Below are 72089 nucleotides of genomic sequence, written 5' to 3'. Positions count from 1 at the left end.
TATGTTTTGGGCTGAGTTTTAGAGACTCAGTCATGGTGTGATACCGACACTTCCAGATTGCTCTGGGAATGATGTTCTTATGTGGTGCTGTAGAGCATGTACAAAACAGCAAGTTACTGGCACCCCCCCCCCCCTCAAGACCTGCTAGTTGCTAGGGGGACCTTCCACTGAGCCACATCCCATCCCCTATTGCCTGTAGGATCCTGGAGCCTACCATCCCAGATTCCCACCAAGGCTTCAGTAATTTGCAATGTCAAGATCCCACAGTGTGTCCTTGAATCCAAGGGGATACATCAGCATCCAAGGGTCGCTTATTCTGTTAAGTCTGCAGGCTTTGTCTTTCCTATAAGAGCAATGCAATGCAAACTTTGTTGCTGTTGTCTATCATTTGTATTATTCTACTTCATATGAATGTAACTTGTTAAATATGTGTGAATTGAATATTATGCTGAATTTAAATATATAGTATCTGGTACAGGCTGGCCAAACACATTGTGGAAAGCATCTCTGCCCCAAATTCTACATCAATACTACTCCAATAATGAACACTATTTAACATCATGTCATTTGACATTAGTGGTAAAATTTGTCAGTTGCAATAAAATCCAGATACAATTTAGCCTTTAGAGAGTTTGCTAGCAGTTTCCTTCAGTTCTCAAATATTAAATTGCTTCTTTTCAATATGTTTCCAACAGCTAAAATTTTTCTCCCCCGGAGATGACAAACTGCTTTTGTAAACTTTTGATTGCTGACCATTCTTCCATTCAGTTGAACATTTTCTGCTTCACAGGATTAAAAAAAAATCTTATTGGCACCACCCTTTGCATCAAATGAAATTGCTACTAAATCTTATCACATTTCAGCCTTTGATAAAGCCCTTCAGGATTCAAGAGACTCAGGGTCTAGGCAGAAAGAATCCCAAATTCTCTGCTAAAACAAGTATATACAAAGAAATGTTGTGTGGATTGTTTGGTTTAAAAAATCGTTGACACTTCCAGTAAATAGTTATGTTTAGAATCAAGGTGCCTTTGCAAGCTGTTTGCTATGAATGCACTGGAAACAGCTGAACAGGGCTCAAAAGAAGAAATGCCCTCTTCCTGCAGCCAGACTTCAAAATGGCGGCTTTATCTCCAGCTTCGTTTTTATTTGCCTACAAAACTTTTCTCAACAAAACTCAAAATGTCTTTATGTTAGCTCAGCATGAAATTAATTTACTATGCATGCATAAAACAGAACATTTTGAAAGGTATACTGCCTCAAGATATGAAATATGACTTTGGCCTTGAAATTATTTTGGGTGGTGGTGGTGGAATGAACAGATTATTTCTGGTAGTCGGGCAAAGGATAATACAATTATAAATATCCTGAAAAAAATCACATTTTCCTGTTCAATTTATATATTATTTTATTCTCAGCATGTCCAAATAGTGGTTTTGAACAGGGTCAAACTTCCCTCTGCTGTCCACATGCACAACTTCCAGCATCATTACATCTATATACTGACTTGCACCTGCTGAATTTCTGCCTGTTAAAGTAACCTCATTACACAGACATTCTAATAGACAACAGACAATAAGCATATAATCTGTCTGCTGTAGAGAGGATATCCTATCCTAAACCTGTTATCAATACAAATCATTCAGTCCACAAAGAAAATCACGAAAATGAGCATCTCTTCTGCTGGAATCAGAAGCAGGCCAGGGTAGATAGGATAAGGTTTGTGAAATATGTTTGCTGAATCTGCAGCAGCAACACATTTGGAGCCAGGATGCACACATAACCTCTGTGAGGCAGTGACATTTAATCAGGCACTGTCTCAGAAACGAGTCTTAATGCTTGCTACTCCACAAAGAAGCCAAACGGTCTAAGGCAGCTGTTTAACTACATTGGATAGTGTGCTAGGATATAGCCGGGCAGCGCCAGGGTGGAAAACCCCAATCCCTGACATTCATATGAATCAGCACGGCAGTACAAACATTCCTCAGGAAAATGTATCACAAATTGTTTTGGCAAGAGAAAGTGGTAGTGGCAGAAATATCCATATAAACTGTACTGGGAAAATCCCTCTAAAACCCCTGCACAGCCGTACAATTAAATGGTACCACTTGTCTTAGAAGTGAGACTGAAATCTTTGAATACTAGAGCATACTAAGTGAAGAACCTTCTCACTTGTGAAAGGAATTGCAGGTAAACTCAACAAGGAATGTAGCATCTTCTTAAAGAACCTTGTTACCGTGAAGGGGGTCAGACAAATTATTGAAGGATATATATACCTGTCAATGGCTATTACCTATGAACAGCCTCTATATTGAGAGCCAGCATATTTGTAGAATTCCAGCTCTGGTAGTACAATCCCAGCTGGGGGAAAGGTTTGGTCTCAATGCCTGTGGCTTGCTGGCCCTACAGGGAACCTGACTGACTAGTTGGGGTACAGGATGCTGAACTGGATATACCGTTCTTTTGCATCTAGCAGGTCTCTTATGTTTGGCATCCAAATATGTGTGTGCTTATGTCCAACTGCTTTCTATGGGACTTAAATATGTATAACTGTTCAGTGGATTGTGGTCTTTGATTCTGATGCAGCTAAAGTTAATCATATCGACTAACACCTCAATTAATGCAATGAGACTCAAACCTACAATCTTATGTACATTTATTACCCCACTGAGATTAGTAGGACTTACTTCTGAGTAAACATGCTTAGGATTGCATTGTACATTAGTTACAACTATCTTGAGGCGTGAGATTTAATGGGGGAATGCAGCTCAATTCTATGCATTAGAAATAAGTCATATAGTACTGGAAGAAAGTCCAACTGAATACAGTGAGATTTATTGAGAAGAAAATGTGCTTATGACTGTATGCTTAGTCACAATTAACTTTATCTAGATTGGGATCACTGTGCTTAATCATTGAACATTTAACTGAATGTATTTGTTTGCTAATAATTATGCAGAAAATGTAAATTTTTTCAGAAATGATTTTTACTATTTAAGATGCATAAGTTATTATTCAACAGTACTACCAGGTACTGGAAAAGAAAGAAATCTGATATTGTGAGAGTTTCTTCCCGAATCACTTTTTTTCTTGATGTGAGTTGTCTGTTTTCATTGAAAACTCTATGGTCTACAGTCAGTGCAGTGTGGAGGTTATGGCTTTGACTAGGAAAGAGAGGTTCAAATCTCTACTTTGCCATAAATTTGTTGGGTGATTATCTCTATCTGACCCTAATCTACCATGCAAGGGTCATTGAGAAAATAAAATAAGAAAGTTCCTTGGAAAAAAGGCAGGATACAAATGCATCAGACAGAATGTCATATATTTATTTCTTCTGAACAATTCAGAAAGATTTAAAATATTTTTAGACATGAAATGCTTGGCTTTGGAAGGTGTAAAGCCTTTCTCACTGGATTCTGGTTCCTAACTTCTGATCTGATCAGGTCATACCATAACAAAATGTTTTTAAATTTCAGCTTTGTTTAAATCATATTTGAAGCAGAGATAAACAATGTAGATTTGGAAAAGAGTCATATCCATCCATGGGTATGCAGTATGTTATAAAACAGAAAAAAATAGTTCAACTATAGAGGATGGTGGATTAAAACAGCAGGAAGGAGACAAAGCATTCATCCTCACCTATTGAGGGAGGATCATTTACCAAACACACTTCTAAAGCATGTGTACGTTTTTCCTGCTCAGTGATATTTTATGAAAAAGAATGAAAGAAGCAGAAATATAGGTAGAAACCAACAAAGCTGACATTTAAAATACATTATATGACAAGTGGAGACCTGCAAAGACTTGCATGGGGCATTTCATTTCCCCCTCCCTCACCACATCCTCCTTCCCTTCCCTGCCCCCTATAGCCTTTTCCTCTTCTCCTGCTTCCATCTCTCCTTCCCACCCAAATTTGTCTGCCTTCCTGTCTTCACCTCCCCCACCTCTGCAGCTTCTCCTCTATGGCCCAGTTGCATCGTGCCAACTATGCTGGATCCAGTTGCACGATGGGGAACCTGCAAGGACTTGCTGGGGGTACTTCACTTTCCACTGTATCTCCTTCCCCACATTGGCCGTTTCCAGACGGCTTACCGGTCCCCGGAACGTCGCGCCACATTGCGGGGAAAACGCGAAATATCGCGTTTTCTTGCGCGAGTTTTGCGCGACATCACACGACGTCGCGCAAAACTCGCACGAGAAAACGCGATATTTCGTGTTTTCTCTGCAACATGGCGTGACGTTCCGGGGGCCAGTAAGCCATCTGGAAACGGCCATTATTTCCTCTTTCCTTCCTCCTGGCAGCCTCCATATTCTCACTTTTCCCTTTGTCCTTCTGTCCTTGAAACCCACTAAACAACAAATCTTTTATTTGCCCCCATCTTCATCTATATTTATTAATTTACTTCATTTATATTCTGCATTTCCTCACACTGGGGACCCAAAGCAACTTACATTATTTTCCTTGCCTCCAATTATCCTCATAACAACCCTGAGAGGTAGGTTAGGCTGAGAATGTTTGATTGGATAAAAGTAACCTGGTGAGTTTCCACTACAGAGTGGTGATTTGGATCTGGGCCTCCCAGATCCTACTCTACTCTAACCACTACACTACACTGGCTTTTGTGGAGGGGACTGCTGTTGAACAGTAGCAAGCAACCAGACTTGGGTGAATCATATAAGTTGTGTAGTGTCAAGTCATCCAATGGTTGTTTCTGGGCGTGGTCACAATGAGTCCTCCCTCAAATGCCAAAACAACCCTTGAAAGTACTCTGCCTCTTCTCCTTACCTGGCTAAACTGTTATGGTTGCTGAGTACCAGTCATTGAGGCATCTGATTTTTAAAGTTACAAGAGACCAACTAGATTTCCAGGGTATGAGCTGCTCCTTTAGTCAGACATATCCGACATATCTGACAAAGGGAGCTCTTGACACTTGAAAGTTCATATCCTGGAAATCTAGTTAGTCTTCAAGGTGTTACTGGACCCGAATCTTGCTCTTCTTCCACAGTCCAACATGGCTACCCACTTGAAACTATCTCAGGTGCTCCTTTTATCATTTTTTTTTTAAAGATTTCAGATTTTTCTGCAAACCTGGGGGATTTTTCAGGAATGAGCAAAAATCTATCTTGTCCAGTCATGGCTCCAATCTCTGGATTTAAGTATCCACAGATTAGGGGCACTTGGCTATTAGTGTATAAGATGGTTATGCCTATAAGGTGTTTTGCCCCCTCCCCCCCAATTGGAATGAAGAGACAGACATAAGAGTTGGGAACTAAAGGGCTGCTTTATTGAATAACAACAACATATTGTTGAAGGCTTTCACGGCCGGAAAACATCTCCACACTGTGACACTGAGAGATCTCTGTCTTTTGGTGCTACACCTCTGAAGATGCCAGTCACAGCTGCTGGCAAAATGTCAGGAACTACAATGCCAAGACCACGGCTATACAGCCCGGAAAATCCACAACAACCAACAACAACATAACTTGTCAACATGGCAAGGGCCTAACTAGCAGTACAGGTCAAGCCCTGGGGTCGTTCTTGAACCTTGACCTGTCTGAGTGAGCCACCCTCTGGCTCCAGGTACAAGCAACCCATCGTATGGCTGGACCCCGGCCCGGCCAGGTGACATGGTTCCCCCATTAAAGCTCCCCGGCTGCAAAGCTGGGGAAGGATTGGCTTTCCAGGGGTTTCCCACCAAGGTGTCTGTCCTGGCCACTGGGCCATGAAGCAGCCAGCCACTCCTGACAGACCCCAGTTCCCACCAATAGGGATAAGCCAAGGGTGCTCACTGGCCCGCTCTTTTCCCCAACTTCTAACCTGCCATCACCAAGTGTCTGCTTAGGCCTCCACGCCCCCTGGTGGCCTAAAGCCAACCTGAGCCCTTGCCATATGTCCTCCAGAAATATGTTGTTCCATTTCACAAGCCGGTGAACTCCATCTCATTGGTACAGATCTGCAGATTTGGCCCTGATTTGTGAATGGAACAAATAAATTCCCAACCCGTCCCCCAAAGCTTTGAAGAGGTCTCTGTTGTCCTTCCACCTAGCCATCTCTATTGCCTTAGGATCCAATGCTTCCCACCACACATGGCGCAGAACCATTGCAGACCAACTTATCAGGATGCCAGGCTAGTGCTTGCTTATCTCCTGCAAGTCCACCTGTGCCTTCAAAGAAAGGGGACCTTACCTTTAATCAGGCTGAGGTAGTTTCCGCCCAGGTGCATGACCGGGATGTGGGGCAGTGGACCAGTCCACCCTTTGACAAGCATGACAGTAGTCCAGGCCATCTCAGGCCTCTTCAGCCTTGCCAGTCAATAGCGGTGCAATGCCCCAGGCCAAGCTGAGACCTGATCGGCATCCTCTTGGCATGCTGAACGACCCAGAACCCAGCTGTGGCTGCTGCCGAGGACCCATAACGACTCGTGGTGAGCCACAGAACCTAAAAGAAAAGACAGCATTAGCTGGGTTCCCCATGACTCAAGGGGTGAACAGAAGCCTGATAGGTGGAGGAGGACCACCAGCCTAGGCTCTGAATAGCTGGCCCCATGTAACCCATGGCTGTTGCCATGGAAGCCATCTTGATGTGGAAAGCATGGGTGCCAAATTTGACATATGCCAATCCCATTTGGGAAAATGCTCGGGGAGGCAAATCCCAGCCCCCAACCAAGTGGCTGTTGCTGTGGCTGGGGAGTGCCACACTGTCAGAACAAATGTTACCATCTATACTGATATCATTTTTTCCCTTTAGATTAATGTCTTCTTTCCTTAGAAACAGTGAACTTTATTTACTTCACTTATAACAATATACAATTTCATAAAAATCTATAAATAGATGTAATATGAAAAACTGGTGAGGATGCCAAAAACAGTTATTGGGTGGTACCACCAAACCAAACTAAAAAGTTTCTACTGACAAAAGACAACCATAGATGAAGACAGATGAATTTCCCTAGGAAGCAAGTTCCAAAGTTTTGGTTCCACAACAGAGAAGGCTCTTTCTTGGGTTGCATCCCATCTAGTCTCAGATGGCAGGGGGCAACTGAAGCAGGGCCTTCAAAGATGGCTGGAATGGACAGTTAGTCCCTTCAATCAAGGACCATGGAAGAGTTCACATAGTCCCCCTATTGCCCTATTATACCCTCAAAAAACTCCATGAGATCGGTTATCTTGAAGATAGTGACTGGCATAACGAATGTGTGTGTGTGTGTGGGAGGGTGCGTGTGTGACTGGAACAACTTGAATCCAGATGTCCATGATCTTATTTGCAACGTAACTCCAAACACTGACAGCCCCCAGACTTGCCGGAAGGGAGCAGCGGGAGGCAACCGGGAGACAGCGGCTCTGCCGCCCCAGCCAGCAACCAGGGTCAGAACCCACCTACACCCAGGAAAAGGGGCAAAGGGCCAAGGCCTCAGAGGGCTAGAGGAGGCAGAGGGGCACCAGCTAGGCCCACCCTCCAGGGGGGCAATAGGGGGCTCAACAGAGCAGAGGGAGAGGGCAAAAGCAGGGGGAATAGGGACCCAGCAGCTGCCCAAACAGAGCTCTTACCTGACAGAGAGGAGAAGCAGCCCCAACAGCTCAGAGCCACGCCCAAGCCTATGCACCAGCTGGAAGCCAACAACCTGGCTCAGGAAAGGCCAGGAGCAAAGCAGCCCCAGGTGGAGTTGCCACAGGCATTCTGGGGGAGGAGCTGGGCAGCCAGCCAAGGGGCCACAGCAGGGCCTGCCTTCAGCAATCAGCTTAGCCAGGGAGGTTGGGCAACCAGACAACCAGGCACAGCTGTTACTGGCCAACACAGCCAGGTCAGCTACCCCAGCTGCAACGGCTTAAGGCAGCCCAGAGTACTGCTGGAAGGAGGGGCAGGGGGCAGAGAGAGGAGGCCCTATAAAGGATGGCTCGGAAGAGCATTGGTGTGGTGGGTGTGAGTAAGGAGTGATGGTGTGGAGCAATGTGAGAGTGGAGGATTGAAGGAGAGTTCTTGGAGGAAAGGAAGGCGGAGGTTGCAGAGGGTGAGCTGACCAGGTTGAGCAGGCCAATGAGTGGACTGAGAGGGAGTCTGGGTGATGTAAACCACCCCTCCTTCCACAGAGCAGGGTCCTGCAGCATCCCTGGCACCCCTCTGATGTCAGGGCTGGCCCAGCTGGTGACCTCTGACATCACCTGCTGAAACAATTCAGAGTGCTAAAATGCAGTGGCTGTCTGCAGTCTGAGAATCAAATTCAATGGGATATGTTTTTTCTTTTCAAAAATATAGCTGTGGAGACTGCAATCTGCAGCAGATGAATGGGAAGGGCAGAGACTTCTTAACCTGCTTGCTCTGGTAGTTTCCCCACTAATAATTGATTGCACAAACTGTTTTTCCTTGAAAAAAGCTCTGATAGCCTGTATATTTGTTTCCTGTGGATGGAAAAGCAATCTGGTGGTACAATAGCTGGAGGAAAAGTGTTAGGACCTCCCCCCATGCATGCATGCATGCGTGCACATATGCACGTGCACACACACACACAGCAGCCTTATGCTGCACCCTTATAGCATCCATAGCTACATTTTATAAAAGAGAAATAAGGCTGAACATCAGGCAACCTTGATGGCTGAAACTAAATCTTTAAGTGCCTTTCTTCTTTTGCCTTGAATGCTCAATCCTGTTCTCAGTATTCCCTGACGCATCTCAAGAACAGTCTCTATAACCCACATTCCTTCTCCCACATACCAGCCATCCACCGACAGTGCACAATGACCAAGGACAAACTGTGAACCCAGAATAGTGTAGAGTTGGAACTGTTCAAAAACCAATACAGTATATTGTTTCTGTTGTCAAAATCTAGGTTTTCTTCTTATAGATTCTGAATTTTTACCTAATATTCACCGAGCCTTACTTGTAGGAAATGGATTTTTCTCCGTACCTAATCCATAAGTAAAGGGTTAGTGCTGAATGTAATCCTTGAATTCAACTGACTTTTTAGAGCTTTGTGCTGCTGTGAAACAGGAGCCAGAGAGAGTTCACATTCTGAAATATAGTTCTTTTGTCTGAAGAACTAACCCTGTTATCTTGTACAACTGAGAGAGCAGGTAGCATCTGAAATATGTCTCCTCTAGGAAATGCATTTCTATGGTTTCTTCTATAACAGAAGATAACAACATGATTCTTTCCATCTACTGACAATTCAAGAAACCGCCTTCTGTTGGCAACAAGTTGAACACCCATACAGAAGCATGGAGCGAGGCACAAACAATCAGGACCACCTCCCTCACCAGTGCAGCCCAATCCTCAGTCCTCAAACCTTAGCAATATTCTGCTGGATCCCCTAGGACATTATACTCAACCAGGTCAATTTCCCCTCCCTATTCTGTTTTTCTTTCCTCCCCTTCTCAGGGCTGATTCACATGATAGAAAGTTTTTGGGGCTGCCATTAGATCATTAGATCCCACGTGTCTTGGGATTTCCGTGCGTCCCTGGTGGGTGGGCGATGAATTCTGATTGGGAGTGTGGTACATGGAGAGTGGGTTTCTGTCTCCCTCCAAGCCACTGCCCTAATCTGAAATGGCCCCAAGGAGCTGCTGTTTGCTTCACTGGGAAACTTATGTGTAGCCATCATTACAATTGCTTGTGAGTAGACAGGCTGTGATACTCCTCCCTGACTGGGTCCACCACATGACTGTCTGCTATTGTGTAAGGTCAGCCCCAAGATCCTCAGAATACGAAGAGGAAGGGTTTGTGCTACTTAGTCTCCCTTCCTTCTTCCTCCCCTGGACTTCTGCTTTTGCAGCCCTGAAGCGGTGCCCGATGCTCCCCCTGCCACTGTCCTTTGCGGGATCTTTTATAGGCTGGGTTTGGCCCGTCCTCTTCCAAGCTTTCCCCAACTTCCTGCCTTCTCCCGACATATGGCCTGTTAGAGAATGAAGATTGATTTCCTTCTCCATGATGATAAGCCCTCCCTTCAATCTCCTGCAAGCCTTTGACTGACTATCCAGGAGGCCTGCTGGAGAAAGCCTCCCCACCAGCTGGCCCAGACTTGCCTCCTGCAGATCCATCCTTTCCCCATGACTGCTGATGCCTCTAGCTCGCCCCCTTTTCTGCTGGTCACCTGCTCCTTCTGGCAGTGTAGTGCCAGCACCAGCCTTCTGGGGTTCCTGTCCTTAGCATGCCATGCTAAGCATGTCCTTAGCATGCCATGGTGAGCATGGGGCTAGAACTCCCATTGTCTCTGCCGGCTGTTCTCCCACCAAGCAGGGTTCCTGCTGGGGTAGTGAGGAATTCAGGGATGGGTCTGCAGACACAGGCTCTAGCTCCTACTCCACATGCTCTTGAACAGAATCAGGCCCCTGTGAGCCTACAAGTATGAAACTTCCACAGCATATGTGGTCCAGAATTCTTGTGTTGGTCACGAAGATGTTGTATTGTGTGAATCAACCTTCAACTGCTATCAGCATTTCCTGCCTCCCCAAGAACAAGGATACTTTATTCTTGTCTACTTTTTTCTTTCTCTTTTTAAAGTGTATGTAGTAAGATTTCTCTGCTTCTCTGCAAAGTTATCTAGCTATGCAGAAAGCATTAACAATGTTTTACCACACTACTGTACTGGACTATCAAGTTTAGTATTAGAATTAATGGTGACAGGCATTGTTTGCTCTAGAATGCAACATGTGCTCACAAAAATTCTGGCATCCAGGTTAAGAACTCCCAAAATGTGTAGGGTCTTTCAAGAAGGGAACATGGCCAACTTCTTACTTAGGTGGAATCTGTCAGGTTGTATTTTGTAATCTGGTTTTCTGCAGTTCACCTTGCCTGACCAAAGGACCATAAATAAAATGTCATGTGAGAGCAAAATGAGGGAGTAACAAAGTAATGATAAAGGAGATTAATAATGATTAAAATGGAAAACAAAATGTGACAAATGGAAAAGTTGAAAAAGGATTTTAAAAGAATGGCATCCTCTATGGGTGGGTCCCACAGATACTGAACAGCAGAAGACATGATCTGGGGCTGGCAGTGGCTATCCTAGGGCATTACATTAAAATTGCCAACTTAATGCCCAGATATGAGTCATTTATGCACAACACGATGCAAGGATGGCTCAGCTGTATTTGTTTGGGCTTTGTGGTCTTTAGCTCTGGCAAATGGCCAAGAGGATCAAAATCTGTTCAGGACAGTAATATTTGAGAGGCAGCCCTAATTTTGTCCTGCATAAAGGAGTGTCAGGAGGAATAAGCACCCAGCACTATTGTCCCATTGGAGCTATTTGCATCAGTGGAAAAATATATTTGGCTGTTTCCCCTCAGGGGAAAATAGCAGCACTGTATGAGGTCAGGACTGCCTTTCCTCTCCATGAGCCATGACCCAATTGGAGGTCCATACAGTTATTATTGAAAAATGAAGAATGCTTGTGAACTTTGACCATGGAACTTCCAGCATCTGCCCCTTCTTTTCTCTTAAGGGGATCAAATGTTGCAGTGAGGTGAAATGGACAAAGGGTTTGTTAACTTTAATTCAGTTTTGACCTTGAAGTTGTGGGAACATCTACCGAGATTAAGGAGGAAAACTTTGCCAACTGCACATTTTGAAAGGGCGGCCACCTTTGAGTGTAGCTTTTCACATCAATAGCTTTAATCATCACCTGCCAATCCAGTGGGGGAGAGCAGTTTCAAAGGGGTGCGGAGTTGCAGTTTCAGTGGGAATTACAGTGGGAAAGTGGTGAAATCACACTACAACCCATCAGGGAGGCTTTTCCCTGACCAAACTATCCATCATTACTATCCATGAATTGTGTACTTTTTCTTGAAATGGTTATTTAAAAGAATTAGATACTTTTGCAGAGTATTAATAATGATGGCAAAATGGAATTTCTGAAAGCAAATGCTGGGCACAGACAACAGAGGATGCCTATTGCATTTGTGCCCTGTGTATAAGCTTTCACATGGGCAGTTTGTAAGCTTCTCAGAAGTTTTCAGCTGCTTACAACTACAACCTCAATGCTATCCTAGGGGGACTCCACAGTCCTACAGAACCTCAGCTGCCCTGGAGAGTAGGCAGATTTTGGGGGGCACTTTTCTCCTCTGCTCTCCCTTCCTCAGTTGTTTCTTGACTCATGCAGGGCTCATAGAGGCATGAGTTTCTGTTTCCTGCACAGACTAACTGCTTAGACTCCTAAAGAAACTGGCATCCTTTTAAAGCCCATTGGCTTCCTATACTGTCTGATAAAGCTCTGCATGAGGTTTACACCAGAATAGAAGTTAATTTTTAGGGTGCCACAAGATTTGTTTATTTTTGCTGCAAAGAACTGACGTGGATACTCCTCAAGACTTTCTCAGTTTGTTGTCTTAGTGCTAACAGTTGCTCCATGGGATCCTGAATCGTATTTAGATTGCTGTATAGAAAGAAAAGGGATTTAATGTTTCTGTGCCTGAATGGTTTTGCCACTCAAAACTATTTCTCTTCCTGTATGCTGGTACTAGCCCTGAAAGGGGGAAGGGGCAGGAAAAGAGAAAGGTACCTATCTTTTTCTTCTTTCCACAGCTAGTAACAGTGTGCATATGTGTGTGTGGGGGAGGGGCTGTGCAAACTAACTGCATTGTATACTCAGCAAGACAACTGAGAAGGCTAAGGGGTAACCAATCTGTGTTAAGGAAGCATACCCAAGACCACTTATTTTAACATCTGAAGTCATTGTTGCTATAGTATGATACTGTAGGGTCAGGTTAGGAAGAAATGTACTTCTGTAATGTGATGCCATGCCTTAATATTGGTCTGCATAGCCTTTTTTGCCGTGGCCAACTGTCATTCTTAACTGTCACAGAAGAGATTGTCTGCAACATTCCATATCAGAGGGTTCAATATTTACTGTACGAGTTGTTGCTCGTAAAGTTCTGCATATATACTCAATTTTATTTTGACATGGTTACTGATCTTATGTATTTGAAATTATATGTACAATATGTTTCAATATAGACTTAACTGAGGTTTGGAGAGGGGACCTCTGACGCTTCCAATGTACTTTTTCTTTTTTGTGCTTTCAAGATAAGCAATCTGATGGGTCCAGGCACATCCAAAGGCAGGCGCTGAAGCCCAGGCACGAAATTTGGCACGGACGTTGGCGACACCTGCAGGTTCGGTTTCATTCTCCCTTCGGTCTAAATGATCCCCGCGAGGGAGGGAATCGGCACCTAAGGCAGAAACGGGTCGCCTTCTTGCTAAGAACCGCTTGGCTGTGCTACTAACCCAGCTCCGTCAGGTTGCAGGCCGAGGCGAGCCTGGCACTCGCCCTCGCTATGCCAACCGACTGGTCGTTCCAGTCCGCACGCTTCTAAGCGGCCGCGCGGCGCCTCCACCCCGTGGCTCCCCACCTCCCTGGTTCCATTTTCGCTCCGGAGCCTGCCTGGACCCGCCCGGACGGCCGGATAAGAATCATCCCCTCTCCGGAGCAGCAGGTGCCTCCGGCTCCCTCCCTCTCGGCCAAAACGCCTTCCCAGCGCCGGCAGGTGCCGGAGCGGCATGAAGAAAAATGGCGTCGACAACCTGGCTTTCGAGCCGCCCAGCCCCGAGCAGCGGCGAGCGGTCCCCGGCCCCCAGCAGAGCCCGGACCCCCAGGAGGAGGAAGAGGCGGCGGAGGAGCTCTGCGGCTGGGGCCGGTGCGCGCCGCCCCTCCTGCAGCTCTGCAACAACGCCAAGGGCTACCTGCTCTTCTACAGCCTCCTCTCCGTCTTCCAAGGTAAGGCGGCCCCTTGGCAGCCTGAGGGCGCCTCCGTTTGCCCGGACTCGCCGGCCCTGATTGGACGGCGGGTGAGAGAGTGCGATGATGGCGAGGCGAGGCGGCGGCAGTAGCGGCGGGAGAGATGGGAGAAGGCTGGGCTGCTCCTTGGCCCCTCTCTGGCCGGGGGAGCGCAGGGGAGCCTTCTGCCACCGCCCTGCTTGTCAGAGTCTCTCTACACAAGACATCTTACAAGGGGACGCTCAAGTGACATACTTTCTGTGTGGTCTTATATACAAGGGTGCTCTGGCTCTCTAGCAGTGCAGGTGTATCCTCAGTGGGAGAACAAGTGTAAGACCTTTCACTTGAGTGTCCCTGTATAAGATGGCTTGCGTAGAGAGACTCGTAGACTCGCTGTTTTTTGGTGCACCTTATGACACAATAGGTGAAAGATGGGCTACAGCATTGTAACAGGGCAAGATTCGAGTCCAGTAGCACCTTAAAGACCAACTGGATTTCCAGCGTATGAGCCTTCCAGACTCAAAGCTCTCTTCATCATGCCCTGGATAGCTTGCTGATCTTTAAGGTGCTACTGGACCTGACTCTTGGTCTTCTACTGCAGAGCAATGCAGCTAGCCACCTGAAACTATCTTTATGGGGGTTCTTATAGTTATGGTCGAACTCTTACATCTTGGTATACTGGCTAGTGAAGTGTTACTAATGAGACAGGACTCCATCCCATTGATTTCCCAGGCTTTCTCTACATCATTCATATACTTCAAACATCTGTACTTTTTACTAATCAGGGTAACTGGATGTGAGAGATGGCAGAGCTCTTCTATTAATTGCATAGAAAAGGGCATTTTGGAAGGTACAGTTTTTCACATCCCACGTGACGTGCTGCATTGGCCAAATTCCCTGCTTTCCACAAGTGTTTAAAGTACAAAAGGTTGCACATGGTTGTTTAATAATTGCCTCCACAGGCTTGCCTTCACAACCACTAAAGAAGAACCCCTACATCATCTGTGATTTACTGTGATGGACAGGAAGTGTGGGGTGACAAATCCCAAGTCCAGCCATCCTTTCAGCCACCTTGAGGAGGATGATTGAGAAGATATCCTGAGTTCATGCACCCATCTGAGCAGCATTTTTGCCCTTCTTGGTGACTCTGTTCCATTCCACGGTGGTAATTCTCTGTGCAGGCGAGCGTGTTGTAAAAGAAGGACTGATGATATGATTCCTTGTGGCCCTGCCCACCCCTCTGTCATTGACCCTTCCCATGTGATCTGTAAACAGCAGATATTACAGAGGTGTTATGAAACAGAGCCACTGAGAAGTATTACCTTTGCCACTCTGGGCAATGTAAGGGGAAGAATGGTCTTCTATTGTTGGAGGATCGTCTTGCTTTCTCTTCATCTTCCATCCACCTCGTGAGTTGCTGGACCCTGGTTTCTCTTTATTGGTGGAAAAGATGTTGGAGCTGATTTCTCTTCTGTGTGGGATGTCTTTTGATGCCAGACAGTGCATTTCCCCACTCCACTGCTGTAACACAGGTCAGGTGGCTAAACTTTGAAAGCAGATTTTGCATTCAACCACCACCTTCCCACTTGGAGTCGCTTGTGATCAAGGGCATGGTCTAGTCAGCAGCAGTGATGTCTGCTGACTGCAATCCTTCCCTAATCTGAAAGCAACATCCTCCTTTTCCAGGGTGCAGATTCTTATGCCATGAGGTATTTCCCTCACTTGCTTCTGCATAAGGTGAAGGAGGAAGTTGTTGGCTGACAGTTGAGTGTAGCCCTTCATTTGTATGTGTCAGTGCTTGTGGTGGGGAGAATATGCACTTGCAGCCACAGGCCCTGACCCTTCTGCACACTTGACTTCCACATACATGTTAGCTGTGTGTATAGTGCATAGTGACATAACTCCAGTCATACATGATGTCCACATCTTTGGTACAGAAGCTACATTCATAGAATTCCACACTCATAGCCCACCATGCACATGTCCAGTGAATGAATGCATGTTAGGTGCACATAGATGGTGGGTCTGTTGATGAGATGTGATCCCCTCAATATGCATACAAAATAGAACATCTGCATAAGAACGTGCTGTTGGACAATCCCACTGACCCAGCATTACAGGAGAATTTGGACATGCATAACAGTATGTTTAGTGCAGAAGTACATTTATTGAAATTGTTTTTGTATCTCCATTCTTAAGTAAAAAATATAGTATCGTGTTTGATCCTGAAGGAATCGTGATTAACATCGCCACCACACAACATGTGTTGTGTGGTATCTGTGGGAGTAGAGCCTGAAAGTCAAGTTCCAGCAATTAGCCAGTGACTTTCAAAGTTGGCATTTGGCCATGCTCAGACAATTGCAATGCTAACCTGTCCACATCTGAAAAAATGACAACCTGGAGTTTAGTGCAATCCTAAGAAGAGTTACTCCAGTCTAAGCCCATTTAAATCAATGGGCTTGGACTGGCATAACTCTTCTTAGGATTGCACTGTTAGTCACTTGCGTAATAGCTGAACTTTTGAAACTGCCAGCTTCTGTTATTTAGTACTCATCCCTATTTGTTGCTTAATGATTGATACTGATTAAAAAAAATAAAAACACTACAACTAGTTGCAGCAGCATAGCTGAGTTGGGAGGGAGTGTGACTCAGCTGCAGGGCACATTTCTTGGCATATGCAATGCCCAGGTTGACTCCCTGACTCCCAGGTAGCTCGAGCTGGAGAAGACCTTCTTCTAACTATCATCTGTTCTCCAGGCATATAGTAGTTTCATTAAGTGTTCATGATGGAACATTTTGTTAACGTATTAGTTATGAAAAGGTTTATTCTTTTAAAAACTAATTTTTGTTTTATTGCTTATTCTTTTTCTATTCATATCAATGGGAAACACATTTCCAGTTGGAACCCCCCCCCCCAGCAATCCAATTGTAATGAAATCCTCAGGGATTGGTCCCCCCATCTAAGGAATCTTCCTTGCCACATTGCTAGGGTTGCCGGTTCTGGGTTGGGAAATTCCTGGAGGTTTGGGAGTGGAACCTAGGGAAGGCAGAGTTTGGAGAAGGGATGGACCTCAGTAGGGTATGATGCCTCCCTCCAAAGCAGCCATCTTCCCCAGGGGAACTGATCTCTGTAGTCTGGAGAACAGTTGTAATTCCAGGAAAACCAGGCCTTAGCTTGATGGTGAAGGGAGATCACCTTGCTGCCTCCCATGCCTTAGCTCCTTACACTCTATTGCCTGAAGTATTTTTATTCCAGTCATGCTTCAGTTCCAGAATGGAGCTTGCTGGGGGCGGGGTGGTGTGGTGGTGGTGGAAATGCAAACAGAAACAGTGCAACAAGGTAAGGTATGGCCCAGGGATGAATTTAGCTGTCCTTGCTTGTACGTTCCATTTTTGCTTAACCATGGATCCATCCATGAAAAGGCCATGGCTCAATGGTAAATCACATGTGTGGTATACATTAGGTCCCAGGTTCAGTCTCTGGCATTTCCAGTTAAAGGATCTTCACAGGCTTCGGGGAAGACAGGCCCACACATCTACCTGCTTTAACAAAACAAAACAATGGGAGGTCACCTCTCTTCCCCACCCCCATAGATGCTAATGCAATCTGGGGAAAGAAGTGTGTGACTTCTGTTAGAGCAAAGCATGGAGGAAATGTTTATCTCCCTCCTGATTATCTCTCCAGGGCTGCATCCTAAAGCATCCCTCCTAATGCATCTCAATTTGATCCTTTTCTGGACCCTTATTTTTTAAAAATTAATTATGCATACATACAAAGACGCAGGGGTGACTATTAAAATGTAGAAAATGGCAGCATTTGAAAACAAATGCCATTGCCTTACAAGAAGGTGTGGAGTGTGGGCATGTCCAGCTACTTACTCAGGGCAGAACAGTTGCCAGGAAGTCAAATGGCAAAGAACTGGCCCCTGTGGAGATTGAATGACCTGTGATGACAGCAACTGAGAAGCTTTGCCATTACTTGCTTAGTGTTTATTGCTTTCTTTTAGGGGGCAATGCAGGCATGATGGTGGTGCTTGAAGATAAGTGCTCCATCCTTAAGAGTAAATCAGCCATGTTGAGATCTAGCACAAGCCACTGAGATGGCTGAGACAGAATATCAAAATGGCTCTCTCCATCCCTGCAGTAAACATATATTATTTAATTGTCTTCCACCTTTCAATGGTGCCTCCCAAGTGTGCCTGCAGCACACCCCATCTAATTTTGTTACATGGGGGGCTGACTCTGGTTCTGTTTCTTGCTGTACTTTGGGGGAGTTATAACCATAATGTAATGGTAAATTGTGATGGCAACTAATATGTCTGAATGCGCTGTCTTGTGGTGAGAACTAGTATTTCCAAGGGAACTGTTTCCTAGCTGTTTTTGCATGTGCTGTGTCAGATAAAGTGCTCACATGAAATCAGCTGGGCAAAATCTCTTCATCTTGACTTTGAACAAACCAAAAAGTAGTATGAGAGTTGATCCCAAGATATGCTAATGACTCTCAAGCATTTGTAAGTTTACCAGCTTTTTGTTAGTGGGTGCCTTTCGTACAAAGCAGTGAAATTTCAAATGATAGTAAAAACGTATGTAATAAAATAACATCTTTCTGCTTAATCTCTTCTTTCAGTATGCATGTTTTGTGTCAAGTTAGTGTTTCATTTCACAAAGTCCAGTGACTTTGGAGAAATAATAATAAAATGTAAAAAACCAAAAGGTGTCTATCACACAGAGGGAAAAAACCTCCAATTATTTACAAAAGATATAAACATATATAGATTTTCTAATTGTATGTCTCTTTTTCTTTTAGGCATTATAGTAAATGGTTTAATCAACGTAAGCATCTCTACTATTGAGAAGCGCTATGAACTGAACAGTTCCCTCACGGGTTTAATCTCTGCCAGCTATGACATTGCATTCTGCGTGTTGTGTCTTTTTATATCCTTCTACGGTGAAAGAGGACACAAACCAAGATGGCTGGCCTTTGCATCATTCCTGATCGGGCTGGGATCACTTGTATTCTCTTTGCCACATTTTCTTAGCGGAGTGTATAAATATGGAGAGAAATTGGATGGTAAGCTCATTTTATGTTTTAAATTTGCTTATGAAGTTCTTTTAAAAGTTATATTAAAAGTATGGTTCCAGAATACATACAGAGTGAATCTCTACAGTCAATTTCTCTCTAGCACACTCACATACCTCATTTGATCTAGATTTGTGTGTCCCATTTTCCAGTGCACATCCTCTCTACATTGGAAGAACACATATGCATTTGTTTTTGGTGGTGTCTGTACATGGCACCACAGAGCTCCACAGTAGCACTTGTGGACAAAAGGATAATAACAAATAATTGCATCTAGCAATAAAACACAGCACTGGAGACCAAAGAACTATCTCTCACATAAGACTAGAATCAGATAGTAATGACAGAGCACAGCATTAACCTTTGTAAGAACGATGATGTCAGAATCAAAACAGAAATCAAGAATCAATTGTTCCTTCTAAAATTATGCATGGGAAGACCTGCCTACTTCAGTGTTTGTCAGATAAACTGCTCCAGATGTTGGCCCTTCCTGACCCTAATGGTATTTATAGCAGCTTTTAAAAAGAGAAATGCCACATGCCCGTGGACAGAATCAGTCCTTGGTAGAAAAATTAGTACAGAATGGAGATAGTATGAAACTCATGATATTTCTAGTCCCTAAAATTGAAAGATACTTGTCCTCTTTTTTATGTGATCATCAATCCATTAGATTAGTTCTGTTTGTATGTCAAATCCACCATCTGAAAAAGCAAAGGACAAATACACATAGCAAATTGATTTATTTGAAACTAGACATAAGATTAATTACCTCTTTGTGATAATGGTGTATTTTAAGTATATAGTGCCCTTTGGATGGCAAAGGGCAAGTCAGTTTTTTGCAAATGATGCCAGGATTTGAACAATGAGCTTAAGATTCCAATTGGTTGTAGAGATGCAAGCCCTCATTTACAGCCAGTTTGCCTTAGAACACATGGCAAAAGTTTCTTTCTTGGAACACAGTCTCTCTTGGTACAGCAACATTTTAGTCCAGTAGCACCTTAAAGACCAACAAGATTTTCAGGGTATAAGCTCTTGAGAGTCAAAGCTTGTTCCTTAGTACAGAAGACACTTGGATGCTTTCATCGCATGCTAGTGTCACATTCTAGCATGAAGAAGAAATAAGCAGGTTATACAGATGAAGAGGTGTGACTTAGTAGATAGTGAATGTCATGCTTTGTAGTTGCCTTCATTAAGTTCTGTGCTACAAAATAAAAGGCATGTGATTTAGGGCACAGTGATGGTGATTAAAGGCAAATACTGTCCCAAATAGGGTTGCTGAGTCCATTTACTCTCCCATTGGGTTGTGGGGGGGATGGGGCCCGACACTAATCTCAGTCTTCCTCTTCGTGCATGTGTGAAGCCTGCTCATGCTCCCGGGCCTGCACAATGATGACACTCCTGGGAGTGACATTTTTGTGCTGCCCCAGGAGCACACCCTGGAGGCCTGTTCCCCTGCCTCTCCCCCACTGGCCAGGTGAGTAGTGGTGGGGGGGGGGCAGAGGGTGGGAGTGGGGGATCCCCTGCCCCCACTGGAGGAAATGGCAACCCTAGTCCTAAAACAAAATTTGGCACCCTTCTCAGTGATGTCCTCAACACCTCCCTTTACTTTGTCTTTTATAAGCAAATGGCTGCCATATACTTCTAAGGACTAAGTATAATGCTGCATAAGATACTAGTATTATGGTGGTGCAAGGCCTTCCCCATTATCTCTGTCACCAGGTTGCTTGTGGCTTGACCTCATCAACAAGGACCCATTGGGAGTACAGTGTGTTTCTTGCAAAAGTCCACTGTGTATGTGTGCAAACACACAGGGTTTCTGCATGTTCCACCCACACTGCCTGTTAAACCAGTAGGCTAAATATTCTAAAGATATATGTTAAGTAATTTATGAAGGCCTTTGACAACATTACTCTAAAAGTTTGTTGTAAATGTGGTTTGTATGAAACAGGAAGTCAGACTTCTCCTTTTTGTGAGTGTAGTTTCTGAGAAATAGAAGTGCTTTTGGCTGGCTGTGGAATTTAATGGTGCACACTTCACATGAAATGGTTAACCATTAAAGAGTTCAAGCAGATCATGAATTACGGTCACTTCAGTGGAATGTCTCTCAATTTCTCTTTTATCAGGATTATGCTAGCATATGGATATATTTCATAAAATTTTCAACTGCAGGTCATTTAAACCATCTTAATATTGAAACTTTCCTTCCTTAGCTTTCATCTGGGACAGGAGTTTGCCAGGACTCTTGGGAGGGACATGTGAAAATTGGCCATACCCAGTATTGAAGGAGGGATACTTGAGGACATTTAAGCCTGGAAGTGCATCACATCTTCCTAAGTCCCTTGCTGGAAACAGTTTACCTACCTACCCACCTACCTATCTATACTTTTGCTTGATGGGGCAGTGTGGGTGTGAGCTGGATGCTTCAGGGCATATTTTGTAAGGACAAAGAAGAGATGGGCTTGTTCCGAACGGCTCATGCAGCAGGGAGTGGAGGACCCCACATACCTCTGAACTGAAGGTACACCAAATGTGGCCACTGTTTTTTTGGTAGGTGCAGCTTGTTAGCTCCACTTTTCACCATGCCTTAACTGTGGGTCAGTGGGACCAGCAAGGTAGAAAATTACATTAGTAGGGTTGCCATGTCCCTCCTGGCAAAGAGTGGGAGGAGGGCATGGAGTGTGGCAGGTACTTACCTGTGTACTCACTCATGAGTGTTCTCATGGGCCCAGCCGATGACATCACTTCTGATGCAAGTAGGATTTCCAGTAGGGTTACCTGATCTTCTTATCTTCCTGGTGGGAAGGTGGGGGACCTGGCAGTCACCTCTGGGGAGTTCTTGTGAGCACGCTTTATGCATGCAAGCTCCTGACATGGTGCACTCCCGATGTGGCAAGATGATGTCTCTTCAGGGGAATGATGTCATCATATCTGTCGGCGGACATGCTCTAGCCCTTCACAGGGGCCCTGGGCATGCCTGCTGCTGGGCATGATGACATCACTCCCAGAAGTGATGTCATCGTGCCCATGGGGAGCATGCCTGCTGTGCACTGGCCCAGGAGGTTTATTGCCTCCCAGGCATCTTCCCTAGGGTCTTTTCCCCCCACCAGCTAGGTGATTGGTTGTAGGGGGAAGAGGCTGGAAGTGGGCCATTTCCTGCTCCCACTATGAGACTGGCAGCCCTAGTTGCCAGACTCCAGGTGGTGGCTGGAGATCTCCCAAAATTACAACTGATCTCTGTGCAACAGTGGTCAGTAAGTACCCCTGGAGAAAATGGCTGCTTTGGAGCATGGAGTGTATGACATTATACCCTGCTGAGGTCCCCTCAACCCAACCCCCTCTCTGTCCAGGTTCCATCCCCCAAGTCTCCAGGAAATTCCCAAACCAGATCTGACAGCCTCAGAAGTGATAGCTTCATGCTCATGCTGATTCTATAACACTTGTCTCAAACATGGTGTTTTTGCCATGTTTTGGTCCAAGTATTAACATATTGTCCCTGGCACAATGCCATCAGTTCCAGGTCACGCTGAAAGTGATGTTATTGGCTGGGGCTATGAGCGCATTCACACCAATTTCTCCCAACTTGCCTCTTTCCACCAATCAGCGGGCAATTGGTGTGCAGAGGCATAAATCTCTTGGTGATCACGTCTATGCATTAGGCTCCTTGGGCCAGGGAGCTGCATTCTAATAATTTTAGGACAATTTGTCCTGATGTCCTGAAAAAGGCAGCCACTAGTCTCTTTCCTCAAAAGTCTGTAATGTGGCAAGAGTTTGAATAGGCTACACTTCAGTTCTTTCAGTAAAGTTGTAGCTTTGTTAACCTCCTACAGCATGTGTCATGTGACCCTTCTGGGGTCCAGGGGCAATTAGCTGTTGTCTTTGTTAAGTGGTCTAAAGATATTTGGAAGAGTTGTAATGTTTAGCCATGTTCAATAGCCCCTTTTACAAAGGAATAGTTTTTTTAATGATCACATTCTATTTTAAAAAAGAATTGTACATACATTGTTCAATTGTTAAATACTCTGGACACATATGCCCGTACTTTCTCATTTCAGGCAAAAGTAATAGGAGTAAAAAATGATAGAAACTGAGAGTTCTGGATTAGTAGTTTTAAGAAGTTGCTTAGGCCCTCATACAGCCTTCTTACATATTGAACTCATTGCCTCTTGTTGCATTCTGGGAAACGATTGTCTGTGTGGATACTGGATTTTAAAAATATTTTTTAACCTGGTTTTAATTTACTTATTTTATTATTATTATTATTATTTCATATTTATACTTTACTGTTTTTAGCTGAAAAGTATGTTTTCAAGGCATGCACAATTAATTGGTGGAATTCACTGCCACAAGATAAGGTGATTGCCAGAGGCTTAAATGGCTTTTCAAAAGGAATTAGAAAAACACATGAAAGATCACTATGATAGCCACATGGAAATTCCGCATTCAGAGGCCGTATGTTATTGAATACTAATACTGGGCAACTTCAGTGGGTTGGATTATTGCATTTGTGTCCTTCTTGTGGATTTCATAGAATCATCTGGTTGGGCGTTTTGGAGCAGGGGGATATACAGAATTCACTTTTCAGCAGTTTTCTTATAATTTGGCTTGATTTTGTGTGTGTGTGTGTGGCATGGTGGCAGGGAGGTTTTAAAACAAACAAAAACATTCATAGTTAGACCTGCCCACTTGCTGTCTTACTTTATATCTTTTAAGAGTTGGCAGCACTGTAACACAAGGCCCTACCCATTGAGTATCAGGCTTTGGGATGCTGGTAACCTGGCAAATCTACGAGAAGCTTGTCTCATATTCTGTCCCAAAGGAGTATGACTTTTATCAGCATCTCTAAAATTAGGTCCCCATAAGACAGATGTTGCAAGCTGCTTTGAATCCCCATTGGAAGAAAACTGGGGTATAAATATCTAAAAAAATAAATGTCACCAGAATATTTGATAAGATAGTTAATCAAAAGATAGTAATCATGCTTGTTTTGTTCCATCAACTCAGTTTTGTATTCTGGACTCTTTATCATTATAATTGATTCCGTTAATTTACCTGTTCTATAAAATGAAGCATAAATAAGCCAGTACTAACTTAGACACCTAGAGTAGTACAGTTAATTCACATGTTCTGCATGTGATGCAGCTAAAAGCACATCTGAAAATGATGTGACAATTATTGCTTGAAGAAGGATTCCTTTGTCAATTCATGAATAATTTGTGTCACCTGCCATAAATCCCAAGCCCATCTCTGCATCCATTCCTCAGGCAGGGCCATTCCCCCCTCTTGTTGTACAGTTATGTATATACTATTTGTATACAAGAGAGATCAACATGACACTGATTCAGAGTCCACCTGGTTGTATGAATGTATATGTTGATGTGAGCAGAGGTGTGCATCTTCTTCTGGTTCCACTAATACATGTGACTGATTATGCACAATCAGAGATGGATTGAAGTCCTTGCGTTTATTTTCAGTGTTTTCACCCTGTTTTTCCCCAGTATTCCAAGTTGAATCTTTAAACTCATATTTAAATAGGAGCTTACTCATTTGATCCCCCTCATAATTCTGGAATATAGATTGTGTCCATCAGGCCTTCATGTGTAGGTCCCTATTTGATCCAGCACATATTTATCAGGCTTATTCAGGGACAGTGCAGGCAAATGCAGTCCTAATCTTTTGTCTTGAATATGCACATTTTCAGAAGGTTTTAGTAGCATGCCCAGAGAAACAATTTCCTAGCTAAAGTCGCTCACAACAATTTACTTAGTGCACAAATACAAATTGAAATCTACTTTGCAGTCAGCTAAATGGAATGAAGCACATTTAATGCAATGGAAAGCTTTTAGAACATTTGATGTATTGTCGAAGGCTTTCACGGCCGGAGAACGATGGCTGTTGTGGGTTTTCCGGGCTGTATTGCCGTGGTCTTGGCATTGTAGTTCCTGACGTTTCGCCAGCAGCTGTGGCTGGCATCTTCAGAGGTGTAGCACCAAAGGATGAATCAAACAACCAAGGAAAAACAGTCTCCTACAGGAAAAGTGTTTTTGCCATATATCAAAGGAATTACTGATCAGATGGGAAAGCTTATGAAAAAGCATAACCTTCAAGCAGTATTCAGACCCACCCGAAAAATACAACAGATGCTACGATCAGCAAAAGACAGTAGAGACCCCCTCACCTCTGCAGGAGTATACCGTATACCCTGCAGCTGTGGACAAGTTTACATCGGGACCACAAAGCGTAGCATCCAGACAAGAATAAAAGAACATGAAAGACACTGCAGACTTGGACAACCTGAAAAATCAGCAGTGGCTGAACATAGCCTAACTCAAACAGGGCACAGTATCTTATTCCAGGACACCAAAATACTGGACAACACTTCCAACTACTTGTCAGACTGCACAGGGAAGCCATTGAAATTCACAAGCATAAGCAAAACTTCAACAGGAAAGAAGAAACCTTAAGAATGAACAGAGCATGGTTTCCAGTTCTGAAAAACACCAGGCTAACAAAACATTCTATCCCCGACAATAGCCCTGCAGAGAAGATTAGCACATCAAGTACCAATCCATATGCAAAAGAACCTCCTCAGGATACAGTGAAGCCTCCCGCCATTAGCATTCCACACCCTAGGAAACTCTTGCAGGATGACTCAGCTCAACCTCACCCCTCCTGAGTAGATACAAATGACCTACATCTTTTCCACACTGTGACACTGAGAGATCTCTGTCTTTTGGTGCTACACCTCTGAAGATGCCAGCCACAGCTGCTGGCGAAACATCAGGAACTACAATGCCAAGACTACGGCAATACAGCCCGGAAAACCCACAACAGCCATTTTAGAACATTTGCTTACCAATTCTTTTCAAAACTTTGCAAGGACAGTTTGAGTAGCTGATGCTTAGTGACTTTGTATTGCTGTTTGTTTCCAGAGAATTTAGTGAAACTTAAAAAAAACCCTTTGCTATTTTAACAGTACTTTCACAACAAAACCAACAGTGCATGATGTACCTCCTCCTCCACCTTATCAGGAAGTATGATTAAGCGTCACTCTTGATCTGTTTTATAAATAGTACATAGACAATTTTATATTTTTACAAAAGATTAAGAATGACTTTTATCAGTATTGCCTCATGAGAAACCAAGGAATATATGAGGTGTTCTTGAAAGAATCAAAGCACTGAAGGAGAAAGTTAGTGTGGTTGGTTTTGTTTGAGGATTTTTAATCTTTGTGTGAATTTGACCCCATACAAAACACTGGAAATTTTGTAGTGATAGAAGCAAAACTGTACTCGTTTCTGGACACTGGAGGAAATTTATTTTGATCTTTTGCATGCTGAATCAGCTTTTGCATGCTGAATCAGCTTTCTTTGGGGTGAGGTTGGGGGCAGGGAGAGAGATGGCCAGTGTCTGCTTAGTTAGTGTTGTGGTTCATCCCAGGGAATTATTAAAGCAGAGACAGGTGGAAAGGGCACCAGAAATGGGCATCAGTTAGCAGGTGTGCTGTATGCATTGGAAAGCAAGGTTTTAAATAATCTTGTTTGTTTAATGTTTTTAAGTTTAAAACATTGCTTGTATAACTGATGTTTAGATTGTCCTGCTTAATTTTAAGTTTTCATGTTAAAGATTGTTGTAATGTCATGGAATACACACATTTATAATGCAGCTTCTATTGAAGTCAGTGGGCTTAGAAAGATGTAATTCTGGAAGCGCTGCACCACACTACAGCAAACATAAACTGATCTACTGAGAATACTACTCATCATGTCTACCCATTAGGGATGACCCCCTAGAAAGTGTTCTTTTGACTGCATTACAAGCACAATAGTAGAGTTGCCATTCCCCTGCCAGGGGAGAGGAATCCCCTGCCCCAAACCCCTCCCCCTTCATCATGATGTTAAATGATGTCATGTTCCAACATGGCAGATGGACATGGTAATAAGTACTCTGCTGCCCCCTACCCCTGATTTGACCTCTGGGGGATCTGGCATATCTATGTAATTAGAGTTTCCATTTGCCCATGGCAAACCCCTCAGCGATCGCCTGCTGCTGGCAGGCAACCTGGGAAAATGCGACAGGGTGTGCTCCCAGTGGGGTGCAATGACGTCCGTTCCCAAAGTGATGGCATCACACCAGCCGCAGGCGTGCTCCTGCACTTTGCTGGGGCCAATTTCTACCCCAACAGGCTGAATTGGCCTTGCAGATAGCATGAGAGTGTGCCTGTGGCTGGTGTGATGACACTACTTCCTGGAAGTGACATCATCGTGGCAGTGCCAGGAGTGCAGGCACCCAAAGCACACAGTTGAAGAAGACTCTCCTGGTATGTACCAGGTCCCTCCTGCTTCTACCGGGAGGGTATAGGTACCTGGCAACCCTATATATAATAGTGCTGTACCTAATTACTTAAGTGAAACCTATGAGCTTCCTTGTGCTAAAGGAAAGTGAAAGTGTAAAATTAGGGCACTTCATTGTAGTGAGGGGATCTAGATTCCTGTAACATGTAATGGAATTCTAAGCATGTTTACTCAGAAGCAAGTTCCTTTTTGTTCAGTGGAACTTTCTCCCAGGTAAGTGGGTTTAGAATTGCAGCATTGGAGACCATTAAAATGTATTACATGATGGCTGACTACCAGAAAACTGAAGCTGTCTGTGTAAATGAAACATAATCGGGTTCCAGCCATAATGGAATATTGTTTATAAAAGAGAAGGTCTATGTAAGGTTTCCACCTCTCTTTCTTTCTCCCCTCTTCTTCTTTTTATTGTTGGTTCTTATTACAAGTGGATTGTCAAGAAATTGTGTAAGCTGCTTATTCTTAGTGATTCTGGCAAATGCAACTGTAATCCTTTATTGCAAGTGGAGTTAATGAGGACTGGGAAGGATTACATAGTGGGGAAAGTTCCAGCTTGTTTGAATAGGTGCCCTACTGACAGAATTTCTTAATAGCTCTTCAATTAACCTGCAACTTGGAAAGCTGCCATTTGGGGTTTTAGAACAGATAGCTCCATCAAATGGTTAAATTGCAAGAACAGAATTCTGGTCAGTTCCAAGCAATATCCTGAACTGATAGTCTGGCTTTGCAGCCAGTCTGGGCAGATGGTGAAGTAGATACCTGGTAGTTACATTTCAGTAGGTGAGGGACATCTGCCAGTCAAAAGTCTAAGCAAGGCTAATGATAAGAGGTAGAATGAGACTTTAGCAGATCTCTTTTCACTGAGGAAAGAGTACAGAGCAGGCTTAGATACCTCCCTGGGACAGTGGCTATTCTCTCTTAATCCTCTCTATTTGGTTAGAGCATAATTCCCCCCTTCTCTGCTTGTGATTTACTTATCATGTATACTAACCTCTATCACTTTCTGTGTAATAATTTTCTTGGGTCCTACCATCTACATTTTTGACTCTTTCATAGTAGTAGCCACATATATGTCAAAAGTGATAGAAGATTGTTTTCTAGTCCTTGGATTGGCAACTCCTGTCATGTATGTTGAATAGCAGCACATTAGGCAGTGTTGCCCTGCATTAAGGGCTCATTCTCTGCCCAAGCAACTGAAGGAAGCCCCTGCAATGCTACCAGTGCCACTGCAACAAGAGGCGTGGCTTATACCTGTCATCATCTCCCAGATGTACACCATCACCAGCCAGGTCCAAGTCCTCATGCCTGTTACCAGAACTGCTCTATTTGAATGGGGAATTAGCTAGCAGTCTGGATTTTAGTGCGGATCTTTTAACCAATATATACCGGGGTCCCTCTCCAGACGCTCATGCAATAAAGAGGCGGACTAATTAACGATGCAACGTGTTTTACTAAATAATATGGCGTATGCTTGAACTAGCACACGCATACAAGGTTACACACAAGAACTAGGAAAAACAGAGTAGGAAAATAGAGACGGTTGCATTAGCGATGAGAGCGATGAAGTTGGGTATACTCACAATCTCGACGTGGAGCAAAGACGTAGCAGCGAGATGGGGTGGTCTAATGCCAGCACTAGATTCACAGGTAGAGTGACAGCAGGGAGTCTGGATAGGGATGGCATGCACACCATGTGGCCTGGGAGGCCAGCTTAAATACCCCAAAATGTACCCTGGGGCTGGTGCAGTTCCCAGTGGTTCTCATGGGTGAAACAAAGGTATTAATGGCTCTACAACTACCCTAGATGGGCCACTTTAGGAATCTGATTATATTATTGTGACACCTTGGGAAGAGGGGACAAAGGAGGGAGGGGGAGATCTGGGCGTGTTGAATGGATGTTCCAGCAAACTGGGCTTGTCCTGTCGTCATCATCTCTGGAATGCGGAGGCTGCTTTGAGATGCATTCCCTAAGTGCTTGGGATGGTCAGCACTTAGCTTCTTCTCCGGGGCGGCTATTAAGATATGCAGAGCAAGGCGAGGCTCGCCGCTGCGGACATGGTCTACTCGCTTCTCCGAAATGGCTTCTCTCAGAGGCTGTTCAGGCTGGTCTTCTGGCAGCCTGGGAACATGGTTGCTGGCTGGGCATGGCTGGGGCTTGCTAGCAGGCTGCCCGGTAGCGAGGGCAAGCTGGGTGACCGGCCCGCGGGAGGCTCCCGGCAGGAACTGGCCAGGGGGTGCCTGGTCAGGCTCGCTGGAGGTCTCCCTGGCTGGCACCTGTCTGCTAAAAGCATGGCTTAGGCCCAGGTGAGGCAGGCTTCCATGGAGGCAGGGAACAGCAGGTACGACACAGTCCATAGCAGAGATAGGAGCAGCCCGGTGTAGATCATCCGTAGCAACGAAGCGTAGGCAGGAAACAGACACGTGTAGTAGAGTCCAGACATGCAGGAAAGTCAGGATAGAGGCATGGGCATTGCTGCCCAGAAAGAGAGTCTTTAGTGTAGCTTTAGTCCATAGCTTTAGTCCATAGTAGAGACAGGAATAGGCATAGTCCATTGCAGATAACGATGTAGGCAGGAGACAGACATGTGTAGTAGAGTTCACACATGTAGGGTCATCAGGAAACAGGTCTTTAGTGTGTCTTTAAACAGCAATGCAGGAAACTGACACAGTTCATTGCAGGCCTTAGAGCAGGAGAGGGGGGCTCCTTGGCAACATGCCCTTGAGGTGCTGGTAGTGCCTCCTTGGCCAGCTCGCTCCCAGTCTCAATACAACCATTGTGTCTCCTGTGCTGTTGTTCGTTGGCACACCCACATCTTCACTTGGGCCAAAAAGATCACCCACTCCTTCTCTAGCTTCTGACACTTCTTGGTGGAGGGAATGGTGTCATCTTATCCCCAGATTGCCAATCTCATGCAGATTTATTATGTCCTCCATCAAAGAAAGATGACATAAGTAGAACCTTTGTGTGATCATCAGTTTTTGACCACCCGCAGCAGTCGGGATACCCAGGATGTGAATAGTGTGTTTGCAGGCACTTTTGCAGTCCAGAATAGTTTGGGCTCAAATAGCAACAGATTCCTGGCTCTAATGGAGGGGAAAGAGGCAACTGAGACTCCCATGGTTGCTTGGTAAATGGTCTTCATCTAACATAGGAACTATATCTCCTGCAGTGCCATCTATGGACTTCAATGGGCTTGAAAGGTTTGAATAGAGTCACCAGGTCCCCATAACCTTACCTTCTTGACTGTGTGAGCTCCTGGTAGGGGCGATAATGTCACTTCCATCACTTGAACCCTGTGAAGGGCAGGAGCATGCCCACCACTGGGCATGATGACATCAGTTCTGGAAGTGATATCATTGCACCTGTGGGGAGCATGCTTGCTGTGCTCTGGCCAAGGAGGATTCTTGCCTCCTGGGCCCGTTTCTCAGGCAGAGGCTGGGAACGGGTGATACCCTGCCCCCACTGGGAGACCTGGGCCGTCGTCACACGGGCATCTCTTCCGTTAAATTTACAGCATATAGCGTCCTACCTGTTATCGGCACAGTAACGTTTCTTTGGGTCACCTAACGGCTCTTCGCGCCACCAGCTGTCCACACCGAAGCACTCTGTTCTGTTCTCTCTAAACGCGCAGAAGCAGCTCCCCCCCCCCTTTTTTTATTATTCTGGCATTTAATTCCGCTATAACGGAATAACAGCATATAAACATTCTGTTAGAGCAAAACATTACGACCCTTTTGTTTTTCCAACTTTGAAATTATATAAATAGCCCTTTGCCCACAGAAAACTCCCTGTCTGACGTGATCCCTATCGCTGAAGACTCTGCCATGGCGATTGAATCATTTTTACTTCAGCAGAAAGTTTTCATTGTGTTATGTCGTTATGGCGTTATAAGGACATAATAAAATAAAAAAAGGGGAGTCGCAGGAAGAAATGGATTCTGGGATTGAAGGGAGGGCATAGGACGTTGCGAGGCGAAATACATCGATGTGAGGCATTCACACTGAGGCGCAAAATATCGCAACTATCAAGCAAAAAACAGCAATGAGGAAATCGCATCAGTGTTGGAATAAGGTGGGTGTTTGCCGGGAAATAGCGCCATTTTAGCGCTAAAAAAAAGCCCGTGTGATGACGGCCCTGGCAGGCCTAGCTATGAGTCTGCTTAGGATGGCATTGTTAGTCTCAAAGGACCTGTTCATAGTTTTTAATATGAATCAGAGATAGGAAGAATCTGTGCTGTTAAAATGGAACATATTACCAAAGTCAAACCTTTTGTTCCAAATGTTGCCAATCCATAAAGATGAGAAGGTTTTTTTTAAATGGTAGAAAAGTATGAATGATTTTGTATGGAATGGGAAGAAACCATGAATAAGATTTAAAATATTACAAGATGAAAAAAGCCAAGGTGGGTTGGTGGTACAAAATATTAAACTGTACTGCCAAGCAGCAGCTTGTTTGGATATCAGAATGGATTATTAATACAAACAGAAGAAATATAAAACTGGAGATAATTGGCACCAAAGAAGGAATTCATAACTATTTATGGATCAAGAAATCATTAAAAACTATTCAAAGACAAGATGATACTCATAATTTGAGCAATGATACTAATATTTTGAGCAATGGACTATTAATAATATAGTTTCAACGTAGAAATAGATTAAGTCCACCAACTTCACCATTGATATCACCAACAGATGCCTGTTATGATACTACCATAAGAAATAAAACTGATTATGTAAATTATGAACTTATGATGGATAAACAAGGAAAAATAAAAACATGGCAAGAAATTCAAGCTCAAGGAAGAAACATTTCATGGCTGATGTGTTATCAAATGGTTTCTATCCCTTCCTTTGTAACCCCAAGAACAGAGTACTGCAAGCAGCTCTATGTGGGCTGCCTTTGAAGATCCTTTTGAAACTATAACTGGCATTGAATGAATCAGCCTGGATCTTTATCAGCTTTGGGGAGATGATAAAAACATATTTCAGCTGTCCTTGGACAACTGCACTGGCTGATTTCCAGGACAAATTTGATTATAACCCATAAAACCCTAATGCTAGTTATAAGTTATCTATAAATGCTGTACTCTGAATATCCTAGGGAACACCCATATACACGTATGCATCATCTTTAACTATTAGAAGAGGGCCTGCTTAGAATTCTCCCGGCTGTCCTGCCGTCATGGCTCCCTCCGGAGGGGCAGGCGGGCTCACCTGGCCATTCTGCAGCGGTGGCACCTTTAGGAGGAATGGGTGGGCTTGCCTGGCCATCCCGCTGCCACGGCTCCCTCTGGAGGCCACATTGGCCTTCCTGCTGCTGTGCTAGGCCTTTCCAGGCCTGTGAAGACCCCAAGGAGGCAGCAGGGAGGCAAACCATTTTGCCCTCACTCGGTTCTTATCCCCGCACACTATGCATGATCAGACAGGCTCTTTTCTCAAGTTCAGTGTGCATGCCTTCAATTAAGTTTCCCTACATGAGCAGACTGTAGCCCTCTACACATGGCATACACATCGAAATCAATGCATGTAGAGGTGGAGTGGGCATAAGTGTGCTGGTGCTCACCTGTTCACCAACCCTCACATGTTCACCAGCTTGTGCAGCATGTATTCTACATGTGTAGGTCCTCCCCCCCCCACAACATTCCTGATCAACAGGATGGAGCATATGTGTGTATACTTCCTACATGCATAGACTCCATGTACACAAGCCAGTAGCCACATGTAAATAGAAGGAAAATATGCTTGTGCTTGCTTCCCTGGCATCTGTTGATTCAGGGCACATTATGTCATGTGTTAAGGGGCTCTTATGTGTCTATGTCATTCTCATACAGAATGCACAATATAGACCTTGGACTTTCAGAGTTCCAATCCTTAGATAGAAAACGGGAATGATATACATTCAGACATTCTCATAAAAACTGTATACACATACAGCATGAAGAAGTAACAGTTTCTGCATATATGCATTAGAAAATTTTTATAAACCACAGGAAAAACAGACAGTTATGTATCTGGTATGAGGCACAAGTATAAGGCTTTTCCAAACTGCACTCGAGTGTGATCAAGAAACAGAATGGATTCAGTTCTCCTTGATCTGCATGTACTTTAAGACATAGTAAATAACTTGTAATGATTGCAGCCTTCCCACCGACTCCTGGCAATATATGTACTCTCCTTCTGGCCTTTGCCCAACTCATGAAAAGCATATCATCAGCAGGTATAAAGCTTATATTTATTAGTTTAATTCTTATGACTAAATTATGCATTTGAAAACAATATAATGAACTATATCAACTGTGGTTATGAATGATTGATAAAGAGGCTTATATCTGCTCAAATAAATAATATGGTTTTTCTAAAGGATTACGTTTTCTGATATTGATAGATTTAACACTCCCTTCTGTGGTCATTGTGAGGATGAACTTATTAATATGCATTCCAGATCTATATGTTGACTGACCCAGAAGTATGTACAACAGTGTTTCATGGAGCTTTCTCCCACATAAGAGTGCATAGAATTTCAAATTAGGAAAATGTTCTTATTTCAAGAAGGACTATGTATGACATGAAAGCTTGCCTTCAATATTTTATCATTAGTGGGGCCAATGACAATATTGCCTTGGCTGCTCTGTATTGCTTTTTTTTTTTCTTGTTACGTGGCATGAACATAGCTTTCAGTCCTTATTTAAATTGTCTTCTTGAAGTTCATTTAGATTCTGATGAAAGTTAAAATATTCCAGCATGAAAACAAAACGTTCTGCATATAGTGATGTTTATGTAATTTTATTGTCACCTTCTCTTTCTATCCTGGGGACAGTGTTTATAAGGCTCTTGAGACGTATTATCCCAAAGAGGATTCTCCTCAGCTTGGATCAATTTCCCCCGTGCTGAGGAGCATTCTCTTTGGGATCATGCATCTCAAGAACCTTAGCTTAGAAGCTGTTTAGTAACATCTTTCACTTTAAGAGTTATGGTTTTATTATCGTTCAAATAACTGGGGTCAATGGTGGTGGGAGGAGGTATTGATACAGAGGCCTGTTCCTTCCTGTTGTCTCTCCTACGCTTAACAGGCTGGCTTCATAAATGTCATCGGTAGCAAGTGTTGATAGCTGCAGCAGCCTATGCTGGGGTTCTTCAGCCTCCAGATAATCTGTCTCAAAATAACTCTGTGGAGAGAAGCATCAAGGGCTTTCTCTGCAAACTAGCTGATACCTCATGGTTCTGCTAAAGTTGGGTCATGACTGCTGCAAGGTTCTTGGGCCTGAAGACAAAGAGTCCAGGAAAGCAGTAGTGGTTGCCTCATCGGAACTACTCTATGACTTTTCTACTCAACTTACAATCAGTCTAGTGGCAGCAGCTTTTGTCTGTGTCTGCTCTTTCCACAGGGACTGAGAATATCTTCCTAGTGCTGCAGGAAACCCTAATGACAGAATTTTCTAAGAATTAATGTGGTATTTAGGGACTTTGATTAGGGAACTGGAGTGACAACAAGCCAGCCTGCTCCCTGTCTGTGTAACTTTTATGAATTTCCCTCTTCCCCCATGGTGTCTTAGAGCCAAGCTACAAGTGACGAATGACACTTAAACGACACTTAAATGGCAAGTGAACAGACTCACATGTATTCCTCCCTGTTTACTTGCGCTCCACTTGATCACGTAGTGTTCACTTGCGCTCCACGTAGTGATCAAGTAGAGCACAAGTGGAGTGCAAGTGAACAGGGAGGAATACACGTGAGTCTGTTCACTTGCCGTTCAAGTGTCATTTGTCACTTGTAGCTTGGCCCTTAGTTAGAAACGGTTTCCACAGAACAGCATCCTTTTGTGAATACTCCTGGGAGGAATCAGTAATTTATCTCCTATTATACAAAAGCCAGTCCTGTGAATATTGTGCACAGATCTCCGCAGCCAGTGCCTCTTGTGGCTTCTAGGGCTTAGCGGGGGGGCACTTATGGATTACACTGTGTTTTACACTGAATTTCTTTACTACTTTGTTTTGAATTTTGTGTCGGACTTGGTGGTGGTAAATTTTGTTTGTTGAAACTTTCTTTTAGACACCTGCCCAGTAACTAATAGTCAGTTTTACAATGCCACCTGCACTCCTGGCTCAAAGTCTTCACTCTCCAACTACCTCTATGTTTTCATCCTGGGACAGCTGATATTGGGAGCAGGTGGAACTCCTCTTTACACACTGGGAACAGCATTCATTGATGACAGTGTCCCTAAACACAAAGCTTCAGTCTATATTGGTAAGTTTAGTTCAGCTGTATTAAAATTGCCATTGCTATTTTATGAAAGTCTGAGTGCAGCATCTCTTGTGGTTTGTTTACCAAACGGTAACATTCTGGTGCTTAGTGGGTCTGCACCTGGGTAATTTGGAATGGGGCACTTTAACTGTTATTGCTTGTTTGAACATTTAAGCATTCATTATGTTATTGGTTGTATAGGGTTGTTACAAGTGGGGACCTGCAAGAACTTGCAGGGGGCATCTCATTTTCCCCTCCCTCACCGTGTCCTCTTTCCCCTCCTTGTCCCCCTTACAGCCTCTGCCCCTTTTCCTGCTTCCTTCTCTCCTTTCCACCCAACTTTGACTGCCCACTGTAGCCTCTCCTCTATGGCCAGGGGCGTGGTGCTGGCTGATCTAGACCAAGTTGCATGGCTGCAACAACTTGCAGGGAGTAATTCACTTTTCCCTGTATGCCCTTCCCCACACTATTTCCTCTTTTCTGCCTCCTTGCAGCCTCCATATGCTCACCTTTTCCTATAACCTTCTCTCCTTCAAACCCAATAAGTAACTTACCTTTCATCTCCCCCCCTTCCATCTTCATATATATTTATTAGTTATTATTATATATAATATATATATTATTCATATATATTTATTAATATATCATATATATTTTACTTCATTTATATAATTCCTTTCTCCAAAGGGGACCCAAAGCAGTTTAAGACATTCTTCTTACCTCCCTATTATCCTCACAATGACCCTGAGAGGTAGGTTAGACTACGAATGTCTGACTGGTTTAACTTCACCCAATGAACTTCCACAGCAAAGTAAAGATTCGAACCTGGGTCTTCTGCATCCTACTCTGAAACTCTAACCATTGCACAACACTGCTTTTTCTGGGGGGAGGCTGCTGTTGAATAGTAGCAAGCAACCAGGCCTGGGTGAGTCATGCAAGTCATGTGGTATCAAGTCGCCAGGGATGCTTCCGGTTCTGGCCCCCATGAGTCTTCCCTCAAAGGCCAAAACAACCCTGGAAGGGCCCTCCCCTCCCCCTCCCCTTGCCTTTTACTGACAGAAACCAAGCCTGGAATAGCCTAAACTACTATTGCTGTCTATCAACAGCCACTGAGGGCATCTGGTTAAAACTACAGGCACTTCTTTTTCATTTTCATTTTTTTAAAATCTACCTATATATATATATATATATATATATATATATATTAGATTTCAGATTTTTCTGCAAAACGAGGTCATTTTTCAGATGTGTAGGAAGATCTGCCTTGTTTATTCAGGGCTCTAATATCTGGATTTAAGTATCCTCAGGTCTTTGCCACTTGGCATGTAAGATTATTATTGACTGTGTCACCTGTGTACAATAATTGCTATATTTCAGATGGTCCAGATCAGGCAAAAGGCTCCCAAAGCTCTGTTTCTGCCAAGATGGTGATGGCTACCTTATTAGTTATACAGGCTCAAGTTCGTTAGTGGATTGGTTCAGATGTAATGTCCAAGCATTAAGGCCACATGCTTCTTCCTTATTCTCTCCATCTCACTTGGCTGTCCTGCTCTCTGCGGGGCACCACTAGAAGTCAGTTTTCTGTTTCAGACGGAGCCTTCAGTGGGTGGAGAGCTATAAATGTCTTGCTTGATATTCATGCTCAGTATCTACATAGTGCTGAGGAAGCCTCAGATGCTGAAATGGTTCAATTGCAGCACCATTTCAAACAGCCTGATGTTCATACTGCTCCCTCCTCAGCTTTCCTCTCCTGCATTGTGAGTCCCCCTCTTCTGATGCAGAGGCAAACCACAGCTTCATACAAACAGTCGTGATTGGTGCTGGCCCTCCAAACCAAAAGTACAAGCCAAGTGAGATAGAGAGAACAAGGAGGAAGCATGTGACCTTAATGCTTGGACATTACATCTGAACCAATCCACTAACTAACTTGAGCCTGTATAACCAACAAGGTAGCCATCACCACCTTAGCAGATAGTGTGTCACGGGCTGGGCCAGCCCAAGCAGGGTGGTGCAGGTCCAAACCTTGATACCAAGTCCAGAGGGAGTTTCAGGAGCCAAAAGCCAAGTCAAAGCAGTGGTCAGAGCACAAGCTAATGCCAGAGTTGAGTCCAGAGTCCAAGAGCAAGGTCAGGCACAGTCCAAGGTCAGTTACCGGTAGTGTCAGGTCCAACAGTAGGCACGGGCAAGGTTCACAGAGCATGGAGTGGTTGCAGGCAGTAGAGACATTGCTTCCACACCTGGCTGTTGCTCCTGACTGGCTTTTATAGCCAGGCATGGTTTTCAGCCAGCTGCTGGGGCTCTATCCTGAAGCTACTCATCATCACTCTCCAGCAGCTGGCGTTGGCTCAGGAGACGAGCACTGCGCCGTCTCTCTTGCAGCTCCAGTCTCTGGCGCTGTCTGCGGCGTTCTCTGGGTGTGGGTGAACCTGGGGGGGTGGAAGCCTCTGGCTGGGCTTCCCCTGTGGTGCTGGCAGTCCCTGACTGAGCTTCCCCTGTGGAAGTCCCTGGCTGCACTTCCCCTGTGGTGCTGGGGCTGGAGAGTACTGATGGCTCTGCTTCAGCTGCTGGCTGTAGGCTCCAATTAGCCAACAGCTGTGGCTCCTGATTACCAGCCTCTGCTGAGTCAGGGCTGGCTGCATGGAGCTCCTCTTCTCCTGAGGAGTCCTGGATGGCTACACGAAGCCCCTCTCCTCCTGAGGAGGAGTCCTCGCTCTCACTGAGCCCAGGCTGGGCCATGACATAGTGCTTCCTCAGCACTATGTAGATATTGAGCATGAACATCAAGCATGACAACCATTTATAGCTCTCCACCCACTGAAGTCTCTGTCTGAAACAGAAAACTGACTTCTAGTGGTGGCCCACAGAGAGCAGGACAGTTGGAGGAACCAGGGCTCATTTTGAGGTGGAACACGCAGGAACACAGTTCCGGCAGTTCCCCAAAGAGGTCACATGTCAGGTGGCCCTGCCCACCTGACTCTCAGTCATTTGGGCCCATTTTGGCCTGGATTGGGGCTGAAACAGCCCGGATCGGGCCTCTGACGGGTGGTGGATCACTCTCCCACTCAGCAGCAGCCCAATCCTGACCATTTTGGGCCCCTTTTTGGCCCAGAATGGCCAGAATTGGACCCGAAACAGCCAGGATAGGTGATGTCAGGGAGTGTGGCATATGCAAATCAGTTATACTAATGACACGCTTCTGGTGATGTCAAGGAGTGCTAATGAGATATGCTAATGAGTTCCTCCAGCTCTTTTTCTATGAAATGACCCCTGGGAGGAACTATTGCTGCATGTGGGATTGGAACGGCCACTGCTACTCTCTTGTACAGTACGCTCTCTTGCCCTCTCAAGGTTCTTAGAATGGGTGTTGGAGTTTTGGCGTTAGGACCTGGCAACCATACTCTCATTCACTAACAACTCACGTCATCCTGCTTTCCAAATCTATAGCAGAAAGTTCCAAACTGCTTTATGACCCTGAGCAGATCTCCTGGGGAAATCCATCTGCATAACCAGTTTCTGGGTTTCCTCTCCTCCTCCTCAGATGTGGAGCATATTTGGACGTGCATTAGCTTCTATGTCTGAGAGGGGTGATGGTGTACTGTGGCTGAGTGAGAAGCACCTGTGGATTTGGATGGGCAGAAACCACAGTTTCTCTATGCAGAGCTCTGATACCTCACAGAAGGCAGTTTCTCTGGGCTGCTTTCAAAGCGGTGAAGATTTTTGTTGCTTTTCAGTCTCTTATAAATGTTAACATTGTTTACTGTTGCTTTTCTTTGTGAAATCTGAGTGACATTAATGTGAATTTTGGCTTATCAGCTACAGATACATTTAAGATTTGAAATGCAAGCTCTCTCCCCCCCTCCTACAGGAATTGGCTATTCCATGTCCTTGCTGGGTCCTGCTGTTGGCTATGTGTTAGGAGGACAGTTGCTTAATATCTATGTTGATTTCAACCAGCAAGTAAGGCAAGGCAGTTTATTTTTTTGCACTCATATTACTAACAATCCCATTTTTCTAAAAAGTATTAAGCCCTTTATTTCATCAATTAATGGGTATTCAGTGGGTGAAGAAGTGAGAAATAATTTCTTTGTCTGATGTTGATCTGGGTTTGGGAGATCTGAGAAGCCATGGACTTGTCTGGTCTTGAATCAAACCACAGTTTCTAAGACGTTGGGCCAAGCTACACATGACGAATGACACTTGAACGGCAAGTGGATTGAGTGGAGGGCAAGTGAACAGGGAGAAATACACTTGCCGTTCAAGTGTCGTTCGTCATGTGTAGCTTGGCCCGTTGTCTTCTGCAAATTAAGTGTATAAACAGAAGCTAACCTGCTCTTCAGAATTTTTAAATATAGTACATTTTGCCTCCTTTTGAATCTTGTGACTAGTAACTATATTAAAAAAGAGATTTATAACTGTTATAGGTAAGGAGGGGAAGTGGTCTGTATGGGTTTAGTGGGGCCAAAAATTTATTATGCAGAAGATTATGTCTAAAAATGCTTTCAAGTGACACAGTTAATCATGTATGTATTAATTCTGTGTTTGTTGAATTAATATCATTTTTAGGACAGATATCACTCCAGATGATCCGCGTTGGGTTGGAGCTTGGTGGGTAGCATTTGTTGTATGCAGTTTCTGTACGTGGCTTTTGGTAGCACCATTTTCATATTTTCCAAGGCGTTTGCCAGGTAAACAGGTTAACTAAATTTAAAGGGTGGCATAATTCTGGGAAAGCGGTATGGTTGATGGGCACACAAAGCAGGAACGTTGCTGAAACCAAGCCGGTCTGAATCTGGCTGGTGACTGAATGCGGAGCCTCCTGGGAATCCTGTGTGAACCACCTTGGGTTCTATGATGGAAGAATAGTGGGATAAACTCAGTCTAGCCCAGAAGACAGCCCCCTACCTTGACATGGCCCATCTAGCCACCTGGATCCACACCATGGTAACATCAAGACTAGACTACTGTTATGCACTCTATATAGGTCTCCCCTTGAAGTCAACTTGGAGACTCCAGTTGGTACAGAACACAGTCGGGCAAAATTAATAGCTTCCTGCACACATACATTCTCTGTCATGTCACCCGCCTTATAGAATGGCCTGCCTGATGAGGTTAGGAGCGGTCCCACTCTCCTAGCTTTCCTCAAACTATGCAAAACTGAATTATTCTGTGTATTATTTTATACACAGGTAGGAAGGCCATACTGTAAGAAAATGGTTCAGAAAGATGCTTTGGGTAAATAACAAGGGATGTGGACTATACTACTATGTACTTACTGAGTAGCTTCTGCATCATTTAATATGTCTAAATGCCTGTGCATCGTTTCAGCAATAAATCCCGTTTTCTGTTTATATTCAGATTTCTGCATTCCATACCCTATTGCATTGTTATTGAATATCTGAGTCATAGATTGTATTGACTCACATTGTTTAATATGCTTTGAGTCTGTGAGAAAAGTGACCTATAAACAATGCAAATAAATAATTCTGAAATGGTGAATGCCCAAGATGTACAACAGGAACTCCCTAAGGCTTTTTGTGTGAAAGGGACTGAGAAAAGGATTGCAGCCTGTGGGCCACATGTGGCTTCAGTGTCCCTATTTGTGATCCCCCCTGGCTGCTGCCACTGCTGCCATTGTTGTTAATAATACTAATACTACTAATACTAATAAATTTATTTTCACTTCATTTATACCCCACCTTTCTCCCCAATGGGGATCCAAAGCAGCTTACATCCTTCTCCTCTCCTCCATTTATCCTCACAACAACCCTGTTAGGTAGGTTAGACTGAGAGAATGTGGTGGCCCAAGGTCACCCAGCAAGCTTCGATGGCAGAGTGGGGATTTGAACCTGGGTCTCCCAGATTCTAGTCTGACACTCTTACCAGTATAACTCACCAATAACAGAAGTGTGCTTTAATTCATATTAAACATATTTGCCAAATATTTATTTATGTTATTTATTATTTACGTTATTTATAGTATTGGAATCAAAAAGTTCAGTGGAGTGGAGTGGTTATAGTGACAGACTAGGATCTGGGAGACCCAGGTTCAAATCCCCACTCTGCCATGGAAATTCACTGGATGACCCTGGGTAAGTTACACACTCTCAGCCTAATATTCGTCACAAGGTGGTTGTGAGGATAAAATGGAGGAGAGGAGTATAGTGTAAGCCACTTTGGGTTTCATTGTGGAGAAAGGTGGGGGTATAAATGAGTAAAAAAACAAACAGAAGAAACCAAATACTGCATTATTCTATGTGGCAGCTTGCAAGTTCTCTGAGGCTTGTATGTGGTATACTGTAACTACCTCCTGCCTTTCCCTGTGCAATTGAGTTGTTAAATGTGTCCTTTTGTTACATGCAAAACATTATTGCTTTTCTGATTATGAATTTTTGCTAGGTACGCAAAGAATACAAGCTGAAAAGATTTCAGAAGCACATGATGATGGAAAAGAACACAAGGACATGGGGAAGGATATAAAAAACTTTCCATGGACTCTCTGGGTAAAGTAATCAACAGATCCAAAGCCTTGTTTATAGCAATTTTGAATTAGTATTGGTTTTTCAGATTTCATATCTTGTGACATATGTGAATGAAGTGTGGAAGTAGCGCATATATAAATACAACCTTCTTATTTGGAGGAAAATGGCATCTCTCATGGATGGGTAATTCCTTCCATTGGGTGGTAGAGGCAGGAACTAAGTTATAGTTTCCTTCCTCCACCACTGGGAGGTGCCTTCTTCAGTTCATTTCCTGCCTTGGCAAGAAGAGCAGAGGGATTTTAGAGAGTTGGTGGTTAGTTTCATTCCACCTAGGGTTTGCATTCTCCCCCTTTCTAGCTTCTTTTCCTCTAGCTACTTTTAAACCTCAGAATTTCATCTTTTCCTTTTCCCTCCTTTTGCCTTCCTGGGCAAACAAACTAGAATCCTTTCCCTGCCCATTTTGGCATAAAATCTTTGGCCACCTCAGCTAACATGATGTCAGAGCTTCATCCATCAGACAGGGCCATTGGCTCCTCCAGAGAGGACCTCATATTGAAGCCACAGTGCCAGAGGGTCCTGCAAAAACCAGTGGCTGATCATGGTAGAGGGAAATCTCAGCTGCCCACCTCAGAAGTGGAAGCAGAGGGAAGGCCTGAAGGGTCTAAAAGAGCCGCACATCTGAACTGTCCCACTGGGGGTGGCAATAGGTGGCTCAGTTCAGTGGAGAGCCATGGATCAGCCTCAGGGGAATGGCCAGGGTGATGATTTCTTGATTACCAGGAAATTACCAAGGTGCCAAAGCAGACCAGTCTAGAGGGGGGAAAGAGCTATCCAAACAAGACTCTCCAGCAAAATTCTCCCTCTACTTCCAGCAATCCACACATGCATCAGACACTAGAAAATGATGTCGTTCAGAATTACTTTTACAGCACACACAAGGAAGCCATCCCTCCTGCAGCTCAGCTTGACTAACCAGGCCAGCCAGAAAAATTTCCTAATCTAACAGGTCATTCTCGCTCTCTAGGAGGGTACCCACATTCAAGGAAGGATGATAGGTTAATTTGATCAGATGATTCAGAATATCTGCCAGATAAAGAGGAAAGGGAGTCTCTGATGAGGAGATGCCTGTCTAGGACCTCCTCCCCCTGCACAGCCAAGGGCCGTTTTGCCCCAGAAGATCTTATTCCCTCAATTATCAGACCAATGAAAGTATTAGACCTCTCTAATAACCTCACAGGTCCCTCAAGAGGGGACTGCAGTTGATCCCTAGATGCAAGGAATCTGAATGTATATTCTCATTTCCAGAATTCCTCGAAGAAGAATTTAGAAAGGAATGGTGCTCCCCCACACCAGGCTCCTAAATTTCACTTGACACGTACTAAAAAATGTATTCTTTCCCTTGCAGTGGTCTTGATGTGATCCAATCCCTGTTAGTTGTTGGAACCGTGGCTGCCTCTGCCACATCCTGTCTGAGGGGTAGTGGTGGTGAAATCTTAGTTTTAACTTCCCACCAAGTAAGGACAATCGCTATGATTACTACTTATTCTGCACTGCTCTGTCTTTCTTTTCTGGTGACCAGCTTTTTCTCACTGTTCTATTTTCTGACATTCTAAATTGCTTGCTAAATTCTGTTATTAGTTTCACAGTGCCACAGAATCACTCCTTTCTAAGCTCTTTCTATAGAGAGTGTAAGCCTGCTTAGGATGACGTTAACAGACTATCAATGCATCCTTCAAGACAGCAGACAGCTGTGGGAGGATCTGGCTGGAGGAGGGTGCCTCCCAGTGGAGAGAAAGAAAACTAAAAGTTAGTCTCTGCCACCAAAACATGTTAAGAGGAATACCCTCCTAGAAGGAACACTCTCAGTAAGATTGGAGAATATTACAGCTCCTGGCCATTTGAAGTATGACAGCAAGGAATTAGAAGTAAATAAAATATACCCCTGTCATGCCTGCTCAATCTCTGTATTTGTAACTAAACTGTTTTATTTGGGGTTGCCAACTGTCTGGAGAAAAAAAAACGTGTTGCCTCTTTAATCGAGGCTTAATGGCATGTTATTTACCATGTGAAGTTATTTACCTCCATGCCATGGAAAGCTTCATGCCCATTTCCACACATTACACCTCTATTAAAAGGAGTGGGCATTTTTCTCCAGGCCTGTTGACGATACTTGTCTTATTTCAGGAGGCACTATTGATAGTCAGTGCTCTTCTCCAAAAGGTTAGTTTACCTTGTGAAGCTGCTGTGGACTTCCACCACTCAGCTGGCTACAAACCTGTTTCAAGCTGACTCAGCCCAAAGCCGCATCATCTTGATTTTTGAGTTTTGAGTAGCTGGTGCCTTAGACTTCTTTCTCAGACTGCCTGCTGCATCAGAGCAGGAAGAGAGGGAGGTACAAACACTGTTGCTGGGATGTGACATAGTACCAAATAAGGCTTTAGAAAGAGCACTTGCTATTGAAAACAGTTCAGTGCACAACATAGCAACAGAAGGTGGAGTTTGTGTTGAATTGTTGGGATGGTCAGAATTTGAACCAATTTGCACAGTTCCTTCTACAGTTCTCTCCTAGAGTGGATTATGGAATATATGAGCACAAACTTGTGAAGTATGATCACAACCAAGCAGAAAGTTGCTGTGATTATCACAAATAATGTACATACTGGATCTCAGTTTAACCCTTACATTATTAATATATTGTTGCTCTGGGCAACAGATAACTAACAACTGGGCAGATTGTCTATTCTGTGGCTAGTGCCTTGATGACAGCTGGTTGCTGTCCTGTTGCTGTGGAGCAGCAGACTGGATGAATGCATTGATTTGGATGAAATAATTCTGGGCCAACTGTGCTTATTTGATTTCTGCAAAAATGCTACATTGTTCTGGTATAGTACACAGGCAATGGCTTGCCTGTTAAATCTTCAAGAGAATCTTTCCCTTGTTTTGTGACAACATGACCAAGCATTATGTATTTCGGCTGCATTCAGATAGTGTTACATTTATGATTTATAAACTGTGGTTAACTGAACGCAGGTAGTCCAAAAATAGGTTTGAAGTTGGTTAGTGCAAACTGTGGTTTGTTGAAAGATCTGAATTCACAAGCCAGATTTTGTCGAATACACTACTCCTTGTACCCACCTGGGTGAGTGGTATTCTTTCTGCTGAGAGATGGGAAAGAGACAAAACAGACTAATTAAGACTTACACACAAACAAGTTATTACAGTTGTCTGGTACACTGAACAGAGCCTGTTGCACAAACTGTAATTTAAACATACAAGTTTTTCATGATCTCTGAATACAGTTGTTGTATTGTGTGCAAGGAATTTAAATGTAAAGATGTACTTTTGCACAATTTAATAAGATTTAAACATATCTTGGCTAACATGAGATTTCTTCAGGTTGCTCATGTTCAGAGAGTTTCTGGTAGGAAATAACAGAATTAAGTAGCAAAAAAGAGAACATGTGAAGAGTCATTCAGAAAACCAGGCTAGTACATTGACCTAAATGAAATAACTTAATTTAGTTTAGTTTAGTTGATGTTTAACCCACGCTCCCCACAAGCGGGCTCAGGATGGAGTACAACAATCATAAAATAGAATTACATAGCAAATTTTACAGTAAAATTCAACAATTAAAATAATATATACACGAAAATCTCAGATGGTCGGCTGCACATTCCTGCCCCCAGCATACAGAGAGGAAGGAGACAGACAGATGAGATGTAGTCTAATACTGGAGACCAGTGGGAGGCTCAATGATGGTCCTGACACTGGCCTCAACCATATGCCTGGTGGAACATCTCCGTCTTGCAGGCCTGCCGAAATGACACAAGATCTTAGTGGACTTGGATGTCTTCAGACAGAGAGTTCCACCAGGTTGGGGCCAGGACCAAAAAGGCCCTGGCTATGGTCGAGGCCAAATGAGCCTCCCTAGGGCTAGGGATCACCAGTAAGTTCTTATCCACTGAATGAAGTGCTCTCTGGAGCACATACGGGGAGAGACGGTCCCTCAGGTATGTTGGTCCCAGTTTGTATAGGGCTTTAAAGGTTAAAACCAACACCTTGAAATGGATCTGGAATTCCATGGGGAGCCAGTGAAGCTGCTGTAAAATTGGTGTAATATGTGTCCTGTATGGAACACCCATCAGGACTTGAGCAGCAGCATTTTGGACCCTCTGTATTCTCCGGGTCAGACCCAAGGGAAGCCCTGCATAGACCGAGTTACAGTAGTCCAGCCTGGAGGTGACCGTTGCATGGATTACTGTCATTAGGTCCTAGCAGAGGGCATGTCATTTATGCAGCATTGGCAAATGCACAATGGAGAATTAAACTCTTTTTCTTTGTTTTACTGTTTCCCAGAGCATGCTGAGGAACCCTGTGTTGATGTGTCTTGTAATCGCTGCTGCAGTAGAAGCCTTAGTTGCCACTGGCTTTGCAACATTCTTACCCAAATTTATCGAAAATCAGTTTGGTTTTTCATCTAGCTATTCAGCTACTTTAGGAGGTAATGAATTTGTCACTGAAAAGATTCTTGTTGAATGTATGAATGTACATTAGCCTAAATGAAATCACCCAGCAGACGGTATGTCCTTTATGCAGTATTGCTTTGCTATCTTTGATCAGACTTAATGGCTCAGAGTCTGACCTGCAACTGATTTTACCTTTGAATTGATCCCTGTTGTGGATCTGCCCTAGCACTTGCCTTGATTCTGGTTGTCATTTCTTACACTTTTATCTCCCCATGAGCTTGCTTTCTTACATCTCTGCATTGCCAGGGATAATATTTTAAGTAGAACCCATTTTTTCCACAAGATATTGAGGTTTGCTTGAACACAAACTCGGGTTGTTCGGCAATTTGTACAAAATCTTTGTGAAAGTATATGTGTGGAGAGTCTATGGCACATAAAATAGACAAGGTGATTGAGAGAATATCTAGCAGGAGCAAAACATGACATTGCAATTTGTGGTGCAATACAATGTAAAGAAAGGTTTCCACAGTGCAGCACTCAGAGATGGAAGGGAAGGAGTTAATAACTTCCTGGAATAAGAACTTGATTGACAGGTTGCTCCCCCCTCTCTCATTGGCTCGTCAGAATCACCTTCAGGGTGACAGTTGGTGCTGACAGGATTTTGCATTCAGTTAGGAATTGGAGTTTAGGGAGCTTAGAATGTGAGGGTCAGACAAGTATCAGTTGCCCTAACTATAACATCTGTGTTTTGAGGAATAATTCTAGTGGGGAAAAAAATCCAAGTATCAAAACCTGCACAAGCTGAAACACATCCAAGATGGAACTGGGTGTATGTTATTGGAAGAGTGAGTGGGTAGTGGAGACTCCCATTCAAGCCAAATGGATAGAGCTATGTCTTCTTAAGTGAAGAAGAAGAATTCCTGCCCGGTGTCCAGAAGAAAGTTTGGCTCTAAGGAGGACCCTGAGTCTGTTGTAAAGGGAAAACTGTGTTGAACTGATATCTGCAAATCTAAGTTTAAAAGGAAAGAGTCCAGTAGCAACTTTACTGTAGCATAAGCTTTCAAGAATCAAGTTCTCTTCATCAGATGCATGGAGGGTAAGAAGAAACTGGTCAGATATATAGGTGGAGAGGGGAGGGGGGAGTAGATGCAATCAGTCTTGATGAAATCTCTCAATGAGGACTTCAACAACTTTCACCCTACTATCAGCCTGAGCCTGGACCACTCTACACAACAGGTACACTTCCTGGACACTACTGTACAACTACATAATGGACAGATAAATACCACTTTATACTGGAAACCCACTGACTGATACTCATATCTACATGCCTCCAGCTACCATCCTAAACATACCACTCGGTCGATTGTCTACAGCCAAGCCTTATGTTACAATTGTATCTGCTCCAATGCTCTTGATCAGGACTCCCACTTAAGAGATTTACAACAAGCATTTTTGGGGCTACAGTACCCACCAAATGAAGTGAGGAAACAAATCGACAGGGCCAGACTGGTATCCAGAAACAGCCTGCTCCAGGACAAACCTAACGGAACTAACAACAGAACACCACTTGTTACCTATTGTTCCCAGCTCAAACCCATCCAATGTATCATCAGTGATCTACAACCCATCCTGGAAAAAGATGCCTCTCTCTCACAAGCCCTGGGTGGAAGACCTCTCCTTTCCTACAGACAGCCCCCCAACCTTAAATGACTTCTCACTTACAACCATGAATCAGCTAGCAGAGTCACCAGCACAGGTACCAGACCCTGCAACAGACCCAGATGCCAGCTCTGCCCTCATATCTACCCAGGAAATACAATTATAGGACCCAATGGTGTTAACTACACTATCTCTGGCTCTTACAACTGCTCATCCTCCAATGTGATATATGCCCTCATTTGCCAACAATGTCCATCTGCTCTGTACATTGGACAAACCAGCCAACCTCTGCACAAAAGAATAAATGGACACAAATCTGACATTAAAAATGGCAACACCCAGAAACCAGTGGGAGAACACTTCAATCTATCAGGACATTCCATCAAAGACTTAAAGGTCACTGTAGTTCAACAGAAACCTTTCAAAAACAGAATCCAATGGGAAGCTGCTGAATTGGAATTCATAAGTAAATTTGACTCAGTCAGGCTTGGATTGAATAGAGACTATGAATGGTTATCTCATTATCGGAAGTAACTGATTTCAGTATCAGAAGCAAACTGATCCCATTATCAGAAGCCACCGATTGCATCTACTCCCCCCCCCACCTATATATCTGACCAGTTTCTTCTTACCCTCCATGCATCTGACAAAGAGAAATGTGATTCTCGAAAGCTACAGTAAAGTTGGTTAGTCTTAAAGGTACTACTGGACTCTTTTTTATTTTGCTACTACAGACTAATACGGCTAACTCCTCTGAAGTTTAAAAGGGGAACTCTGTGAAGAAACATTGTTATTGAAACCAAAGTATTGAGCCAAACACCTCTCATTAATAAGAATTAAAAACATAGAAACTAAGCTTAAAGGAAACTGTTTTGCCTGAAACGTAAAGAGTATTCTGTTCTACCAGCAAGTTTTACCTCAGCACTTTTATTCCCTGACTGCCTTTATTCCATCCCTGCCTGTACAATAAAATTTCTGTTTCTTTTTAATATTATTCAGCCTCTAGTGAAATTTCATACACAGAAGAAGAGGGCTCCTGCTTTTTCCCCATCATGTTTTTGGGCTGGGCTAAAAAGCCAAAAATATAACTGCTTCTCAGGGTGGGACGAAAAAGAACTTTAAAACCACAACTAGAGACATACTACTTGAGGCTGCTCAGCCAAACCAGGAAGATCCATCACATTATCACTGAAATGTCTTGAAATGTCTTCAGGCTTTTTGTGTATGCAGTTTTGCAAAAGATGAAAAAAATGGTGCGGTGGGGGAAACTATTCCATTATCTGCCCCTATGCATTTCACTTGTGCTTCTTCAGAGGGACTTGTATAGTAGCATCCAGGTTTTTTTGACATTATGACAACTTTTGTCTTGAAGTTTAAGATAACTTACCCATTAGTTTCTAAATATTTTCTTTTTTAACGTTTATTTTGTGTCCACTTTACATTTTTTTGCATACAGTCTAATTGGGCTAATGTCAATGGCTGAAGGGCATTGCTTGCACAAATAACATATTGCACCCCCAGTCAGGAATAAAGAGGCAGACACAAGGCATTTGGGTATTAAAGGGTCACTTTTATTAAACCATTAAAAAACTGTAAATATGGCAAGGGATCTATCTGCAGTACAGATCAAGCCTGGCGTCCGTGCCAGGACTGCCGCCTTGACCTGTCTGGGAGAGCCCCACTGCCCTGGGTGCGAGCCATCCCTGCGCATGGCTGCAACCCGGTCAGCCAGGCAAATGAATCCACCCTTGAAGTTCCAACCACTCCGCCATACAGCCCGAGTGAAGGACTTTTACAGGGGGGGGGTCCCCACAGAAGTCTGCCCTCTCAGCTGGTCGCCATGAAGCCCACCAGCCGATTATGACGGACCCCAATCCCCCTAGTGGGGATAAGCCAAGGGTGCTTGCCGGCCCGCTCCCTTTTCCCCCAACTCTATCCTGCCACATGACCACCTATTTACAGCACCACCATAACGGGTTAACACAACTCAGTACACAGTGCAAGGTAGGCGAAAAACTCCTCTCCCCAATAGCCAGTGTGGGAAAAGGAGAAAAAAATCCTACTTGGCCCCAACAAACAGCGACCGGCTCTCCTGCACTGGTAAATGGATGGGAGGGTGGGCCGAGCGTGCAAAGCAAACTGGAAGGGCAAAAGGGGGCGGCGCTGCCTTGTAGAGTCTTAGCCCCGCCCCCTAAAAGCCCATGCTTTGCAAGGAGGAAAGAAGCCGTTTTCTCTTTCCGGGGCTGCAAAAGCGGCCCCCATCCTTACCAGCCTTCGACTGCTGGCTGGGAGGGCCGTATTAGCTCTTGATTGTATGGCTGCTATTGCTGGGTTGGTGACAGTGTCATTTCACTCAATATGGGGACACAGTTGGCACCAGGCTTTGTTTCAGACACCTGGATTGGTATCTAGTTCATAAAAGCTTGTACCATAACAAATTGATTAGTCTTTTGTAACTGTTTGTTATATAGTTGTGGTTTAACTTTCAGATAAGTCCTATAGATGGAATTTTTGAAATTTGCTTTTAAAATGTGTCACCATTTAGCTTTTCTTTAGCTGTTTTTTTTTTTTTAAAAAAAAAACCCTGTACCTTTTCTTTCTCTCCAGGAGTTGTCCTCGTCCCAGGAGCTGCTCTTGGCCAAATCATAAGTGGTACATTGGTTTCCAAGCTGAAATTGGATTGCAAAAACGTAATCAAATTCATTGCCATTACATGTTCAATAGCGCTTGCATTAAATTCGGTATTTTTGTTTGCCAAATGTGGAAATGAACCCTTTGCAGGTGTATCTGAAACATATAATGGGTAAGTATATCTTTAAGTGTTAACTACTTTGTTAAGCAATAGTCAAAATAATAATAATCTTATTTTGTGATATGTACCATTTTCTCAGTGTAAAGATGCTAAGACATGAAATACATCATAAAGAACAAACACATACAAGAATATATAAAGAACAATGAAGCCAAATCAGTTAAAGGTTGTATCTGTTTCTGGAATGAGATGTGAGACATATAGTCAATGTAGTCTTAAGCAGTGTTACACCCTTCTCAGTTCATTGAGTCAATGGACTTAAAAGGGCATAACTTTGCTTAGAATAGTGCTGAAAGAAGCAGAGCTTCAGAAACAAACAAGACATCTGGTGCCTGAGGCAGAAATTTCAAATCGTGCCTACTTGGTATCATGTAGGCATATGGTATAATAAATAATATCACTACATTGTGCTGCCCATTGCTGATACCTCTAAATGTGCTGCCTGAAGTAGACTGTCTGAACTCTCACACTGCCTTGTGGTGGGCCTACCCTACCTGTGTCAAATGTCATTCCATGGCAACGGTTAATCTCTTGACTCCTTATCCTGCTTTGAGAAGATTTTAACTAATGAGGGGATATAATATAATACCTAATGTTGTATTCTAACTCTCTTAACATAATTTCTTTAGTAGTTCACCGTGAGTTGGAAGGCTTGAAATAATGATATACAAATAGCACATGATGGAATTGAATTTTTTTTAAAACCAGTAATAGCACCGTGCAGTTAAATCTTGAGGGTGCTTAATGGCTGATCTTTTGAAAATCTGCCTGATTTTAGCTTAAATTTGTATAGATCTTGAAAGACCAAAACCCAGAAAAATATTTTTCTCACACATTCAGAAAATAACCACCACAAAATAACTTCAGTATTTTGATATTTCTACGTGAAAGCAGGACCTTTTTGGTAAAGTTTATGGACTAATATACACGAACAATTATAAATATGTGTCTCTGTCCAGGTTTCGACACACAGATATGCCTTACTGTGTGAACAAATGCCTGTTATGAAAGGACAAAATGTGTTTGGTACACAGGGTTAGATACACTGCTTTTAATTCTGCATGGTTCATCCCTAACAGCTTGATCCACCTAGCATGTTATCAGTATGTTATCCTTGAGAGGGCCTACCTATCAGGCTGCTCAAGGAGGTAGGGTTTCCCATGCTCAGTAGCTTGCACATGATTTTCTGTTGTGTTCTGGTTCCCTGAATTAGAGCCCTGGCCCAAGCCATTTATGACTAATCATAAAGTTGATTACATTGTGGAAAGAGTCAAAGGGGAAAAACACAAGGTTTGCATTTAGACAGTCTCAGGTTTAATCCTTGGCTTCTCCAGTTAAAAGGATCTTGGAGCAGCTGAGAAGAAAGACCTCCAAAGCTCTGGACAGTTGATGCCAGTTGGAGTAGAGGTTAATAGGCAAAATAGACCAGTGGTCTAACTGTAATGCAGATTCTTATTTTTGTATGAAATATCAAAGATAGTTTGCTAGCACCAGAACAATTAGAACTAAAATCTGGGCTGACATTTTGAATCTCTGATATTAACACTGAAAGATCAAATTGATAGTGCAATCCTGAACATATTTTTACCCTTCTAAACCTATTGATTCAAGGATTTAGAAGGGTGTAACTCTTCTTAGGATTGCCCTGTTTTCCATTTACTTTTTTGCCTTCTCTTTATAGAGATTAATAAATAAAGCATTATATCTATGACATTTATAAATATTGAACACTTATAATTTATAGTCAATGATTTGGAGTAGGTTCTTATGGAATATTTAAAAAAACCCTCATTTAATTCTCATTTTTCTATTTCAGGACAGGCATGTTATCCAACTTAACTGCACCATGTAATATGAACTGCCGCTGCTTGCGTTCAGTTTATTTACCAGTTTGTGGCACAGACGAAGTCCAGTATTTTTCTCCATGTTATGCAGGATGCAGCTCTGTTTCTATTCAAAAAAGTGGAAAGGTAGTTTCATACACTGAGAATGCAAAACTTTCCATGGGTCTCTGGGTTTGAAGAGTGTTGATAAAGATTCTGTTCTGACAATAACTATAACTACAGATTGAATTTGATTCTCACCAGAGGTATGGGGAGAGGGTTAAACTTCTTCCCTCCACTCCTGTGTCCTAACCTAATCACTTCCCTATTCTCTTGGTACAGTTGAGATTTACTCTAAAAACACCACACGAGCTACATTCATGAATCTTAAACTGGTGGTTCTGCTTTGACCCTAAGCAACAGAGGTTCTGTCCTGCATGTTGTTCTTCAGCTTGGTGTTAACGTAGTTATATTATTTATTTTATGTATTTATTCAGCTTATATACTGCCTCTTCACCAAGTCTGGTGTTCAAGGCAATTTACAACATATATATTAAATACAAATATTAAAATCAATAATACAATATTAAAATGAAATACAGACATTAAAAACCAATAACAGAGTAGAATACAAACATTAAAACCCATACATCTAAACAAACAGCTAAAAGAATGGTGCCGTCCCTAAACCCTACTCATGTCCATGGAATCTGGTGTGGGGAGTTCCCCAGGGTTCAATGCTGTCCCTGATTTTTTTCTTCATATATATTTTTAATGTAAATGTGTGGATTTAAAATGAAATGATCTGCTGCTTTGGAGATGGTTGTTATCCTGATAGCAACCAGCTATATATTTCACTGAGTAAGCCTCTAGATGATACTCTCTCTCCTTGGGCAATGTCTGGCAAGCTGGGGCTGAGGGAGAACAAGCTGAAAGTTAGTCCAACTCCTGACAAGACAGATGTCGTCAGTAAAGCTGGGGTTCTGGAGTGAACTGCACTTTCATTTTTAGGTGTGATGCAAATTTCTATGGCGTGTTCATTTAAAAGTTTAGAGTTATTACTGGACCCAGCTCTTTTGCCGGAGAAGCAGGTTTCCAATGGCCACAGCATGTGGTTTGCATTTATTCTTAGCCCATCAGTGAGCTCTCCTCTTGGATATGACTGACCTGTCCTCCTTTATACATGCTATAGTATCTTTAAGGCTCAACTACTGTAACAAACTCTACATGAAATTACCCTGGAAGACAACATATAAACTACAAATCAACTAATATTAATGCAATATACTTGTATATTGATAGGAGCAGCATGAGGAACTCATGTTAGCTCAAATTTATAATCAGTGCATTGGCTGCCAGTGTATTTCTGTGTATAGTTCAATTTATTAGTACTTACTTTTAAATCCATAAGAAAACCTATATACCCAAAGAAGAACTATGAATTGATAAAAGAATGCAGTCCTACAAATATTTTTTCAGTGCTCTGTTTCAGTATCATCTAACAAGGGATATATATATATATATATATATATAAATAAAACTTTCATTGTTGGTGGTTATTGTATGTTCCTGTTTATATCTTTATAGGTATACAGCAATTGCTCCTGCATTGTGAATCCTAAAACCGCATTTAACAATTTTACCAATGGGGCCATTACTGGGAAGTGTACATCCAAGTGTACAGCCCTGCCTGCATTTCTTTTCTTCTTCTTTCTTACAGTTGTTTTTACTTTTATGGCTGTTACACCAACAACTGTGGCCATTCTCAGGTATTTTTATATTGCTTCTGTCCCACTCTTAGAGCCTTATAAAATGTATTAAATCTCTGCATTTTAGAGAGGATCAGATTTTAGCAGGCTGGGATGGAGGATGTTTGGGCTGGCTAAGATTTTACATTAATTTACATTGTAATTGGTTAAAAACATTAGTATAATGGGATATTTTTAATAGTTTTGTAAATGCTACATTAGTTACTTATATGGATCTTAAGCTGCAACTTGTTCAGCAAAAAGTTATGTTTAGAGTATATGGACTAGAGATGGGCACGAACAGCAATACGAACAAAAAAAAAGCCATGAACAGCCCGATCTGCTGTTTGTGAACAAGCTGTTTATGAGGCCCCATTCTAAATGAACAGGTGGTTGTTGCAAGCCTAGTTCGTTGCTGTTCGTTGCTGTTCATCAAGCCAGACAGTCTGGCACCTGCAATCAATTCCCTTGGCAACTTAGGCAGGGATTGTCTGAACTCTGTCTGAACTCCTGCTGTTGCTCTGGAAACCCCAATCTAAGCCCAATTTAGCTTGATAGGCAGGTCTTCCTTTCAAGTGTGGAACTCCAAATTTGTTACAACAAGGGAGCAAAGACCAGCGGGGAGGGGGGCTTCCAGCTCTGACTTTGCAGACAGTGGAGAGACAGTTGCTGTTGGCATTTTGATAGAGTGAGTACATTGGAGCTTGCATTTTCTTTGTGTGTGGTGGGATAGGGATCTACCTCTTCACGTTCCAGGGCTGCTGCCAGGCTCTGGGCCAAGCTATTATTTATTATTGGTACTTTTCCAGCTTCCTGCTCAGGTAAGGTTTCTGTGAGTGGTGCGGTAGGGATCTATCCTTTCAAGTTCCAGGGCTGCTGCCAGGCTCTGGGGCCAAGCTATTACTTATTATTGAATCATAGAATCATAGAGTTAGAAGGGGCCATACAGACCATCTAGTCCAACCCCCTGCCCAGTGCAGGATCAGCCTAAAGCATCTCTGACAAGTATTCATCCAGCCTCTTCTTGAAAACTGCCAGTGAAGGGGAGCTCACCACCTCCCTAGGCAGCTGATTCCACTTTTGAACTACTCTGACTGTGAAAAAGTTTTTCCTAATGTCCAGCCGGTACCTTTGTGCATGTAGTTTTAGCCCATTGCTTCGCATCCTACCCTCTGCTGCCAACTGGAACAGCTCTTTGCCCTCCTCCAAATGACAGCCTTTCAAATATTTAAAGAGAGCAATCATGTCCCCCCTCAACCTCCTCTTCTCCAAACTAAACATTCCTAAGGCCCTCAGCCTTTCCTCGTAGGGCTCAGTCTCCAGACGCCTGATCATTCTTGTCGCTCTCCTCTGCACCCTCTCGATTTTGTCCACATCCTTTTTGAAGTGAGGCCTCCAGAACTGCACACAATACTCCAGGTGTGGCCTGACCAAGGCAGTATAGAGAGGGGCTATGACCTCCTGCGATTTCGACGCTATGGCCCCTTTGATACAACCCAGGATTGAATTAGCCTTTTTTGCCACCGCATCACACTGACTGCTCATATTCAGTTTACAGTCCACTCTTACCCCAAGATCCCTTTCACATATACTACTACCCAGAAGTGTATCCCCCATCCAGTATTTGTGCTTCTCATTTTTGTGGCCCAGATGTAATACTGTGCACTTGTCTTTGTTGAATTGCATCCTATTCACAGCTGCCCACTTCTCCAGAGTATTCAGGTCTTGTTGAATTTTAATTCTATCTTCTTGGGTGTTTGCTACCGCTCCCAATTTGGTATCATCAGCAAATTTAATGAGCAGCCCTTCCACTCCTTCATCCAGATCATTGATAAAAATATTGAAAAGTACCGGGCCCAAAACCGAGCCCTGCGGCACCCCACTGGACACCTCCCTCCAATCTGATGAAACGCCGTTGACCACCACTCTTTGAGTGCGGTCCTCCAACCAGTTCCCTATCCACCGAACTGCCCTATAGTCTACTACACAGTCTTCTAGTTTTCCCATCAGAATGTCATGGGGAACCTTATCAAAAGCTTTACTGAAATCCAGATAAATCACGTCAACAGAGTTCCCCCGATCCAGTAAGCTGGTCACTCGATCAAAGAAGGAAACCACGTTGGTCTGGCAAGATCTGTTAAGAACAAAACCATGCTGACTTCCCCGGATCACTGAGTGGTCCTTCAGATGCTTACAGATTGATCTCTTTAAAATCTGCTCTAATATCTTCCCAGCTACAGAAGTCAGACTGACCGGCCTGTAGTTTCCTGGGTCATCCTTCCTCCCTTTCTTAAAGATTGGGATAACATTCGCTCTTCTCCAATCTTGTGGCACATCCCCAGTCCTCCAGGAGGCCTTGACGATGATGGACAGGGGTTCTGCAAGTTCTCTGGAAAGTTCTTTCAGCACTCTTGGGTGCACCCCATCCGGCCCAGGGGATTTGTATTCATCCAGTGCAGCCAGATGCCTCTCCACTACCTCTCTGTCAATGTCAATTAGCCACTCAGGTGTCCTGCCACATTTTCTACTATCTCTAGATGTGCCTGAGTTCTTCAGGGAGAAAACAGAGGCAAAAAAGTCATTAAGCCTGTCTGCTTTTTCTCTGTCCTGCATCAGAGTTTCTCCATCTACTCCCAACAGTGATCCAATTGCCTCTTTTACCTTGTGTTTGCTTCTCACATATCTGTAGAAGTTTTTATTATTGTAGCGAGCCCTCCTGGCCAGACCCAGCTCGTACTGAGCTTTGGCCTCTCTGATGGCTGATCTGCAGTACCTAGTAACCCTCATATACTCCTCTTTAGAGGTCTGTCCTTCTCTCCATTTCCTGAACATTTCCTTTTTCTCCCTTAGCTTATTCTGGAGCTCTCTGTGCATCCACATCGGTTTCTTGGAGCCCTTACCATGTTTCTGTCTTGCTGGGATAGTGAGGGCCTGACCTTGCAAAAGCTCGTGTTTGAGAATGGCCCACCCTTCACTCGCTCCTTTCCCTTCCAGCACACTCCCCCACGGAATGACTCTCATCAAGCCTCTGAGTTCATCGAAGTTGGCCCTACGAAAATCTAACCTACGAGACTGGCTATGAACTTCCTTGGCTCCCCATAGCAACTGGAATTCAAGAAGGACATGGTCACTTCCCCCTAAGGTCCCCACCACCTTCATCTCATCTACCAATTCTTCCCTGTTGGTTAATATCTAGTATGGCCGAACCCCTTGTAGCTTCCTCCACCTTTTGAAAAAGGAAGTTATTGGCCAGGCCGGTCAGGAAATTGCGTGATTCATGACGCTTTGCTGAGCCTGTCTCCCAGCACACATCGGGGAAGTTGAAGTCACCCATAATTACAAGGTTCTGATGTCTGGATACTCTGCCAGTCTGTTCAAAGAGGGCAGCATCCATTTCTTCTCGCTGGTATCTTTCCTGGTGCCTGCTCAGGTCAGGTTTCTGGGAGTGGTGCAGTAGGGATCTTGACTTGGATGATGGCTGGAGGAGAGCCTGCTGGCCCCCACAAACAGCCAACCATGAACATGTTCATGAACAGGGCCATGTTCGTGGTTGTTCGTGAGTTCCTGTTCATGGATGGCAACAAACAATGAACATCATGTTCTGGTTTTTTTCTGTTCGTGCCCATCTCTAGTCCTGAGCAGAGTTGCATCCTTCTAAATCACTGAAGCCAATGCACTTAGAAGGGTGTAGCTGTGTTTAGAATTGCATTGTTAGGGCCTCAAGTATTTCTGTGGCAAGTGGCTCAGTGGCAGAGCATCTGCTTTGTATGTAGAAGTTCCCAGCTTTTATCCCCAGCAACTCCATTTGAAAAGATGCAGTGGCAGGTGATGCAAAAGATTTTTTGCCCGAGTCCTTGGAGAGCCACTGCTTGTCTGAGTAGACTTGGATGGTCTGACTCAGAATAAGGCAGCTTCCTGTGTTAATGAACTCAGTAATGCATTTACAATATTACAGAAAAAGGAAAGATTCATATTTATAAAGGAGTCAGAAACACAATTTCAAAAAATGATATCTACTGAGGAAATGCTAGATTATAAATTTGCTTTGGCCTCATTTTCTTAAACCTCAGTTTTGGTTTACAGATGTGTACCAGATATGCATCGATCATTTGCTATGGGTGTTCACATGTTGTTTCTACGACTCATAGGTATGTCTCTTTTATAGATATGTGCCCTAGGCAAATGCAGATGTTTCTCTTTCATGGGTAGAAATCTACATGAGAAATACTTTGAATCTTGATTGATTTCTGTCATTGTTAAATTTCACTGAACATTGGAAGTTTAATTTTAAAGTATACTTTCATGTGAAATCATTGGCAAGAATTTTGCAGAATTAAACATTACACCAGAGCAGTCTATATTGCCATAGTGGGTGGAGTAAGTGGCTTAAGGAAATGGACAAGCACTTGTGAATAAAGCAATATGCATATCCTAGTATGCCCTTCACCCACAAAATAAGATGGAAGATGTGAATTATGCAAGAGAGCAGATCATTTCTTGGTCAACAGCTAAACTGGATGCAGGGCCTGTAAAACGGAGATGTTCCACCAGTCCTATGGTTGAGCCATGGGCGATTTCTCCTTACTGGCCTTCCAGATAGGACAAATCCTGTTTGGTCTTCATGAATTACTTCTAAAATACATCTTCTTAATCTTTTCACCATTATCATTGTAAAAATCTTGTAATCCACATTCAATAAAGAGATTGGTCTATATGATTGGGTTGTTCCCTTCTTTATGTATTAGGGCTGCAGAGGCAGGCAATGGCAAACCACCTTTTGTTAGTCGCTTGCCTTGAAAATTTCACCAACTATGACTTGAGGGCACTCTCCACCACCAATCCATGTAGTATTTTGATCAAGTCTGTGGTTATGCCATTGCTTATTAATTTGTCTGACAATTCCTTCATAGAATCCCATCTTGATTGGTTGTACAAGGACATTATGTATTTCAATGATACCTTACGATGTCTCATATTTCATTTGATAAATATCATGTCATATTTTTGAGCTTAAATTGCTAATTCTTTATGTACTCTTCATTCTTTTGTAGGTACTATACCTGGACCAATCTTGTTTGGCGTAGCGATTGACAATAGCTGTACTTTGTGGTCTGTAGATAATTGTGGCAAAAGCGGAGCCTGTTGGGTTTACAATAACCATCTAATGGCCTATACATTAATGGGTATAAGTAAGTGGGTCTCATTAATATTTTATAATGGAAATACTCTAAATAGGTCTGGCCTGCATAATTGTATGAAGAAGTCCTCAAAGGAAAAATGGATGGAAATATTGAAAAGAGGTAGCTATTGTTATATCATCATTAAGCAAATCTGGAGATTCAAGATTCCCCTTTGCTGTTCTTTGGTTTAAAGGGGCAACAGCTGACACCCAACAGGCAGCTATCAAAGATTAGTTTGGCCACCAAATAAGATCAAGATCTTATGCCCTACTCTTCTTGCCTACACCTTCTGAAGTCAGGCAGGTGGCAGGTAGAGGCAGGGCTTCACCAGTCATCACTGTGGCTATGGAATATTCTCCCCATAGACCTATGTCTGGTGCCTAATCTTTTATGCTTTGGGCACCTGCAGTTGTGGTCCTTGCTAACCTTCTTTTAGGGCAGAATTTCCTTCACATTGCTGTTTTTCTCCCTAATTAATGTTTAGTTTTTGTTGATTGGCCTTCTCCATTTTATGTTATCGTATGTGCCATTTTTTAGATCCCTTCCTTCATTTTTATGCTGGTTTTATCTGCTACTTCATTGTTTATTGCTTTTAAATATTTATTGAATTTCTTTGTTTTTACCAATTGTATTGTAAACTGCTTAGTATATGAAGAAATGGCTAATAAATTGTTTAAATAAATAGAACCAATGATACATATTCAAATTCAGAGCCTCGCTACAAGTGACATCTTACACGTGAACGACACTTGATCATTTTTGCAAGTCTTTCTGGGAATCGAAGTCCGTCTCCCCCACCCCTTTTCTGTTCCTTCCCCTCTCTGTTAGAATGGCTGCCTGAAGAGACAGAGAAAGCCTACGGCAACACCAGCTTTTGCAAATCGTCTTGCTGGGGGGTGGGGGATGCTCTGGAGAAAGCTGACATGTCCGTGAAGTCCTTCCTCTCTCTGTCAGAACTGTTAGAATTGCTGCCTGAAAAGTCAGAGAAAGCCTGTTTTTGCGAATTGTTCCTCCAGTCACAAGCCTGCTCTCAATGATCTTTGGGGGCGGGCAACTGCAACTTTCTCAGCTTTCTCCAGAGCATTCCCCCCCCCCCAGCAAGACGATTAGCAAAGTTGCAGCTGCCCGCCCCCAAAGATCATTGAGAGCAAGCTTGTGACTGGAGGAACAATTCGCAAAAACAGGCTTTCTCTGACTTTTCAGGCAGTGATTCTAACAGTTCTAACAGAGAGGGGAACGACTTCACAGACATGTCAGCTTTCTCCAGAGCATCCCCCAGCCCCCAGCAAGACGATTTGCAAAAGCTGGTGTTGCCGTAGGCTTTCTCTGTCTCTTCAGGCAGCCATTCTAACAGAGAGGGAAAGGAACAGAAAAGGGGTGGGGGAGAGGGACTTCGGTTCCCAGAAAGACTTGCGAAAATGATCAAGTGCCGTTCGCGTGTAAGATGTCACTTGTAGCGAGGATCTCAGATTGAGCACCAATTTAGGCACTGCTGAGTTTGCTGAAACAAAAATGGCAGACAGTGGGGAATTCTGAAAAAGTGGAAAACTGATGGTTGCTGCTTGTATTATTTTTATAGTTAGAAGGATGTAACTCTCCTTAGGATTGCACTGTGAATGTACACTTGTCTCTCAGTCCCATGAATTCCAATGGGACCATTCTGATTTAAAGTTGACAACAACTGATTGAGCAACAAATAGTGCAATTCTAAGAACATTTTCCTGGGAGTAAGGCCTATTGGATAGGATTCTGAGTAGATCTGCTCAAGGTGGTAGTGCAAAGCTATAGTTGAGGTATCCACTGATAAAACTCAAGGGGGTGGTGGTGGTGGTTTATTTTATTTTTTATTTCTGCCAAGTTTTTCAGAAAGATCTCCAGAAGGATTTAGCTTTATTTATTTTGAAACTTTTGTTGAATTACTTTAATGTAGGTTAATCAACTAAAGGTGGGCTAATTGTCTTTGATGAGAATCAGGGCTAAGGCTATTTTGTGGTTTGAGGCTCTTCTGCTCATTATGAACGTAGATGATAGTCCTGGCTTGTTTATGGATCATATTGTATACTTAATTGTGATGCCTTGATTGCAGTGATGTTTCTTTGAACCACCCTGAGTTTTTCTTGGAAAGAGAAAGGGGTCTGTGTTAAATAAATACACAGATATTTTTTTTTCTTTCAGGTGCAACTTGCAAAGTGATTTCCATTGCCTTCACTGTTATAGCCTTTGTCTTATATAAGCCTCCACCAGTTAAAACTTCTGCTTCACAGAAGGACATTGAAACAGAGATGAGTGTACAACTGTAGCATAATGAATAACTAAAGCTCTCACAGAAACTCTCAAAAATTGAAGATTGAGAGTCAGCTTTTTAAAAACACTCCAACTAGACCTACCGAGCCTGAACAATACCAGCACTGGAGCAGATCTTGAATAATCCTCCTATTTTTTTAAAAAAGTAAATATGGCTGTAAGATTTATTACAATGATTTGAAACACCAGTTCATTCAAACAAAATAACATGGAACATTCTAGAATAAGAAATGGCACTTTTTAAACCTTTCTGATCAACAGAGCTAGCCTCTTAGGCTAGTCAGTTCATTCCATTGCCCAATTCAGGTACTCAGCAATCCCTCTAGAAGCATGTGAACCATCAGTGGGCTCATGTCATTGCTGATTTCACAGGGAGGTGCTTCTTCCATGAAATGACAGCTGGGGCCATCCACACAACCAGTACAGATGTACATATCATGGCAGCTGCATGTGGAGGGACTAGATCACAAATGATTGTCCCCCTACAATCCCTGTGGGTTTCAGACTCAGCAGGGGCCCATAAGTGGCTGTATATAATCTCATGGCAGGTAGGAGACATTGGGCTGGGATAGTATAGTGGATTCAAGTATTAATTTTTCATTGTTTAACCTTCTGACAATATTTTCAGCAAACCTACAAAATATGCAATTTTTGTGCTAATAAAGCACAAGCTCAAAGTTCTGCAAATATATTCATGCAACTATTTCTTAAGGCATGAATGTGGATTAATATTTACATTCCTTTACATGTTAAAAGAATTTTTATCTTATAAACTTTTCTTAGACTATCCACATTGTCACCCCCCCTATTGTTCATGATTTTAAGCAAGCTCACCTCTTTTGCTGATCTTCAGATTTCACAAAATTTCAGTACTTTGATCTTGTAGAAACTGGGTATAATTATACAACAGTTGGCTGCTGTATTCTCACTCTTAAGCTTTACATATGAAAATCACTTGAATGAGTCATTAGTATTTTTGAATCCTGTATTCCTGTATTTGTGACTGATTCACATGTGGTCAGCTGCTCTGGCAGATGTCTCTGTTGTATTACAGGATGTACGCTTTCAAAAAAAATGTGGTCACCAGAGTACTGACTCATAATGGAAATTTCTGTGATTATAATCTTTTTTTTTTTTTGCCAATGCTCTAGAGAAAAGATCTGTTTCCCCCTTAGCTCTAACTGTGCACAATAGTTGGAAATATTGCTCAGGAGATTCCTCATTATTATTATCTGGGATTGTTGGCATCCATGTATTGGTGGCTTGAATCCTGTGGTAAATTTTTGCTATTACAGGAGGTGGTGGATTTTAACTGTCTTACTGCAGACCCTTCCCATACCTCTCATCCCCCCCGCCCCCCAGTATTTCAGTAACTATCGTGGGCTACAACTGCAAGGGGAAATGAAAGAAGCCCCATTCCACTAATGGAAATGCCTTTGTTATATTTATTCCTGCCTCAATGGTCATGAAACAAAACTGCTGTTTGGGATACAGATTGTGGAACAATGATACAACTACCATGTTTCATAACTCTGCTTGCCTGCTTTTACCAGAGTGTCACAAAGTGATCTCTGGGATTAGTAGCTACAGAGGGGTGCTGAGGGAATGTACCATAAGCTCTACATTTGGAAGCTAATCATTAGGATATCTGTCACATAAGCACAATACTGTCCTGCTGCTTCTTCGTAAACTTCTTCAGTTTTACTGCTTTGTGTCAATGTTTTGATTACTTAACAGCAAATCAACTTTCTGGTAATATTCAGTGCAAACCAGTAAACCTTGCTATATGTGTTTTCATAATGCAAAGACATCTGCAGGGTAAGAAAACACTGACCGATATGTTCTCAGTTTTTAATCTGTATGTTCCATTAGTATATTAAAGGACTTCAACTGCAGATATTGAAAAACTTTCAGAAACACTTTTTTGTTTCTTCATAAATATAAAATGTATGTTCTGTTAAGCAAATTATTACATTTATAATTCTCTTAAACCCAAAGACCGACCACAATCCAGAAAGCCCATTTATGGGTATCCAAAGCATTGTACAAGGACATCATGGAGTTTAATGTCTTTTAATGAAGAAAGCCCTTTGATGAACTTCTCAGATCCCTCTGTCTCTGGCTGCCACAACGGGTGAAGAATACTTTATTTTGCTGTGCTGCAGTTCCTTTCATCGAACTGGCACACACAATTCTCCAAATCACAGCTAGCTGACCGATCGTCTGTGCCTGTTTTTGCACAGTTTCCCCCAGAAATCAATGAACTCAACATTTTATAAGAGTTTGTATGCAGGATTGGAAGCAATAATCTTTAGATTATATCCTAAAGGACACTGTCAAGAGATTCCAGTGCAAACCACCATCTCCCACCAAGTGTGCCTAAGATCTGTGTGGTTATGGTTTTGTCCATTGCAAGTTACCAATATGTCTGAAATTGCTGCTGAGATGCCAGTTTTTTTGCACTATTTGTTGCATGAATGAATGTATTTTAAAATCCTAATATATAACTCGGTGCACATATACCAAAACAGACTGAATTCTTGTTGGCTCTTTCTGTTTTTGAACAATATTTTTAATGAAAGCAAGTATTTATTTTAGACAGTTATCAGAACATATAAATGACTCATGAAATGTATTTTATTAAGACATTCTTTTTAAATACTTGAATTAAAGCTTCTTCCACCAAATCTAGTTTTAATTTGTTTTTATTGCAGTTGTTATCATTTTTGATGGCTGAATAAGACTGTATGATTTAGCTTCATTTAAAATTTTATATCAAATGCTGTTTCAACATTAATTCCAAAGTACAAGAGATTTATTATTATTATTATTATTATTATTATTATTATTATTATTCAATTTTTTGCCCACCCTCCCCGCGAATGGGCTCAGGGCAGGTCACATCAGATATAAATGCAATATAAAATCACATTAAAATCAGGTAATCATAATACACATAAAATGTACAGTTTGTAGTCCCCAAGATGGAGGTCCTCATCCTTAGCATCCACCCCTGTTAATAGTACACAGAGGAGGAAGGAAGGGAAGGGAAAGAGGAGGCAATATTCGAATTGGGCTGATTCATAAGGGGGGCAGGATGATAACACAGCCCCCTCCCAAACAGGACACTGGTATGGAGGCTTGCCAGATAGCACAGAACAGCCTCAACCATATGCCTGACAGAACAATTGTGTCTTACAGGCCTGCCGAAAAGATAGGTCTTGGCAGGCCCGAGTTTTCACAGACAGAGAGTTCTACCAGGTTGGAGCCAGGACTGAGAAGGTCCTGGCTCTGGTTGAGGCCAGTCGAGCCTCCCTGGGGCTGGGGACCACCAATAATTGTTTGTCAGCAGATCTAAGCACTTTCCGGGGTACGTATGGTGAGAGCCAGTCCCGCAGGTATGCTGGCCCCAGTCCACTCAGGGCTTTATAGGTCAAAATCAAAACCTTGAATCTGATCCAGAATTCCACAGGAAGCCAGTGTAGCTGCTGCAAGATGGGAGTAATATGTGCTCTATATGGGGTTCCAGTTAGGACACACGCAGCAGCATTCTGGACCCACTGCAGTTTCTGGGTTGGACTCAAGGGAAACTCAGCATAGAGCAAGTTAACAGTAGTCCAACCTGGAGGTGACCATTGCATGGATCAATGTCATGGGTTGACAGGTAGGGGCAAGCTGTCTGACCTGCCAGAGATAGAAAAAAGCTGATCGGGCAGCTGCCACAACCTAGGCCTCCAGTGATAAGGAGATATCCAGTGTCACCCCAAGGCTCCTGACCAATGGAATGAGTACAAGTTGTACCCCATCAAAGGTCAGGAACTCAATCCTCAAAACTAAGGACTCATGACCTAAGTGTAAGACCTCTGTCTTCATGGGATTCAACTTTAGTTGACTGCTTCACCCATCCAGACATGGTCTTCATCCAGACAAGGCACTAATCAGTACTTCTGGGGCCAAGTCAGGCTGGCCGTCCATCAACTGGGTATCATCAGCTTACTGATGGCAACCCAGATCAAAACTCCATACCAACTGGGTGAGGGGATGCAAATAGAGATTAAATAATAGAGGAGAGAGAATTGCCCCTTATAGAATACCACACACCAATGGGTGGCATGCTGATAGCTCCTCCCCAAGTGCCACCCTCTGTCCCCAACCATGGAGAAAGGAGACACTGTAAGGCAGTCCCTCGTATCCCCATGTCGACAAGGCAGTGGATCAACAGGTCATAGTCAACCATGTCAAATGCTGCCGAGAGATCTAGCAACACCAGCACCCACCTCAGTCCAGGTGTCTATGAAGATTGTCCATGAGGGCGACCAGCACCATCTCTGTCCCGTGGCCTGGATGGAAGCTGGACTGAAATGGGTCCAGGACAGAGGAATCCTTTGGGAACACCTGCAGCTGTTCCACCACCGCCTGCTCAATCATCTTCCCCAGGAATGGGAGGTTCGAAACTGGGTGGTAACTGGATGAGTCAGTGGGGTCCAAAGATGTTTTTTTCAAGAGAGATCTCACCACCGCTTCCTTAAGTGCCCTTGGAAATTTTTTTGCAATTTTGGAAGTAAATAGATCTAAGACATTCCTTGTATAAAATGCATGGGAAGAACTGAAAGGTTCTTTCCATTCCATGGGAAGAACTGAAAGGTTCTTTCCATTAAGTTGTTTTGTTTTAGGGCTGGTTTCCATGTGTCATGGTGGCAAACTTGTGGTTGCTATTCCAACTATACATGGCAGACAGCATCCCAACTTTCTGATGCACTTTTTGAGTTATGTGCCTGGAAACACATTTGAACTCCCCTGTATAATTTTTGTGAGTACTGGTAAAAATGTTTTTCATATATCCATGAAAACAGGGAAATGAAAGAAGTGGCTCACAGTAAGATTAAATTAAATTATGATTTTACAAAACAAATTTGCTTATTTGGACAACAGATGGCGCTGTTGGTTCTTGAAACACTATCTCATTTGGTTCTGGAATGAAATTAAAAAATTAAGGTCTAAAAGATCAGGGCAAGGAAGCTGCAGGAGACTCAAAACAGTTTGGCAGGAGAAATGTGATCCCACCACTCTCTCTCTCTCTCTCTCTCTCTCTCTCTCTGTCTCATTAGCGGTGGTTGTAAGTTTGGAGAATTTTCACATGAAAACAATGGTATGCTAGTCTGAGGTGATGCAATGAAGTGTTATAAAACGCAGAGTACAAATGCCAAAAGCTATGGAAGTCATTTCCTAAGACATCTGTAAATTAATGACTGGTGTATTTGCAATGTGAATACTGATTGTATTAAATTCAAGGGGGATTTGGGTCTAGATTTCACTAATTTCAGAGTTCTCTGTCATGAACTACATGAAGCAAAGGCCTGACTGTATAGGGAGACAAAGAATAGCCAGCCAGATAACAGCAGATTTTAAGTACAGAATCAAAAGAGTCTGCAAGATAAGTGATACTAACATACTGTTTTCTGAGTGCCAAGAGAATGTAAACTGTTGGCCTCAGTAACAGGCCAGTGAAGAAGGCCTCATAGAGCTTGAAAGGACAGTTCCTTGTGTTATGTATTGGCCTAGCTTCAGGTAAAGCAAGGCCCCTCAGGTCTGAATTCCTATTGGGTAGTAAATAAACAGCCAATCGCTCCTCCAGGATGCGGGCCAATTGCTGCCTTCGTAAATACGATATGTTGTATTCAGTGTATGCAAATGAAGGATCCTAGTTGCATGTGTGCTTACTGGTGGGTTACTGAAAGGGGGCATATTTTGGGGTGCATATATCTGGCTCTTTCGGGAGTGCAAGTTGTTGTATTTTGCAATAAAGATGTTCTTATGAGCTGAAATCAATGTGGGCCAAGTCCCAGAACTTAATATCTTGGCCCATGACTAAAGAGATCTGCCTTCATAAGCAAAAAACCCAACTTGTGAAAAAAAATACTGCTTGTTTCAGGGCACACAATCATTAGCATGGATTTGAATAACCACCAACAAGGATGTATTAAAATCACAAAAGCAAAACACAAACTAAAGCATGGTTTCTACATGCAAGAGAATGAGGAGGTAGAATGAACAGCACTACTTCACACAGCATGTGGAAGATCACAGAGGATCGGCTTGAAACGCTCCCTTAAGTTAAAAATGCCTTGCAAATAGGAAACCAGCACAACTAGCAAAAAAGGGCAAAAGAGACCCTTCTCCTCAGGTCTCATACTGTAAGTGTAAAGGAATATTCAGAGCTGGAATCTGCAGTCCGAGTGATACTAACCATTCTGCCTCTGCCCCTTCACTGCCCCCTCATTCTGCTGAATTGTGTGCACCAGACTCCTGTGTTTCAACAGGAACAGATAGGCTGTCATATCGTCCCCATGATGACTCTGTCATGAGTTTCTCTTAATTTCTAAGGAAAATGAAGGAAAAAAATGTTACAAAACCATAACCTGCTCAGGCTGCACTGCAGAGGACAGGAACACCAAGCTAATTACCTGCAGCAAGTGAGTTGAAGATGCTGAAGTGAGATATTGGTGAATAAGCATAATAAAGCAGTCATAAAAGGAGACATGAAATGAGACAGAAGAAATAAGGGGGTAAAGCTATGATGCATTGTACAAAAAGCTTTCAGAAGATTCAGGAAGTGACATCACTACTGTGTTTCAGTCTAGCCACAGTGAGTGACCATCTTTGGAAACTTGTTGGTTCTCTATACATAAAGAGTAGGGTGAAGTTTAAGCCTGGGGAAGTATCTATAGGAAGAAAGAAATATAAGAACTATAGCTATAAGATATAGCAAACTGGAACATCTGTTTTTCATTACATATTCTTTATCTGACTTGATTTGGGCTTGGCACACTCCTAAGTCCTGCAGGGGGCTGTAGCAAACCGGCTGAAGTGCTGACATGTTGCAAATTGCTGCATGCATCCTTAAAGCAACAGCTGAAGCATGATAAGACACATCACAGGCTGATTTAAACACCTGGTAAGCCTCCAACTTTTCAGTGGTCCTGCCAGCAGAAAAAGTGAGTTAATATTCAAACGTTAGCAGTCTTCTTTGTGTGTGTGTGTGTGTGTGTGTGTGTGTGTGTGTGTGTGTGTGTGTGTGTGTGTGTGTGTGTGTGTGTGTGTGTGTGTGTGTGAGAGAGAGAGAGAGAGAGAGAGAGAGAGAGAGAGAGAGTAAAATTATGATAAAAGTAGCTTGTATCTAACTACTCTTCTCAGCATCACTTGGAGCCTTCCTCCAGCCTAAGGTAAGGAGTCTTCTTCCAATATAAGGGACTCTTCCATCAGTGGAGTCAGAGCTAGAAGTGCAGAAGATCCTGGTCTGTTGATAAGAGGAGGGCTTTCCCCTAGTATTTACATCACACCTGGCCAATCCAAAAGCTTCCTATTGCCTACCACTTGTAGGGCCAGATGCTGCACATCCTTATGCTTTTTGGTAGACTGAGCACCAGTATTTCCAAGTAGCTTGCTTGGCTATGTGCCAGTTCCAGACCATGAAGTGGTGCCTGTTCAAGCCTCAGAGTCCTTGAGAACAAGCAGGGCAGTCCTTTTAGACACTCAAGGCATGTTTTTGACTTCATTATCTGTGCATAGGTTTGGGCAAACTGTATATCAGAACACACAAAGCCCTATAAATGACAGTATTTTTCAACTGTTTATGATTGGTAAACTGTGTGATGTACATCTGTAAAAATGTTCGTTGAATTTGGAGCTACAGTTGCGCTGTAATGGCAGCACATTCATTGTGAAATTCAGTGCCTTCAGTAGTGTGCCAAGGATGCCAATCTTGCATTTGTTTAAAATTGGTGTGTTTGTGTTCTTCAAGAATACCGGGAAAGTAGCTTTTAATGTACAAGCCAATGATTGCTAAAACTCTTTGAAGCCCAAATGGATTGGGTACAACCACTCCACATCCTTTCCCATATACTTGAGTCTCAGGGCCAAACAAGTTGGGCCCCAATGCAGATTCCCCACAGTCACACAGCAGCAGTGAGGAATGACTTTTTAAAAATGGTGGTGGTGGTGAGGTGGTGGTGGGGGGAGAGTCTTTCCTTCACCTGTAACAGCATTGTGAACCTGTTTGGTCTCTCCTTTATTTTTCAAAAGCCATTCCCTGCAGCTGCTGTGGGAAACCTGAGCTGGGCCTGGGAAACTAGGGCACAACTAATTAAAATCCAAATGTGTAGTTTGAGCCTCTGATTTCCTATTTGTTCTCATTTAAGCACCACTACAATTATCTGTATGCAGAAGGGTGTCACACTGGGTTACAAATAAATCACAACATTCAGGGCTATAAATACAACAATCCATATTGAATATACACAGATCCAGACAAGCTGGATCAAGACTAGATTTTCCAGTGGTGGAATAAAACTGTCCTCCCTCCCTTCCTCCCACTGCAGCCCACTAATCACAAGAAAATGCTGCTCCTGGGGGATAGGGGGACTTCAGGGAACAAGATGGGTGGGTGGGGGGCCTGCAAAGGGAGAAAGGAAGAGATAAATCGCTAATTTAGTCAGGATCCAACCCAAGGATCAAGTATAGAAGTTGGACACAGTATGCGATGGACACTGAGCCCCTAGCCCTCTCTTGCTCATGGAACATTAATTCATTTGCGGTGACTGGAAGAAAACTGCTTAACTGTTCTCCTAATTTTCATGGCCTTGCCAGTGCTTGCCATTCTTTAGAGTCAGGTTCAGGCCCTTCCAGATGGTGTTTTTAGGTTTACAGGATACCCAAGAAGAGAATAATTGCTCGCAATTACAATAGGATTTCAGCAGGTTGGTGGTTACCCAACCATGCAAATCAAGCGAAGATAAGCTTACTGCATCCCTTTCCTGAAGGGTGTTTAAAAGTCACTGCAGTCTAATTGTGTGCAAACATTGGCACCTGTCCTTTGGATAATTTCCCACAGGCAGGTTGTTTAATGCCCTCAGTGTTATCTCTAACTATGCACTAATTGGCTGGGAAATTGGCAGTGTAAGCCTGACGTAGAGTTGTTAATTCCCAGGTCAAACTTGTAGTTACACAACTAATCTTCAGACAGCAGAAATCTGTTTCCATGAAGGAAGTGGCACTTGATGGCATCACATCCCAACTGAACTCCTCCTCTTCCCCAAACCCTGCCCTTTCTAGATGCTGCACTCAGATCTCCAGGAATTTCCCAAGATGCAGTTGGCAACTCTAACCTGAAGCTGGGACAGAGTGAAAGAGGGCAAACAGAGAGAATCCATTGGTTTCTGTAAAGCTTCACTATCATCACTATACAATGGTCTTCCATGTGTAAAGCTACTATAATACTCTCCTGTGGAGATGTGGTTAACCTTTGGCCTGCTCAGAAACATCAAAGTATTTGTAAAAAAATAAATAAATCAGCAACTCAGCTTGGTTTAGTTCAAACCCTATTCTATACTCAGCATGATCTGTAATAGCACACACCAACCCTACTTTCCCATCTTCTCCTCCTGCATTCCTTTCCCCAAACACAAGGGAGGGATTCTGTAACTGCTCGATACTAGGGTTGTGGCAGTGGCAGCTGCCAACAAGAGAGGTGCTTAACAACTAGTGACAAGTGGGCTGGAGGATATAGACTCTCACCTCCCTAGGTTCCCTTCTTCCCTGGATCCTAGAGAGTTACTTTCATCAGCAAATAAAGCACTGTGAATCCTTGCCTCTAAAATATCAGCTACTCTGAAAACTACATTTCCCAAGGTACACCATGGTTCCAGGGAAAGGAAAGAGGTGGAATGAGAGTGATTCTTCCCCCACACTCACTGGTTGACTGTCTGGCCAGACCGCTGCCATCTACCTGAGTGGCTCTTGCGATTGCCTGCCTGTTGCTACTGCTGCAGTAGCAGCTACTGCCGTGATAAGTGTGATTGGAGTAGAAGATGAGTGGGAAGATGCAAAAAGGTTCCTTCTTTCCTGGTACAATTTGAGGCAGTAAAGTAAAATGTGGAAACTGTAATGCCCAACGTCATACTGAAGAGGCACACTGTAACTTTCCAAGATTGTATCTCTGAATGTAGGAGGAACAAGCTCAGTCTATGTGATGATTTTCCTAGCAAGTTTTGCTATTCAGACAGCATGCAAGTCCAGAAATGAGCTCAGCTCGGTGTGTGTGTGTGTGGGGAGTGTATTTGGTGAGGGCATTTGCAGGGGGAAATTAGTGGGCACAAGAAGAAGCGAATACTGTCTTCTGTCACCTGCTGATTCTCACCTATGCATTCTCCCTATCCCTACATTTTCTTTATTTGTGAGCTA

At 43.2% G+C, this 72089-nt stretch overlaps 1 protein-coding gene across 1 annotated transcript; it reads left to right on the top strand.

Moving 5' to 3' along the window:
* Positions 1 to 13388: 13388 nt before the first annotated feature.
* Positions 13389 to 64522, top strand: SLCO4C1 (solute carrier organic anion transporter family member 4C1). The gene is made up of 13 exons (XM_054986775.1): positions 13389 to 13703; positions 18511 to 18774; positions 35185 to 35379; positions 39242 to 39338; positions 39940 to 40061; positions 41773 to 41876; positions 46212 to 46356; positions 50591 to 50786; positions 52612 to 52765; positions 54206 to 54387; positions 58450 to 58514; positions 59418 to 59555; positions 61722 to 64522. The coding sequence occupies exons 1-13, from the start codon at positions 13487 to 13489 to the stop codon at positions 61844 to 61846; spliced, it is 2004 nt and encodes a 667-aa protein (XP_054842750.1). The 5' UTR covers positions 13389 to 13486; the 3' UTR covers positions 61847 to 64522.
* The last annotated feature ends 7567 nt before the right edge of the window (positions 64523 to 72089 follow it).

This window comes from Eublepharis macularius, chromosome 8 (genome assembly GCF_028583425.1).
Source record: "Eublepharis macularius isolate TG4126 chromosome 8, MPM_Emac_v1.0, whole genome shotgun sequence".
In the NCBI taxonomy this organism is placed as follows: Eukaryota; Metazoa; Chordata; class Lepidosauria; order Squamata; family Eublepharidae; genus Eublepharis; species Eublepharis macularius.
Note: the sequence above shows the minus strand (reverse complement) of the source record. Positions and strands in the feature narration are given on the sequence as shown.

Bases quoted from the DNA above. Each gene is read 5' to 3' on its own strand.
- SLCO4C1 (XM_054986775.1), top strand. From the start codon at position 13,487: ATGAAGAAAAATGGCGTCGACAACCTGGCTTTCGAGCCGCCCAGCCCC. The intron at 39,339-39,939 runs GCAAGGCAGTTT...TATCATTTTTAG, and splicing joins GATTTCAACCAGCAAGTAAG to GACAGATATCACTCCAGATG. The intron at 58,515-59,417 runs GTATGTCTCTTT...ATTCTTTTGTAG, and splicing joins GTTGTTTCTACGACTCATAG to GTACTATACCTGGACCAATC.